The 72,089-nt window shown below is 38.9% G+C and overlaps 1 protein-coding gene across 1 annotated transcript; it reads right to left on the bottom strand.

Annotated features, from left to right (window-relative positions):
- Positions 1–17,775: 17,775 nt before the first annotated feature.
- Positions 17,776–51,863, bottom strand: IL12RB1 (interleukin 12 receptor subunit beta 1). Its single transcript, XM_023496814.2, is given in 17 exon segments — positions 17,776–18,381; positions 18,383–18,685; positions 21,463–21,544; positions 21,630–21,729; positions 22,965–23,099; positions 23,846–23,998; positions 25,209–25,346; positions 31,188–31,370; positions 32,395–32,617; positions 33,301–33,383; positions 33,641–33,760; positions 35,144–35,177; positions 37,066–37,205; positions 38,103–38,272; positions 40,829–40,943; positions 42,263–42,325; positions 51,636–51,863. Coding segments are annotated over 17 exon segments (2,220 nt in total). The 5' UTR covers positions 51,682–51,863; the 3' UTR covers positions 17,776–18,249.
- Between the last annotated feature and the right edge of the window lie 20,226 nt (positions 51,864–72,089).

The following is a 72,089-nucleotide window of genomic DNA, read 5'->3' as shown; positions in this document are numbered from 1 at the left end:
CGAACCTTCACAAAGGAGGTTACTGAATATGGTAGGGGGAGAGCTGAGCCTTGTACCACATTCAGATGTTGTGATGGGAAGAAAAGGTCTCTTCATTCTCCCATCTCCCTATACTGCCTCCTATAGTTGCATATACATAAAATAGGGTTCATGTTCAATCTTAATAGCAAAATGATGGCTGCCAATCAGAGAATGAGTAGATCATAGAGCCCAGACATTTGAACATAATGAATCAACTTGACAAATGTTTATTTTAAATACTGATTCCATACTAAGTACTGCACAGGGGATTTTAAGATAAAATAAATGAAAGATGTCAAGGATTTTATATTATATCAGGAAGGACATATCCATAGGGCAGCTAGGTGGATGCCATATTGCATAAAGCTCAGGGCCTGTGATCTGAATTCAAATTCAGCTTCGGACACTTACCAACTCTGTGAACTTTAGCAAGTCACTTTACCCTGTCGGCTTCACTTTCCTCATGAACAGTCAGACATGACCGAAAAAAAAATGACCAGACACATTTATATATAATATGAAATAGTTGCAGAGTAAATAAATACAAAGTAATTTTAGTGGTGAGTGAGACATACAGCTGGAGGGATGAGGGAAAAGTTTCAATAAGAAGTGGCACTTACCTGGAGAGAGTTAAGGATTTCAAGAAAAGATAAATGTCAGTACTAGGAAAGTCCTTAGAACAGACAGTGTTAGAGTGGGGAAGGTCCTTAGAACACAGAATGTCCTTAAAATCAATCAGGGTCCTTAGAATCCAGGAGGTCAGGGCTGGGAGGGTTCTTAGAACCCAGAATGTCAGGGCTGGGAGGGCCCTTGGAACCCAGGAGGTCAGGGCTGGGAGGGCCCTTGGAACCCAGGAGGTCAGGGCTGGGAGGGCCCTTAGAACTTGGGATGTCAGGGCTGGGAGGGCCCTTGGAACCCAGGAGGTCAGGGCTGGTAGGGCCCCTGGAACCCAGGAGGTCAGGGCTGGGAGGGCCCTTGGAACCCAGGAGGTCAGGGCTGGGAGGACTCTTAGAACCTGGGATGTCAGGGCTGGGAACCACTTTAATACATGGAATATGAAAGCAGGAGGGCCCTTTCTTAATTATAACAGTTGCACATCTGCCCCCTCCCGCTTTGTGAAATTATCCATGTTTCTGTATAAGACTGCCTGCCATCTAGGGGAGGGGGTGGAGGGAGGGAAGGGAAAAGTCGGAACAGAAGTGAGTGCAAGGGATAATGTTGTAAAAAATTACCCAGGCATATGTTCTGTCAATAAAAAGTTATAATAATAATAAAAATAAATTATCCATGTTTCCCTTCTCAGATTCTTCCTTCTTATTTGACTTGAGGCCCAGGAAGGGCCATCTTCCTTAAGCCTCCCAATATGTGGGAGGATGCTTAATTAAAGTAACAGCCTAGGCTAGATCTTCATTATCCCAGACCCTTGAAGGCTGGGGTCCTTGTCTCACCCATTTCAGCCAAGCTCCCCTCTACCTAATGGTCTGTCTGAGAGTTCCTAAAACCTGGGATGCTGAGGGTGAGGACAAGGGCTGGGGGCTTTGGGGAAAGCCAGCTGTCAAGTCCAAAAGCCTATTAAAGAGTCAGTGAAGAAGAAGAGGCAGACTCTGGGTCCCTGTTCAGTCCTCCTCTTGCCAGTGACCCAGCTTCACCTTCTCTGTCCTCAGCCTTACCCTGTACTAACTAGAGGGATTAGCAGGACCTAGCTTTGTCCTCTGGGCTTGAGAAATCACATCTCTTCAGCAATGGTTTGGCAAGAGTGCGATGTCTGCCTCCCATTTACCTCAGCCAGGGTAACATACTGTACAGTTCCGAAAGTCATGTTTTCTAGGCCCAGATCCAACCACTCAGAATACTACTTGGTTGGATGCAGATGCTAGATCTTCATCACCTACCATGGGGGAGGCGGTGGGGAGATCTAGGAGAAACTGCCACCTAAGAGTTATATGACCTTGGGAAAAAATAATTTCCCTCTCAGAGCCTATCACCTCCTCTATAAAGTGGGAAAAATAACCTCAGCTGCTTCCTTCGCAGGATTTTTGTGAGTGTTATAGGAAATGATGGAAAGAAGAGTCCTTTGTGAATAATTAAAAAAAAAAAAGCATTGGGTGATTAGGTGGTACAGTGAATACAGCTGAGCCTGGAATGAGGAAGATCTGAATTCAAATTCAGCCTCAGACACTTATTACTTGTATTTTTCCTAAAAAAAAAAAGTCACTTTATTTGCCTCAGTTTCCTCATCTGTAAAATGAGCTGGAGAAAGAAATAACAAATTCCTCCATTATCTTTGCCAAGAAAATCCCCAATGGGGAAATAGCAAGTCAACAACAACAAATTTTGTAAACTACTTTTTAAATATCCCTGTTATTGTCATAGTGAAGTAGTGAGGATTTCCCTGAGAGCGAGGCAGGGGGTGCTAGACAAACCAGGACACCTCTATCATCTTAACTGCCATCTTCCTTCAAATCCTGATGGAAACAGCTCAGAACCCTGAGCCCAAGAACCGCAGGAATAGCATTGACCAATAGTATGTCTCCAGACCTGCTTCCAGCCCAGCTCCTGTAGCCATCACAGGGGAGGAAATCATTGTAGAAGAGACTCACCACTAGATACAACTACTGACCAAGCTCTACCACCAGCAGATAAGCACAGGAGATCCAGGAGCTCTCCACCTGGCTCTTCCTGCTTCCAGCCCAACCCTCACCTGGAGAGGCAGTTCCTATGGAGAAGGGGCCAGCTATCCCCAGTTGACTCTTACAGAATAGACAAGCCAGCCTGGCTGAAGTAATGAGGCCCCCTGAAGGACAGACAGGAGGCAGGCAGTGCCAGGCAGGTCAAACTACCCCCCCTTGGACCCTCTGCCATCCTGCAGGAAGCAGCCCCCATGGAGACACAGCCTGACCCTGCTCCTGCCAGGGCTACCCAAGACCCAGAAAGAGAGCTCTTATCAACAGTCATTGGCCTTTTCAAGTAGTTCAACATCACAAACTGATGTTATTTTATCAGAGGAAAAGTGGTGTCCCTATCTGCTTTGCTGCTGTAGTCTAAGGACTAAGGGGCCTTTCCCTCAGACCTGCTGCTGAAAGCTCCCATGAATGTGAGCTCCTTGTGATGAATGTGGGAATATGTTTAGAAGAATTGCACGTGTTTAACCTCTCAGATTGCTTGGGGAGGAGAAAAAAAGAGGGAGGGAGAAAAATTTGGAACACAGGGTTTTGCAGAGATGAATGTTGAAAATTATCTTTGCATGTGTTTGAAAAATAAAATACTGTTTAAAAAAAAATTAGAATGTGAGTTCCTTGAGGAAAAAGACCAGCTAATATTCTGATTTTTATTCTGGGTGCTTTGCACATAGCAAGCTCTTAATAAGTAGACAGGCAAATAAATAAATCATTCCTTCCTTCATTCATTTATAACAGAAACTCTATCTGCAATTTAAAAAGGGGTTCGTCTCTCTAAGATCCCAAGCAAGGATGTAGGTGCCTCATTTCTAGCTCTGCTTTTGACTTGCTTATACTATGACTTCCCCAAATCTCGGTTGTACTGTTAAGAAGCCCTCGCTTGGGATCAGCCCAGTAACTCTTTAAATCCCCACTCTGTTACAGCCTGAAGGATCTTGGACAATTCCCCACTAAGAATTTTACTCTTACAACTCCTGAGGGTGTTGGACCAAAAATTCTCTAAGGATTTTTTTCAGTTCTAATGGCTATGTTGTATAACCTCCAATTTCTGACAAGTTATGTTGTGAAGTCCCTGCAAGCTCTGATGGTTTATTGTTCTAAGTTCTTTCCCAGGTCTAAAGTCAATTTATTGTAAGAGGTCATCCTGTGTTCTAAGGGCCCTTCAAGTTTTAGCATTCTCTGTTCTGAAGCCTTCCCACTTCTGACATTCTCTGTTTTAAGGGCCCTCCAAGCTCTGACATCCTGTGTTCTAAAGGCTCTCCCAGTTCTCACATTCCCTGTTCTCCCAGCTCAGATATTCTGTTGTGTAAGGACTCTCTTTTACTCCTGATATTCTGTGATCCACGGGCCCCTCCCAGCTATGACATCTCTTTTCTAAAATTCCTCCTAGCTTTGACCTTCTGTGTTTTAAGGGCCCTTTTATTCTTCGTCCTAAGACTGAGGTGTTTAATCTGGGATCCACAGACTCACAAGGGGTTTGTAAGTAGATTTCACGGGACCTGTGAACCTAAGTGGAAAAAAAGTTATATCTTTATTCCAGCATACTATAAATTAGTTTCTTTTATAACTCTGTCTTTTACACATTAAAAAACGTTCTTCTGGGAAAAGCTCCACAGGCTTCATCAGAATGACTGCCAAATGGGTCCAGGACACAGAGAAGGCCTAGAATCTCTGCTCTGGGGACCCTCCTAACTGTCATCCTACTTTCTAAATGTGACACCCCATCTCTCTAGCTCTGCCATTTCATGATTTAAGTTCTAAAGTCCCTCTCAGATTTGATTCTCTGTCCTAAGGGCTCTCTCAGCCCTTATATTCTATGCTAGAAAGTCTTTTTTGTTTCTAACATTTTAACAAGTCTGTTAAGAATTCCCCCCAAGGAATACAGAAAAACCTGGAAAGACTTATAGGAACTGATGCTGAGTGAAATGAGCAGAACCAGGAGAATATTGTACACAATAACAGCAATATTGTGCAAATGATCAACTTTGATAAGACTTTGCTCTTCTGAGCAATACAACGATCTACGACAATTCCGAAAGACTCATGATGGAAAATGCTATCCACAACCAGAGAAAGAACTGCAGAGTCTGAATGCAGATAGAAGCAGACTATTTTCACCTTTTTTCTTTCTCAGGGTTCTTCCCTTTTGTTCTGATTTTTCTTTTATAACATGACTAATGTGGAAATGTTTAATATAATTATACGTGTATAATCTATATCAGATTGAATGCCATCTTGTGAACGAGAAAGGGGAGGGAGAGAGAAAAAAATAGAAATCAAATCTTATAAAAGTAATGTCAAAAATTAACAAATACATTTTTTTAAAAAAGGAAAAATAAATAAAAGGTCCCTCCAAGTCTCTGGAATATCAGACTTCAAAGAGACCCCTGAGATCATCAAGGTTAGCCTTCTTATTTTCTAGTTGTGGAAACTGAGACCTAGAAAAGGAGGATCTCCCCCAAAGTCACAGAGAGTGTTGCAGGGACTGTGATAAAGAGTGAGGGAAGGGGAGAGGTTATGAGGGAGAAAAAGAGCCTGTCTCCCGACATGCCTTGGAGACCTTAAGAACTGGGGAGCCCAAGAACTCAACTTTACCAAAGGTTCAAATATCACCCAGAAGCACAGTAATGATGGGGAGGGGGTAAAACCGCAGCTTTGTAAAGCCACACCTGGAGCTCAGGTGGTCCCTGCAATTGCTGGCCAACCTTTTCCAAATTATTTTTCAGATTTGGCTGCATGCTCTCTCCCCAGCCCAACCGATGCTACATCAGTAGAGGGAAAGAAAGAGTTTGCAGTTTTTCAGTCAACATTTGAACCCTGGCTCAGCCCAGGTCACCAAGCCATTTGTCCAGATCACTTTACACTTCCCAGACTTGGTCCAGGAAGAGAACCGGTTCTGGCTCCCCACCTGAGCTGTGTTTGAGTGCCCTCTGCTGGCAGAACATCCTCAGAACCAGAAAAGTGACCAGGTGAGGAAAGGCTAAGGCTGGGCTGGCTAAGTCCAGAGGCTTCCCACGTTCTAGATGCACTCCTGAGAAAACACGATGGGTGGGTGATTTCTGGCAAATCCCTGGGACTTTGGAGCCTGAAAGGGCCTGCATTTTATACATGAGAAGGTAAGATTCAGAGGGGAGAAGGGATTTCTACATGATGCTCCTTTGTACCTTAAGGTTCAACCAAAACATCCTTCTTCTGGTTTCCTATCTAAGAGTCCCTCTCTCACCTCTAGGCCTGGAATGCTCTCACTCCTTTCTGGGCTCCTGGAATCTGGGGTTGACTTCAAAACTCAGCTTCTTTATGAAGCCTTTCTTTCAAAAAACATTGTTTTATTCAACCAGCAGGATGAATACAGAGAGTCCTGGAGAGACTTACATGAACGGATACTGAGGGAAATGAGCAGGACCAAGAGATCATGGTACACAGCAACAAGATTATGTGATAATCAATTCTGATAGACAAGGTGATTCAGGCCAGTTCCAATGGTCTTGTGATGGAGAGAGCCATCTGCACCCAGAGAGAGGCCTGTGGGAACTGAGTGTGGACCACAACAGCATTTTCCACTTTTGTTGTTGTTTGTTTGACTTTGTCTTCTTTCTTATTTTTCTTCCTTTTTTATCTGATTTTTTGTTGTGCAGCATGATAATTGTGCAAAATATATATAGAAAATTGCACATGTAATAAGAATTCCCATCTATAATCTATGCCTATGTTTTGAAAATAAAAAGCTTTAAAAATAGAAAAAAAATTATTTTTTCTAGTTATACATGTACTTTATACATATACATATATATTTATATATACATTTCATTGTGAATCATATTGGGAGAGAAAAATCAGAACAAAAGGAAAAAACCATGAAAGAAAAAGAAAACAGAAGAAAAAGAAAAAAAGTTAACACAGCATATGCTGAATGTATTACATTCAATATCCATACTTCTCTCTCTGGATGTAGACGGCGTTTTCTAATCAAAGTTTATTGGGATTGCCTTGGATCATTGAACTACTGAGAAGAACTAAGTCTTTCATAGTTGATCATCATAAATCTTACTGTTACTCTGTACACTGTGTTCTTGGTTCTGCTCGTTTCACTCATCATTAGTTCATGTAAATCTCTCCAGGCCTTTCTAAAACCATCTTGTTCATCATTTTGTATAGAACAATAATATTCCATTACCTTCATATTCCACAACTTGTTCAGCCATTCCCTAATTGAAGGGCATCTACTCAATTTCCAATTCTTTGCTACCACAAAAAGAGCTGCTACAAACATTTTTGCACAAGTGGGTCCTTTTCCCTCCTTTATGATTTTCTTGGAAAACAGACCCAGTAATGGCACTGCTGGGTCAAGGGGTATGTAAAGTTTTATAGTCCTTTGGGCATAGTTCCAGGTTGCTCTCCAAGTCTCAAATTTAAAATGTACAAGTTGTGAAGCAGATGTTTAGGATATATATGTGACAAAATCAGCTTATACCTGGTACTGAGGAGCTTGGAATTTTTCTTTTTCTTGTAGAGTTCTCATTGTAGAGTTTCCAGGTTCTGTTCCTTTCATAATCTTTAAAGAATCACGCTCCTTGAATATAAGTCCTTCCTTGGATAATTGTCTCTTTGTATTTGTCTGCCCATAGTATGTCTCTGTTTCTTTTCTGCCCCCCCCTTTTTTTTTTAAGTTTATGCTTATTTTATTGTCATGGAAGCATACATCAGGTCCCTTTCCATATCTGGGTTGCTTAACCATATCACAAGGATCTGGCTCACCAGCTAAAAAGAAAAAAAAAAACTTGTTAAGGAACATGAAAGTATTCTTTTAAAGAAACAGAAATGTGATTTATCAGAAACATTATAGAAGTAATTTTTTTTAAAGAAAAATTTTCATGCATACAAAATTTGGAGCTCAATCGGTCCTATCACCATTCATGTATTAAAAATCTATAATTTCCAAGACATTGATTGTACGCTGGTGGTAGGGTTTCTTATAGGGCTTTGGGATTTTTTAAAATTTAATTTAATTTTTTATTTATCTTTAACAGATATTGCTTTATGAATCATGTTGGGAGAGAAAAATCAAAGCAAAAGGGAAAAACCATGGGAGAGATTTAAAAAAAAAAACAGAAAAGAAGTGAATATAGCATGTGTTGATTTACATTCAATCTCCATGGTTCTTTTCCTGATTGCAGATGGTATTTACTGTCCAAAGTCTATCAGGATTGCTTTGAATCACTGAACCACTAAGAACCAAGTCTTTCATAGTTGTTTATCGCACATGCTTGCTGTTATTGGGTATCATGTACTTTTGGTTCTGTTTGTTTCATTCAGTTTCAGTTCCTATAAGTTTTTCCAGGTCTTTCTAAAATCAGCTTATTTATCACTTTTTATAGAACAATAATATTCTGTTATCTTCATGTACCACAACTTGTTCAGCCATTTCCCAATAGATGGGCATCTATTGATTTTCCAATTCTTTGTTATCACAAAAATAGTTTCTGCTTCCCTTTAACTGCAGTTTCTCCTACTGATTGGAAACTCATTTGTAACTTACAGTCTTAGAGGAACATTGACAACTAGGGGATTTGCCCCCTTCAGTAGTTACCCTTCAAAGTTACATGGCCAGTGAGGGAGAGGGGAGAGACATTTCTTTCACCCTTTTATAGGAAGCGCCTCTATAAGCAGGTCCTGGCTTGCAAAGACTCAGAACTCTTCAAATGCTTCTCCAGAAGGATGGGATATGTTCCTCTGGAAAAACCAGTGCTACCTATTATGATCATTGGAGGGGGGAGAAAGACAGAAATTTCCTCCTCTTCCCCTGAAGGGGTCTCACTACCACAGATTCAACTCTATTACCTTGAGCTCCTCTGGGTTTTGCTATATAAAGAACCCCAGGGGCCCTTCATTCCCTTTTTGATTCAACCAGAGAGATGCTCCTACATTATAAAGGAACCTATGTAAAGATTTTACTTGTTCCACTTTAACACCTCACCAAGTGTTACTATATCAACTGAATTGATAGAGGAGGGGTGTGGGATGGAAAAAAAAATTGTTTCCCCTTCTTAAATGAGAAATAAAGTAAATTTTCTGACCTTAACTAGGGGTGCGCTGTTTGAGTGTTTAATAATGAGGGAAATGTGCACACAACGCACTTAAGTGTGAACTGCATTATTAACATTCTCTCCATTACTTTCTTAAGTTTAGACAATCAACAAAACAACGGATCAAATTCTGAATTGTGGTCTTTGTCGGTTTGCAATGTGTGACTGCCTACAGTGAAAAAGAGCTAATAGAAAGGTTACTTCCTCCACCCATTTCCCCCCCCCAATTTTTTTAAAATTTAATTCAAATAAGTATCAGACTGAGAGAATTCATTTGGTTAGTGATCTACTAGTCATGAAGGCTTGGTGCACATTGTAATGTGGGAGTGCTAGAGGCTGAATCCTCCACTCTTGTTCCATCTGATGGGATCAGAATAGCAATTCCTAGTTCAAAACACAAGGCCAAAGGCACGTATGATGAATTCTCAAGGGTTTTCTCCTTGTTAAAAAGGTATTCTTTCTTTAAGAGAAGAGGTTACAAACAAAATGAAGAGGTAAAGTAGGCACCAAGAATGGCAATATGTAATAGAGTCAGGAAAGTAATAGATAAAGAGAGCATACTCAAAATGGGCTTCTTCCTGATAAGGAAGGGAGTAAGCTCTTTTCAAAGTCTACATTACATCAGTTAGAAGAGGAGTCCATAAAGCAGCTAGGTGGTACAATGGATAGAGCACTAGCCCTGAAGTTAGGAGGACCTGAGTTCAAATCTGACCTCAGACACTTAACACTTCCTGGCTGTAACCGGGGGTTAAGTCACTTAACCCCAATTGCCTCAACTTAAAAAAGAAGAAGAAGAAGGAGTCCATTCAAAAAAAAATCCAGACTGAAATACCTAAACTAGATGATAGGAGTTTGTAATTCCCAAGCTAAACAGCTAAAATATCTTTTCAGAGTTGGTTTCTAGCAATTTACAAAGCAGTTCAGCAAAGAAACTTCAATTTTTAGCCATCTCCATCACACTCCAATATTCTCCTCTTCTGAACCCAGGTCTATTAGGCCATTTCCTGTCACTAACTCCAAGCATCACTCCCTCAGACTCCCCTGGCCATCACTCTCAAACATTCCTTTGTCTTCCCTTATTAGAATATAAAATAGCTTCTTGAAAGTAAAGAATATCTTGAAGTTTCTTCTATTTGTATTCCCAGTGTTTACCACAGCATCTAATGAATATTAAGTGCTTGATAATTTTTTTTCATTCATTCATTTATTTATTCATCACAGCTGAAGACCAGCAGATAGTAGCAGAGGAGCTACCTGGAGTAGCAGCTTACCCCCAAATATTCCTTTGTCTTCCCTTATTAGAATATAAAATAGCTCCTTGAAACTAGAGGCTATCTTGAAGTTTCTTCTATTTGTATTTCCAGTGTCTACCACAGCACCTAATGCATATTAAGTGCTTGATCATTTTTTTCCATTCATTCATTTATTTATTCATCACAGCTGAAGACCAGCAGATGGTAGCAGAGGAGCTACCTGGAGCAGCAGCTTACCATTTCTCTTCCAGCAGAGAATATTTCTGCAAAAATGCCCAGCAGAGAACGAAATGATGAGAATAACTTATCTGCAACAAACTGTCTCCAGTACATTTATTTCCTATCTACACGTATGTGTGTATGTGCTTGCTGAACATGTGTGTTACCTGAGTATGAGCTCTCCCATTAATCTTGTTGGCTCTTTGTTCTCAGAGAGGATCATGAAATCAAGGAGATGATGCAATGACTGGCAAGTGAATCGGATTTAAGTGAGGGAGAACTGTGCAAGGTCCCTCGTCTCACTTTCTCCTCCAGGGAATCAAGGAAGTTGGTAGGGAGAGGGAGTGGTTTGAACAGTGAGATGAGCATGGGGTGAAGTGGCTAACAGGATCATGGAGTTTCATATTGATAAGAAACTTGAGGGAGGGACATTTTAATAAATCCAACCAAATAACCCAAAGGACTCAGTGAAGTCTATCCAGCATTTTTCTTACTCCAAGGTGGAGAAATCTGCCACTTGCCAAGGAAGCCCTTGGTCTGAAGGAGATATCTCCCAGCCCTCACACTGTTTGTGAGGAGTCTCCCAGCTCTGACTCTGTGAACTCTGTTCCCAGTACCTCGGATTCTTCCAAATCAAAGAGCTCTAAACACGAGGGGCAGAACACAACATGCCTTCTCTCGGCATCTTCCCCACCCTAAGTGGGTGTAGGAGATGGATGGTTTCCTTCTGACCCATTTCAAAAATAGAAAAACCACAATTTCAGGCAAATTGATGAGTCACACTCCCCCTGCTAGCTCCCCAGGAAAGGCTGTGTTGAGGGGGAATCCCCAGCCATTTCTCTGAAATGGGGTCAGATCAGCTGGGCCCCATGGGGTCATTCTGAAGAAATTTTTGCTGAACTTGCGGAAGATCTGTATTGGTTTGGTATAGATCTTGCCTAGAATGCTGTTCTTTTGAAAGGGGGTAGATGTTAGGATTTGATAAATTGAAGTTTTTACCCTGGGAGTGAACATGACTTCTGTTTTAAAGCATTTGGAAAGGACCTCCGAACCAGAGCTATAACTAGCATGGGACAAATAGGGCTCCCAGGGTACTGGATATTTGATGGGCCATTTCTTCCCCGTAGGAATCTGGAGACCCCCACTACTGTGACTATTAGTACTTCTTGTACTTTGTGTAACAATCATCCCTGTTCTCCAGGTCCTATCTGTTTGGCACTCTTTCCCTGGGATCCACTTTCTCCTCTCGAATCGCTATTTGAGATTCTTTGTAAGCTACCCTCAGACAATGAAGTGATGCAGTGGGATGGAGCCGTGGGCCTTGGATAGGACCATGTCCCTGGAGCAGCCCAGTGTGAGAGTGGGCCCAGTGAGACGCAAGCTGATCCTGTAGAATGATCTTGTAGAGACAGGGGTATCCTGTACAGATGCCCACAGTTACCTTACGTGTCCTGGAGTGTAAGGCTCCAACCAGGCTATTTTGACAACCTCAACCACCAGCTGACTTACTGATGTTCACAACGGACACAGCACACTTGCTTTGAATCCTTTCCCGTAGAAGGTCCCACCTTCCCACCTTCCCCCTTGTAACTGGTAAGTTCATGAGGCATTTTGCCCACTTGTTAAGCATTACAGTACAGCTTTTCTCCTTGACCCAGATGATTTGAGTCAGTGAATTCATTCCAGTTTACTCCACACTTCGTGATTTATTGTACCCTGGAACTGAACACAGTGTTCCAGATGTGGCTGACCAGGGAAGTGCATGAGAGGTTCTGGTTGTTAAAAAATCTTTTTCAGTCATGTGCAACCACCCATCTGGGGGTTTTCTTGGCAAAGATACTGGAATGGTTGGCCATTTCCTTCTTTAGCTCCTTTTGCAGATGAGGAAACTGAAGTGACTTCTGAGCTTCAGAGACACTCAGGCAGAAAATGTCTGAGGCTGGATTTTGAATTCAGGAAGATGAGTGTTTCTGACCCCAAAGACCAGAACTCTATCCATTGCACCACATAACTGCCCTTAAGAGAACAGTCGCCTTATTTCTGGAAGCTAAACATCTCAAATCAGCTCAAGGTTACATGATCTCTTTTAGCCAATACATCACAATGCTGACCGATTGAGCTTGCTGTCTGTAAAAAACCCGTGATCTTCTGGGGGGGAAACTGTTATCCAAACACTATTCTTACTTTTGAAGTTGATTTTTTGAACCTAATTATGACTTCTCTTCAATTTTGTCTAATCAATCATCCCTAACCTGCAAGATTTGTTTGGTTCCTATCATCCAGTATGTTCCTGATGAGTGCCAGCTTTGTCTCATCTGCAAATTCGATAAAGGGCTTATTTATGTATCCCAGCCCCATGGCATAGCCATGATAGACACTATTATCCTCATTTTATCCTGGAGAGTTCCGATGACCTCTTCATTGTTACACAGCTTTAAACCAACAGAATTGGTGGGATCAGAGAACTTGGATCATTGGGACTTAAAGAGAGCTTAAAACATTGGATTTCAAAACTAGGAAGGCCCTTAGAACCCAGGAGATCAGAGCTGGGAGGGCCCTTAGAACCAGGATGTCAGACCTGGGAGGACCTCTAGAACTCAGAATATCAAGGTTGGAAGGGCCTTCAGAATACAAAATGTTGGAGATGAAAGGTATCTTAGAACATAGACCTGCACTCCAATCTCACCTCTGATAATTACCACTTGTGTCAATATGGACACATCATCTAACCTTCCTCAGGCCTCAGTTTCCTAGAATCTGAAGCACCTTTCCCCTCTGCCTATGGTATTGAAGGAAAAAAAAAAGTGATATTGTACTCTGCAGTGTGGGTACAAATCTAACAAAAACAATTTTATTCATTGTTTTACTACAAATCCAAGCATTTTTCTAGAAGTGTCCTTCCTTCTCCTGCTCTCAGGCGCACCTCTTAGACCCAGGGGTTCTTAACACTTTTTGTGTCCTGGATGTCTCCGCCAGTCAATATGCCTATGGGACCCCTTCTCAGAAATCAGATTACAATGGAAACCAATTATAATGAAATAAAATTATCACAATGTTCAAAGTTCCAAGTTTATGAACTCCAGGTCTAATGCAAGACAATAGGAAATAATACAAATCAGGGTTAAAATAAAAATTAGCACTTTACTCAACAGTCCAAACAATGGTCACCTAATCTTAGAGGCTCATTTTCCTAGCACCCTTCCATCTCTTTAAGACCTTTTTTCCAGGAGGACATTACTTCCTGACCTCGCTGCCATCACGTTGCTTTCTCACTCCCATCCCTTTCTCCTTTCCCATTCCCCCTTTCTCCTCCCTCTCCTCAGGCTGCTTCCTTCTCCTCCCGGACACCCTCCACCGTCACAGGTGACCAGTGGGACCTCCTCCTTCTGATCAATACTTTAATCCCCTCAGGGAGGAGGTTTTTACTCTCTGGTTGATCAGTCAGAATCTACTTTCCCTTGTCTAGTGATTTCTTTAGTTACTTCGAGGAAAACACCAGTCCTTCCTGGGTTGATCAGAAAAAGGGCAGCAGGATACTGTTTCAGAACGAAGGGGAAAAAAAATCTTTGTTTTTCAGGGTTTCTCTTGTAGATTAATCCAATGACTTCAGACTAGGATATATTTTTAAAGCTTTCTTAATCCTTTTAAATCAGGATGGGTGGAACAGACTGGGGATTTGCTGCTGCCATCCGGGTAATGACATTAGAAGTGAAAGAATCCGTAAAATCGAAATCATTATAATTATAGGGGCCCTGCAGAAGAGGATATCAGAGGAAAAGGGGATCATAAGGTAGACCATGTCAAGACTGGGAGGGCCTCCAAACAAAGGACTGGAAGAGCCCTTTGCTGTTGTTGTCAGCACTTTCAGCCTATCATACTCCTTGTGATCCCACTTGGGTTTTCCTGGCAAAGTTACTGGAGTCATTTGCCATCTCCTTCCCCAGCTCATTTTACAAGTGGGGAAGCTGAGGCAAACAGGGACAAATGACTTGTCTAGGATCACACAACCAGCTAGTGTCCGAAGCTAAATTTGAACTTGGGTCTTTTAACTTCAGACTTAGCCCTCTAAATAACCCGCAGTGGGCCCCAAAGAGCCCTGAGAACATAGAAAATGGAATGTTGGAGCTAGAAAAGATCTGGGAATACGGAACTGAGAATGTTTGAGCAATCCCAGGCCAGGGCTTTCCCCTAGCTTCCTCCTAAACTATAGGAAAGAAACATTTCCTGTTTAATTTGCCAAAATGTGCTCTCTGCCCTCCACTCCCAAGAGAGATCCCTTTGAGGGATATAAAGGGAATAAATAATTCAAGTCTCTTTTCAAGTGTGTCAGTCCTGGGAGCGCATAAAGGAACTTAAAGAAGGTAAAACTAGAGCCAAGAATGTCCTTGTGGTCTACTCTAGGTTTTCCTCTGCTTATAAATGCCCAGGAGAGAGGATGCTTTTTTGGCTTAACTGCCTCCTGGCTGTCCTCCCAAATGCACATCTGGTTTGCAAAATCAACACCAGGCAGTGGGTCAAACCCAAGTGCCCAACAATTCAACATCTGTGTGGGACTAGTAGAGCAAAAGGAGACATAAAATAAGAGAAACATAGGATGGAAGGAACTTATCCATCTTCCTTTCTGTTTATTTGACTTTGCCCTCCCAAAGCACAAGGCTTTTTAAGAAAAACCATCCTTGCTGGTTACCCTTCCAATTATAAGCATACACAGAGTCTGGGTCAGCTACAGAGTGCCAGGCCTGGAGTCAGGAGTCATCATTTTATAATATGGAAATATGTTTTGCATGACTGCACATATGTAATCTATAGGAATATGTTTGCCTTCTCAAGGGGGGGGGGAGAAAGGAAGAAGTGAGAGAATGTTAAAAATTGTTTTTAGATGTAATTAAAAAAATAAAATAACTAATATTTATATAGGATTTACTGTGTACCAGGCACTGTGCTAAGTACTTTATAATTATTATCTCATTTGATCCTCCCCCAAAACCCACTTTATAGATGAGGAAACTGAGGAAAATAGAGATTAAAAGATTTACTCATAGCTAGTAAGTGTCTGAAGTCACATTTGAATTCAGGTCTTCCTGACTCCAGGTCCAACATTGTAGTCGGCTTCCCTGATAATTACAACTGAGTAGGAATTGGAAAAGGAGGAGACCTCAATAGCCCTCCCCTGCCAAGTACCAAAGAGAGCACTTATTCCCTTGGCAAGAGTGATGATTTAAGAGGTACTGAGCTAGATCCAAGTTGAAATACAAAAGGGACACTTAATTCCTTTCAGAGGAGGTAGGTGATGCAACGAATGGAATGTGCAGCTTAGAGTCGGGAAAATCTGAGCTCAAATACTGCCTCAGATACTTACTAGCTTTGTGGACTTGGGCAAGTCACTTTAACCCTTTTTGCCTCAGTTTCTTCATCTGTAAAATGAGCTGAAGGAAATGGCAACCACTCTCCCTGTCTTTATCAAAAAATCTCCAACTAGTTCCCAAAGAACTGGATTTGGCTGAAATAACTAAAAAATAACAATTCTTTTCATCACTTCCTGGTGGCAAGTAGAGCTTAACTGCTAACGGTACTAGGTAGAGGTATGTCAAGTTACATTCCTCCCATAGTCTCCATGTATTCATGAGCATTATCACTGTTTTTTCTGTTTACTCTTTTCTGATGCTAGGTAATGATAATGTGAAAATAATAATAATAATAATTAACATTTATATAGCATTTACTATGTGCCAGACACTGTGCTGAATGCTGTATAATTATGATCTCACTTGATCCCGGCTGAGTGAGCATTCTAGAAGAGAAAACCCAGTCAACTGAGAGCTCTACTAGAAGTCCCACCAGCAATCAGAGTTGACTGCAGGACTGCCAGAGCAATTGTGGCCAACAATAAATGGAAGTGAAAAGACAATTCCTTGAGAATAGCAGCAGCTCCAGGGATAGTGATGTCTTTTGTGGGATAGGGATTGAATGCTAACTATGAATTCTAACCAAACCCCAGCACATCCAAGACCTACAAGCAAGGGGAAACTCCATGAGGACTTCATAAAGGGAAAAAAAGAATATCCATTGCAAGGAGCCATAAGGCAACCATAGATCTCTGATATTCTTTATATATATATATTTTTTTTTATCTCTCTCTTTCTATATATATATATATATGCCAGCTTAATTTAGACTTTTAAGTTTGAACCTACTCTCTCCCCAATTGTGTCCCTAATTTGAGGAACACTGTTTTTATAACTACTGTTCTTGTTACATCTTCTCAGTAAACACCTTTTCTAAAAGTTGATAGACTTCTGGTGGTTTATTGATATTAGGGACATACTGAGTTGGGGTTCACCTCTGACAGTACTAAACTGTACCCCAAACCCTCAGGATCACTCTGATGAGAGAGTCCTGAGGAAAAGCAGCCAACCACCTTCCAAGGACTGTCTATGTAAATGGGATTTGGGGAAATAATCCCTAGAGGGTACTATATTTTATTACCTTAATTCAATAACTTTTGAGGATAGTCCAATCTGGTTATTTACAACAGCTTTGCCATTCTGCAGTCCCTAGCCCTCATTTCCATCCCTATACATTTAAAATTCCAGTACTATACAGTGAAAGTGTTCTAATCTAAAAGGCTAGTGTCCTTTTGTGTCTTGAAAATCAGGAGACAGGTAAGACTCTTAATAGGAAATAAGGGCAAACAAGTCAATTTTGATAAATTTATAAAATATTGCTAAGATAATGACTTTACATTTTAAATCTTTGTTGATTGAACTAAAATCGAAACTTGGACCAAAAGTATGAAAAAGCAGGGATCCAAGTGGGTCCCTGGAGGTACCTGTGTATAATATATATATGTATATATATGATATAAATTATATAAATATATATTATATTATAATAATTACACCCGTGTATAATAATCACCAGTCTTTTCTCTTTAAATGCTCTCAGAGGAAGGAAGTATATCAATATAGATTGATATATAATTTTATACCTACCTTCAGCTTAACAACTCCCTACCTCCACCACCCTTTACACAAAAAGGAACCCACTTCTCTGCATTTAAAGGAAAAATATAGTTTGTCTCTGAGTCTATTCAGTGGTACTGGTCATAATTAAGCATGCTCTTGGGTAGTTAGATGGTGGATACAGTGCTGGACCTGGAAGAGAGAAAAACTCATCTTCTTGGGTTCAAATTTGGCCTCAGACACTTACTAGTTGTTTGGCTCTGGGCAAGTCACTTAACCCCATTTATCTCAGTTTCCTCATCTGTAAAATGAGCTGAAGAAGGAAATGAAAAATCACTCAGTATCTCTGCCAAGAAAATCCCAGATGGGGTCACAAAGAGTTGTGGACATGACTGAAAAGACTGAACAACAATAGTCATGTTCCTATTGATAAAATAAGTTAGACTGAAGTTTATTTTGTTATACCATCTCTCATCTTTTATTTTGGTTTATACATACTTCCTTTCTTCCTTCCTTCTTTCCTTCCTTCCTTTCTTTCTTTTTTAAAGAGTACCTTTTAATCTGTATTCAGAAACAATCAGTTCTTTCTTGAGGGATGGATGGCATTTTTCATCATAAGTCCTCCAGAATAGTCATAGTATTTGGTTTATACATTTATCATTCATTTTTTAATCCCATCATTTTTTTTACCCTAAGGAAGAATAATTTGAGCAATCATGGAATTTATGGAATTATATATAATGGAACATAGCTATTATAGAAAAATCTTGGAATTTTAGATACATTAACTGATTCCACAAATTTCATATTTTCTCTTTTATGCACCTTTTTAACTCAAATATTCTGTGGCCTAAGGGCCCGCCCAATCTTGACATTTTGGGTTCTAAGGACCCTCCTGGCTCTGACACCATCATCTAAGTTCCCTCCAGATCTGATATTCTCTGTTTTAGGCTCCCTCCCAGCCCTGACACTCTATGTATTATGGTCCTTTCTAAGTCTGACATCCTAAGAAGATATTGCCATTTTCTCACGTTCATTCCTCATGTAGCTTAAGATTCAAGTTTCCTGAAGCCTCAGATGGTCTTAGAACTGAAAGAAGAGAAAGTGTTAATGTCCTTGCAAGGACCTCTGCCTCTGGAGAGATGAAAGATGGTGCCATTTTTTTTTCTATCATCATCATCTTGACCACATAGCTGCCTAGGATCTTGTGGGCCATCCTCCCCAACTATTTCCACATGATTCTGTCTTCTGTAGCCAGAAGGGAGCTCCAAGTCCAGAAGGGGATCATTTTCTCCACCCATTTGTCGTTCTTTGATGTCTGGGATCCCCTTGGGGTCCTCAAAGTTCAGTAGTTTGACCTCAGAGCCCACTTCAGGTTCCACTTTGGGAGAGCTGACCTCAATAATCAATAATTGCTCCCTTAGGCCAACATCTTCCATTGTGTTAGAAGATCCTGTCCATGGCCTGACCTATGAAAAGAACAGGGAAAATAATAGGGAAGGTCATAAACTCAACCTTTGGTCCCTTCACCCAAGACACAAGTAAGCCAGTCATGAAAGACCAGCTCCAATCTTTTCACTTTTCTCCATCTGTCTTCAGAAACATTCTCTTTCAGAGAACTTTCTTGGATACAGGTGAGAGTTCGTATTAGGCTTGGTTAGCTCTAGAGTTCTCCAGGACAAAGCTTCTTAAACTTTTTCCACTCTCAATTCTTTTTCACCTGAGAAATTTTCACATGACTCCAGATATATAGATATATAAAATAGGCATAAAAATCAAATATTTACTGATAATAAACTATAATTTCATGATTCCCCCAATTCAATTATGAAACACTATATGGGGTTGTAAACCACAATTTAAGAAGCTTTATTCTAGATAATCTGGGAAACTCACTGATTGTCATTCTCCAGAATCAACCAAAGGAAAGGAATTCAGATAACTGTCATATGGATATGGAAAGATAGAAGAATTAACTATTGTTTGATCTTAGCCAAGTATCTTTCTATTTATCCCAATTTGCAAAATGGGGATTAAAAAATCTTTTTAAGATGTTTAATATTTTTATTTTCCCAGTTACATGTTTTTGTAATATTTGTTTTTGAAACTTTGAGTTCCAGATTTTCTCTCTTTCTCCCCAACCTCACCCCATTAAGAAAATACATGTGAAATTAAGCAAAATATTTCCATAAAAGTCATTGCAAAGGAAAACATAGATCCCACCCACATAAAAAAAAAACCAAATAAAGTTGTTTCTTTCTTTCTTTCTTTTTTTTAAAGAGTATCCTTCAATCTATATTCAGAAACAATCAGTTCTTTCTTGAGGGATGGATGGCATTTTTCATCATAAGTCCTCCAGAATACTCATAGATCATTACAGAGTTGAGAATTGTAAATTCATTCACAATTGATTGGGATAATAATTCTTACAGAGCCACTATTGGAGTCTAATCACATATCTGACCATGTTACCACCAACTCAGTAAACTCCAGTGGCTTCATATTACCTCTAGGATCAATAATTAATGTATAATCTCCTTTGTTTGGTTTTTTAAAGTCCTTCTGAACCTCAAGTCATCTGTGTGTACACATGCTTCTGCACTTGTTTGCATATAAAGACTGTCCTAAAATTCTTAGAACATTTTAAAGTTTTAATAACTTAAAACTATAACCCATATTTTTCAGGGCACATGTGCCTACATACAAGTAAAAGGGCAGAATCAGAACTTGTAATTTTTTAAAAATTGATTTTATTCCAAAAAAATTTTTTTACATAAATTTTACATAAAAATTTCAGTAAAATGGGATAAAGTAAAATGATTTTTAAGCAATAAAATCAATCTTATCAACAATAGTATGAGACTGACAAGAAACTTGGAAGTAAGCTATTCTGGAATTAGGACTTGTGATTTTATCAGTGAGGGAAACTCCCTTTCCTAATTCTTTAAGTTCTTAAGCTTTTTTCACTCAAGAAACTTTCACATGACCCCATCTCAAATTTGAGCCACAGTGTTTTTTGGCAGCATTTGTGCATGGCGGTACAAAGTGCATGATGCAATATGAGTTAGTGCTGCCAGAAACACTTCAGCTTCATTATGCAAATGCATAATTTTGAATTAATTTTTGGTCTTTGCATTCAGAAACATTTTATTGGTGCCAAATTTTTTGTGACCCCTGACATTCAGTTATGAGACCTCATGTGGGGTCAAGACCTACAATTTAAGAAGCTTTGTCTTAGATGACCCAGAATGTTAAGAGAGTGACTAATCATCACATAATCAGGCTTGAAATTCCCTCAATCTTCTGGGGGCTTTCTAGTCCCAGAACTGTGTTGTTTCTCAGACAGGGAGAATGATGAGAAAAAAGGTGAGAGAGGTAGGTGGGAGTCAGAATGAAATTTTTTAAAAAGTTTTTTTGGGGGATAAGGGAAGCATTCAGGATTAAATGACTTGCCCAGAATGTGTACGATTAAATTTGAATTCATGTCCTCCTGACTCCCAGACCAGTGTTCTACTTTACCTCCTGGTTCTCCCTTGAAGGTCAAATGATAAAAGGATTTTAATACCAGCCTGAGGAGCTGGAATCTGACCTTAGAAGGTCTAGAGAGTCCTAATATATATTTTTTTTTTTATCAGAGGAATGACATGGTTAGATCTGCACTTTAGGAAAATCACTTTCGCAATTTAATGGAAGCTGGACTGGGATGGAGAGGGAGAGACAAAAGCCAGCAGCCTTTGGTAACAAAGGAGAGGCCCCGGGCTGGAGCCATCACGGTGTCAGAGAGAAGAGGACATCTAGGAGAGCTGTTGCAGATGAAGGCTTGAACAGACTGGACCATTGATTGCATATGGGAGGGGAGGAAGAAGGCAGAGGTAAGGAGAGCTTCAAGGTTAGGAACCTGGGTCAGAAATAGGGAGTCTGCCATCCCTGGCAAACTCATAAAGAGTTCAGTCATCTGTGCCATAAGACAGCAAAGAATAATGGTAGAGCACTGTTGTTGTAATGGGGCAGCTAAGTGGTGTAGTAGAGAGTGCTAGAGTCCTTCCTCTTCCTGAGTTCAAATCTGAACTTAGAGACTTAACTAGCTGTGTGACTCTAGGCAAGTTGTTTAGTCTTGTTTGCCTCAGTTTCCTCATCTGTAAAATAAGCTGGAGAAGAAATGACAAACCACTCTGCTAAAAAAAACTCCAAGTAGGATCATGAAGGGTCAGAAATGATCCAAAAAACGATTGTAAAAGGAACTTACCAGCTTCATGTCCTCTGCAAGGAACTTAGTTGCACTGCTTATAGAGGGATTGGGTAGAGGTGGACACAGGAAGATTTTCACCCTGTGGGACCATGACAAGATTTCATTAATACTCACATTCTCTAGGAAATACAATGGTCAACAGAGCAAAAAGAATCTTGAGTTACCTCTTTAGGACAAAATATACAGGAACGGCCACGAGGACTATGGCTGCAAAAATTAGCACGCACAGCAGGAGAAAGGGAAATTTGTGAGCCGGTTTTCGATCTAGGGAGAAACAGATTTCTGGTTTGGGAAATGATATCAAGGGAAATCCAAAGTAAATTAGGGTAAATGAGACTTGACTTGAACCTTAGAAGAGGAAATATTAGAGAATGGGATTCTGTTTCTGATCTGGCATTATCACAGGGTGTGGATTTCATTTTTCATCTCTAAATTGAGGCATTTGGACTATATAAAGTTTAAGGTCCTTTCCTCTACCAACATTCCGTGTTCTAAGGTCTCCTCCAGATCTGTTATTCTGCATTCTAAGGTCCCTCTCAGCTCTGGCATCCTATACACACAGAGCTCTGGACTTGGGGTAAGGGAGACCAGACTTCAAAGCTTTCTCCAGACATTTACTAATTATGACCTTGGCAATTCAGTTAACATCTCTCAAGCTTCCAAATGAAGTAATATTTTTGTTTGTTTTGTTTATTTTTTTGTTTTGTTTTTTTGCTGAGGCATTTGAGGTTAAGTGACTTGCCCAAGGTCACACACTAGGACGTGTTAAGTGTCTTGAGACCAGATTTAAACAGAGGTTCTCCTGATTTCAGGACTGGTGCTCTATCCACAAAATGAAATAATATTATGACATATTTTCCAAATCTTAAAATACTATATAAATACTAGTTAATCTTAACTATTTTCTAAGGTCTTGCTTTGCTCTGGTGTTCTATTTTGATAGAATAGACCGTCCTCCATACTTAGAATGAATTCTTTCCCATTATACTCTTCCTTGTCTCCTACTCCCCAGTCTGTTGAAAATCATTTTCTTCTTTTAAAACCGTTTAGAGGAATCCTTCAATTCAATTCAAATCTTTGTCTCTAAGACTTTGCTTTGGGAATAGATGAAAAGGGGGAGGGGGATGCCATTGTGGAAAGCTCACTTAGAAGGCAGATGACCAGGTTTCTGGTTTCATCTTTGCTACTTGGGAACTTTTTGACTTTGGGAAAAGTTCCTTCCCCCAGCCCTCGTTTCCCCTGCTACAAAATGAGGATACCCTCCCCCTGCCCAACCTCAAAAGGAAAATGGTTAATTCACTTTAAAATATCCTGTAAATAGGAGCCAGGGAAATTAGGAGCCAGTGTATTAGGAAAATGGTGAGTCATTCATGAGTATGTGTGTATATATTTGTATATTATTACAAGCACAAATGGGATAGAAAAGATGCCAAGAAGATTTTCTAGGGCCTTTTTATTTTCTAACAGAGGGATGCCTAATATGGAAAGACCAGACTAACCTAATTTAAATCTCAGGGGCTCACTCCATGCCCCAAAGGTGGTTGTTGTGATTCCTCGAATCTTAATGGTGTAGAAAGTATCCTCACTCAGGTTGCCTATCGTGTACTCTAAGGCAGAAGCATTCACATCATAACCTGTTCAGACATAAAACAAAAATAAGTCCCCTGGTGTCTAATTTCAAGTCCCCCACCCCCACCCAGTCTTTCAGCAACTTGTCATAGTGTTCTTCACAGGTTAGTCTTTTGCTGGAAGGCTTATCAGTATGGCAGGAGAGACTGGAGGAAGCTAGGTAAGAAGCCAAGAGCAGGATAAAACTAAGATAGAAAAGCAAGGACCAGACCCCACCCCATGGTACAGCAAACCAAACAGAACTGGGAGGCAGGAGAGGGTCACATATCCAGGAAACAAGGAGTATGGAAACAGCGAAAGTCAAAGTGAATCAGCAGATAAGAGACCAGGTAGAGCCGGCAAAGCGTAACAGATGCAAAGGTAACATGAGACAACAGAAAGAGAGGTGTTTCGTAAATTATAAAGTAATCTGTGTAAATGGTTATCTATAAATGCAGAGAGCATCAGAGCTGGGAGGGCCCTTAGAACATGGAATCTTAGAGATAGATGGAAGAGCCCTGAGAACATAGAATGTCAGGGCTGGAAGGGCCCTTAGCACACAGAGTATCAGAGCTGGGAGGGAGCTTAGGACACAGAATATCAGAAATTGGAGGGGCCTTAGAATATGGAGTTTAATGAGACAATAACATGGAGAATGTGACCCTCAGAATAGAATTTCTAGGGGATAGTAAAGACATGACAGGACAGGTCCCTGAGATACAGACCACAGAATGTACTGACAGGCAGGTGTAAAATGTAATTTCCAACTTACCGATGGTTTTGTTGTTGGTTTCATCCCAGCAATAGATAACATATTTCTTCAACACTCCTGGGCACTTGCTGAGGGGGGAAGGATTCCATTCCAGGGTTACTTCATGGGCTATTATTCTTTTCACTTTGAAGTGACTGGGCCCAGCTTTCAAAACTGAAAATATTAGCAGAGGTGAGAGGGCAGCTTCTGAAACCCAGTTTTCAAGAGGAGAAAAGTATTCATTTTATTAGTAAAATAGGAAAGGAGCCCAAGGGAGGTCGTGAGATGGGAGGACGAGAATGGCCACAAGGAGACCAACCAAATGGAAAGATCATAGAGTTGGAGCTGGGAGGGACCTTAAAGGCCATCTAATCCAATCCCACTCATTTTACAAGTGAAAAACTGAGACTTGTGTTACCCAGAGATAAAGTCTGAGAAGGGGCAGGTTTGCATTTCATTCATTCGTTCACTCAGCACACATTCAAGAAGTAGCTACCAAGGGTTACAGGAATGGATGAGTCATCCTATACCTCAGCAAGCTTACAATCTGATACTATAGAATAAGTCATAAAGAAACATGCTGAACTATAGCAAGAGGTGGGGGGGAAGGACACAGGAGAGAGACAAATGTAAGATTGTGAAGGTGCTGAGTAGAGAAAAACCTTTCAAGAAAGGAACTCTAGGGAAGGCTTCCTGGAGGAGGTTGCCTTTGATTTGGATCAAAAAGGATGAGGTAAGGGAGAACACAGGTCTGCTTGACAAATCCATGGATACATAGACAAGTCCCTTCTCCTTTCTTAGCTTCAGTGTCCCCTAAAACTGGGAGGTGGGACTAGGTCACAATTTCTTATCTACAGTGCACAGACTCCCCTGAATAATTTCATTCAGTTTTGCTGGGTAGTTGGTTTTTTTTTTTTTTATAATCCAAGCTCCTTTGCATTCTGGAGTATCATATTCCAAGCACTCTGATCCTTTAATGTAGAAATTGATAAAGCCTGTATAATCCTAAGTGTGACTCCTCAATATTTGAATTGTTTCTTTCTGAGCACAGACTCACAAAGGATCCATGGATAGATTCCAGGTGGTCCATGAAATTGGATGAGGGAAAATTTAGATTATTTTCACCATCCTCTAAGAATCAGGATTTCATTGAATTATTTTTTTAAATGATTATGAGAAGGGATCTTCTCCAGACTGTCAGAGGGACTGATGTTATAAAGTTAAATGTACCTTGGCTAGTAAATCTCTAAGCAACCCTCTAAGTATGACTTTATAAACTGAAGTTCTGCTGCTTTGGTACCTGGTTCCAGAAATCTCCAAATCTTCTAGATCCATCTGGATCCCAAGACTTAATTTCTCCTTTGGAAGATAGGTATACACTTACCATCCCCACTGAAATGGTGCACAGAGAAGACAGTGACCCAGGAATAAGGATTGTGAGGCTTGTCTGAAGCATAAATATTAATCCGGTAACATTTTCCAAGATCCATGATTCCAAAAGCTTTATTCCAGCTATATGTCACTGTTGGAGAAAAAAACAATATCAGAACCAGGAGATATTTGTCAATCATTCAGAAAACACACCTGTGAGCAGGGGCCTGGGCTGACCTCTTCATTGGTGCTGACCAAAGAAAATAAGATATAATCCCAGGAGGCAGGATCAAGATGGTGGAATAAAAGCAGTAAAAAATAAAAGCATCTGAGCTTTCCCACAAACCCCTCCAGATACCTTTAAATAATGACACTAAACAAATCTTAGAAGAGCAGAACCCATAAAAAAGATGGAGTGAAACAATTTTTCAGCCCAAGAATTAATAGAAGGTTGACAGGAAAAGTCTATTGCACCAGGCGTAAGAGTGGATCACAACACAGTACAGGGTCAACTAGCATAGATCCTAGCAAACCTGAAACAAGCCCTGAGAATCACTGAATCAGCAGTGGCAATGGCTACTTCCAGAGCTCTCAGTCCACAAACTGTAAAGGGGTCGAAAAACTGGACAAAAGAAGTACAGGGGTCTATTTGTTGGGGTGAACAAGACCCCAACAAAAGATCAGGTCCTTGATAGATAAATGGACCATAGAAAGGGACACTGACAGAAGAAGACAGAAAGTGCAGAAATTGGTCTTCAAAGGGCTATCAAACCCTTTGATCCAGCAGTGTCGCTGCTGGGCCTGTATCCCAAAGATCATAAAAGAGGGGAAAAGATCCACTTTTGCAAAAAGCACATGTAGCAGCCCTTTTTGTAGTGGCAAGGAACTGGAAACTAGATGTCCATCAGTTGGAGAATGGCTGAATAAGTTGTGACATATGAATGTGATGGAATATTATTGTTCTATAAGAAATGACCAGCAGGATGATTTCAGAGAGGCCTGGAGAGATTTACATGAACTGATGCTAAGTAAAGTGAACAGAACTAGGAGAACATTGTACACAGCAACAAGAAGATTATGTAATGATCAACTGTGATGGACATGGCTCTCTTCAACAATGAGGTGATTCAAGGCAATTCCAATAGACTTGGGATGTAAAATGCCATCTGCATTGAGAAAGAGATCTATGAAGACAGAATGTAGATCATATCATAGCATTTTCCCCTTTTTGTTGTTATTTGCTTGCTTTTTTCCCTTTGTCATTTTTTTTTCTTTTTGATATGATGTTTCTTGTGCAGCATGATAAATGTGGAAATATGTTTAGAAGAATTGCACATGTTTATACTATACTGGATTACTTGCTGTCTAGGGGAGGAGGGTGGGAGGAAAGGAGGGAGAAAAATTTGGGACACAAGGTTTTGCAAAAAAAAAAAATGTTGAAAACTAGCTTTGTGTGTATTTGAAAATAAAAAGCTATTATTAAAATAAAAAAAATTTAAGTGAGCCTCTGTTGAATTTAAGTAGGTTTTTATTGCAGTTGAATTCCCACAATTGCTGCATCTAATCCAATCCAAATCAATTCCCAAGATTATTTCTCTTCTATAAAAGTACCTACTAATCCTCTACTTCTTTGCTAACACCTTTTTGGAATTTAGCCCACCAGGCAATGGCATGATAATATCTTTGTCTCTTGATTTAGAGATGGTCTAAACTTACAAATTCTTTTGAGAACATTGCAACATTGGCCCAGGATCTCAATATTTTTTGGGTTCAGTCCTTGCACCCCATTATATTTTCTAGCATGGAGGCAGGATCCTATTGCTTTGCTCAAACTCAAATCCTGAATGCAGTCCAAAGATGAGGAGGAACACTAGCACACCAGAGTTTGTGACAGTGATGGAACAGGAACCCATCACAGTTCCAGGGCAGAAAAGAGACCAAAGAATAAGCCCGGAGAGTTGCAGACACTTCTCCTTAAACCATAACACCTTGGAAGAAATGAAAAGTTACAGGTCCCTACAAGTATCTCTGAAAACAGCTGCAGAAACCCCCCTGAAATTTGAGACAGTGCAAATTCCATTCTGGAGGCAAACTCCTAGTGTAACAAAAAATTAAAAGTAAAGTAAGGCTAAGAAAATGAGCAAACAACAACAACAACAAAAATTCTGACCATACCCAGAGAAAGAACTGATTGTATCTGAATACAGACTGAAGCATACTTTTTAAAAACTTTTTTTTTAAAAGATTTTTTTCAGGGGAGAGGATATTTATGTTTTCTTTTGCAACATGACTTATGGAAGTGTTTTTCATAACTTTACATGTGCCTTCTCAATAAAGAGATGTAGGGAGAAAGGGAGAAAATCTGGAACTCATAGTTTTAAAAAACAAATGTAAAAAATTTTTTACATGTAACTAGGAAAAATAAAAATATTAAAACATGAAAAAAAGAAACTATTGAGGAAAACTATCCTGATACTCTAGAACCAGAAAACAAAATCAAAAGAATCCACTGATCACCTACTGAAAGAGATCCCAAAATAAAAATTCCCAGGAATATTATAGCCAAATTCCAGAGCTCTTAAATCAAGGAGAAAATATTGCAAACAGCCAGAAAGGAACAATTTAAATATCATGGAGCCATAGTCAAGATAAGATTTAGCAGCTTCTACATTAAATGATGAGGTGGCTTGGGATATATTTATATATATTCTGAAGAGTAGAGAAATTAGGATTATAATAAAAAATCATCTACCCAATAAAAATTATTATAATCCTTCAGGATGAGAAATGGATATTTAATGAAATGGAGAATTTTCAAGCATTGTTTTTCAAAAGACCAGAGTTGAACAGAAAATTGACTTTCAAATACAAGACTTAAGAGAAGCATAAAAAGGTAAACAGGAAAGGGAAATCATAAGAGAATGAATAGGATTATACTGTTTACATTCTTTATAGAAAGATTATACTTATAACTCAAGAATTTTTTCATTGTTAGAGTAGTTAGGAAATTATATATATATATATATATATACCACTACTGAGTATGTAAAAAAAATTTTTTTAAGAGGAAAAGGACCTATATGTACAAAGTTATTTATACCTGCTCTTTTCTGAGGGGCAAAGAATTGGAAATTGAAAAGATGCCTATTAGTTGGGGAATGGCTAAATAAATTATGGTATATGATTATGATGAAAACTATGGTGCTATAAGAAATGATGAACTGGTCTCAAAAAAGCCTGGAAAGACTTCCATGAACTGATGCAAAGTGAAATGTACAAACTAACACCAATATTATAAGATGATCAGCTATGAATATCTTAGGTATTCTCAACAATAAAATGATCCAAGACAACTCTGAAGGACTTATGAAAAATGTTATCCATCCCCAGGGAAAGAACTGATAGTATCTGAAAGAGACTGAAGAATACTTTTTTTTACTTTATTTTTTTTAGGGTTGTTTTTTTGTTTTTTGTTTTTGTTTTTGGTCTGTTTTCTTTCACAACATGACTATTATGGAAATGTTTTGCAAGACTACACAAGTATAACTTATATCAAATTGCTTACCTTCTCAATGGGATAGAGGTGGAAAAGGAGGAAGGGAGAGAATTTGGAGCTCAGTTTTGAGAACAAATGTTTAAAACTGTTTTAAATGTAACTGGAGAAAATAAAATTCTAAATAAATTTATTTTTTTTAAGGGTATGGTTTCTGCTCTCAAGATGTCTTTCAGGGGAAATAAGACATGGGCACAAAGAACTAAAATATGGAGCAAAATGAGACACCAGCCATAGAAGGGGGCTACAGCACAAGTATTCAAAGAAGAGAGACAAGCTCATCTCCACTGCCACCTCCTGAGTCCCTTTTGCATCCTCTGCCCTACAATGAAATTAACTTGCATGTACTTTGTATACGTTGTGTATTATGTGAATGCTGTTTCCCCTGAGAGAATATAAGCTCCATAAGGGGAAAAAATTATTTTGGGTTTGAAAGTTTTTTCACCCCTAAATTCCCAATGCCTCGCTGAGAATCTAATCCATTATATTTAACTAATGTTATTTAATTGATTGATTGGTATAACTGGGAAAGGCTTACAAGAAGACACAGAACTTGAGTAGGACATTGATAGGTAGATGGAGTTCAGAAAGATCACTCAACAAGTATTATAAAGCAATTTCAAGGTCCCAGGCACTGTCCTAGGTGATGAAGGATTTGGGATAGTGAGCAGAGTAACCAGCAAAAACTTTTGCAGACCAACCTCCTTCTGATGACAATAAGTTTACATGTCCTTAGAGTTACTAGAAAATCAAATAAGATTCCAATACCCTGGTTGATTTCATAACTATTTTACAAATTTCTGCTGGAAACAGAAACAAGCTTGTCATTAATCTGAACTCTGGCCCAGCACAGGGCATTATCGTTAGCCCAGAAATTTGGTGCATCCTTCATTTTTTTTCAAAACAGATAATTTTGCAACATTAGTCCTTGCAAAACTTTGTGTTCCATCCCCCCCCACTTCTGCCCCCCCTCCCCTAGGTGGCAACATATGCATACATATTTATATAATTATCTTGCTGTACAAGAAAAATGAAATCAAACCAGAAAAGAAAATGAAGAAAATAACATGCAAGCAAACAACAACAAGAAACGAGAATATTATGTTGTGAACCACACTCAGTTCCCACAGTTCTCTCTCATCTACAGATGGCTCTTTTCATCATAAGACCATTGGAACTGGTCTGAATTATCTCATTGTTGAAGAGAGCCACGTCCATCAGAATCGATCATCGCATAACATTGCTGTTGCCGTGTACAATGATCTCCTGGTTCTGCTCACTTCACTTGCATCAGTACATGTAAACTCTCCAGGCTTCTCTGAAATCATCCTGCTGGTCATTTCTTACAGAACAATAAAATTCCATAACATTCATATCCCATAATTTATTCAGCCATTCTCCAATTGATGGGCATCCACTCAGTTTCCAGCTTCTTGCCACTACAAATAGAGCTGCCACAAACATTTTGCACATGTGGGTCCCTTTCCCTCCTTTATGATTTCTTTGGGATACAGGCCCAGTAGAGACACTGTTGGGTCAAAGGGTATGGTGCATCCTTCATCTTAAGAGAAGCAATCTGGTCCCAGTGGAGAGAGACTCCAACTCAGTCACTGATTTGCTGTGAGAAATGTGAGTACTCAATACTTACTGTGAGACTCAGTAACATTAGCTGTAAAATGAGACCAACAATCCCTTCCTTCCTTTTGTCCCCCACCCCCACCCCCCAGGGTTCTAGTGAGCAGAAGAGAAAATGCTTGTCAACTGCCTGGGGCTATTCACGCAGGAGGGAGGATTATTGTTCCCAGTGCCAATTAGAGTCTCACACCCACTCTTTAAGGTCTCAAGTAGCATCAAGCAGGTGTTGGATGGGCCCTCTCTCTAGGGTGAGAATCAATGTTTACAGAACACTTTTAAGAGCTGGGAAAGCTAGGTGCAGAGTTATTACCTAGGTGCTAGGGATGGTGTGATCACAGGTGATTGGCCCTGACACCCTCAGGAGCTACATTTTTCACTGTTTAAGAAGAGAAATTGAACAGATTAGCATCTTGCATGAGATTCAACAATGCTTCCTCTGGCCCTAAGCGTTCTCATCTATAAAAGGAAGGTGGGGGTGGACTTGGATATATTTAAGGCCCTTCCTGCCCAGCTCTCTGAATCTGATTGTCAGACTGAGCTTTCCTAGACCCGACATCCTGTGCTCTAAGGGTTCTAGTATTTTTTCTTTCAGAATATCTCTCTTATGTGATCCCCTTCTACCCTGCAACTCTGCAGTCACCTTAACACAGTGGCTGAGCCCTCACTGCCTTACACCGGGATCATTGTAATAACCTGCTGGTTACTCTCTCTCCCCATTCCAATCCATCTTCCATTCAGCTATCAAACAAACATTCTCTGAATATCTAAAAAGACAAACCCCAAGCACCGGCCTTTGGGACATACCTTTTCTATTATTTTTGGATTCCTGAAAGCTCTCCAGAGCACACTTGGCATCTGTCCAGTTGGCAAGGTGGGGGTACCATTCAATGCAGTAACGCCTGACCTTTCTTTCTAAGGAGAACCATTGCATTGTCATGTTCTCTTCTGAAGTGCTGATGTTCAGAAACTCTGCATCCTGAATAAAACCTGGGGAAATATTAATAGATAATCATACTCTACTCATTATAGCATCCTTGGTCATTCACAAGCTGTTTTATATCAGTCTGCAAGGTGCTTTACAGTTTATGTGTCATTCCTCCATCCTTTCTCATCGTTTCCTCACAGCAGCCTTGGGAGGGAGGGGGAAAGGAAAGGTAGGATAGTCAGGGATTATTGGATGTTATCCCTATTTGATGCATGGGGAAATTGAATCTCAAAGAAATTAAGGATTTGATTAGGGTCATGTAGTTCTGAAGCAGTTGTGAGATTTATACCCAGAGTTCCTTCTACTAAACCACAGCTCAGATGCCAGTTGATCATCAAGAGAGACACTGAAGGGATGATGGAGGGAAACAATTACCTTCTTCACATTGACTCATTTGGTTTGTTAGTTATACAGACTTTCAGTCAAATGATCTTGTAGGAACGTTAGTGCCCAAAGGCACTTTAAACATTGTAGAAATGGAATAGGTCTTTAAAGCATCCTAAACACATAACCTCATCTCCCTCTGTATCCTCCCACATAACCTCTGTGTCTGAGCACTGGCTGTCTAGAAGGCCTTTTTATCTCACCTGCAACTCTTGACATCTCTGGCTCAATTCAAGGTCTCCATCTGCAAGAGACACTTGGGACTTCCCCTCTGATGTTATCTTCCTTCTACTCTATATGTAGGTTTTATATATCTATTTTATTTATATGTATTGTGATTGATCTGTGTTCCTTCCACATCTGATGGTCTATGTTCTAAAATTTTATTCTTCCCTGTGTTGTCTGTGCAAAATTTCCTTCTAAATCTGACATGCAGTATTCCATATCTTACAATCAGCTTTATCATCCTGTGTCCTAAGGACCCTCTCAGTTCTGACCTCCTGGGTTCTAAGGGCTCTCCCAGCTCTGACATCCTGTGTTCTAAGAGTCCCCCAGCTCTAACATTCCTTTTACTAGTTTTTCTGCTCACATGTTCTATTCCAGGTGGTCACTTCCAGGCACCTTCACCCTACCCCGACATACCTGAGTCAAGTTCAGCAGGGATATGGAATGTCCTGTTTAATTGTGGCCCAATGGTTCCCTGGGTTTGGATGATGGCATCATATTCTGCCCCAGAAACTTGGATCACTTTCTCCAGCTTCATCTTCTTCTTAGCCTTTGGTCTGCAGGAGCAGGAAACCATCCGAAGAACAAGGCTGAAATTCACTTTTTCTGAGCAGTTGAGGGGTTGCTTCACTTGCTTGGGCTGCTCGGGGGTGAAAGGGACAAGTTCAGAGGTGGGAACACTAGAGCATCTCACACACAGTCTATCCTCAGTGACTTCATTTAGAAACGCCATAGAAACCAGGAAGAGCAGGGGGCAGTTGATAGTGCAGTGGATAGAGCACTGACCTAGAGGCAGGAAGCCCTCAATTCAAATTTGACCTCACACACTTAACAGTTACTGTGTGATCCTGGGTAAGTCACTTAACCCTAATTTCTTCTCAAAAAACCAAAACCAAAACCAAACAAAAACAAACAAAAAACAGAGAAAGAAAAGGAAGAGCATAGCTAAGAATCCCAAGAGAAAGTCATCGCTTCCTTCCTTTTATGGGAATCTAAACACAGCTCAGAATATTGCTGTGATCGTTAAATCCTGGATTTGTTCGATTTAACCATGATGATCCCTCACATTCCTAGAGGACAAGGGATGAAGATTTCAAAGCGCTTTTCTGTCCAAATTCTTACAGCATCCCTGGGAAAAGAACCAAGCAGAGAGTATCACCTCCCTTTAATTTGTATCTAAAACATCCCAATAGGAGAAGGGACTTGTCCAAGCTTATAAGTGATCAATTTGAAGGAGGACCAAACCCCGGAGCTGCTATCTCCCAGACCAGCGTTTTTCCCATTGAATACAAGTGCAGCCTCCATCAACATTTACAAAAGTACCTCCCAGTCAAGGATGAGGTCCCTCTTTCCACTATTATTGAGTTTTCCCACTGTGTAATTCATCTCTGGAATTTTGAGAATTTCTGTAAAGAGGAATAAATTTTGCACATCAGATCATTTATCAGCGTAAAGTCATAGAATGTTAGAAATAGAGGGCCCGTGGAGAATGTTAGCATTGGAAGGGAATTTAGAACATGAGAATATCAAAGCCTGGGAAAACGTTTAGAACATGGAATGGAGGAACTGGAATGGAGGTTGGGACAGAGAATGGCAGCTGAAAAGGACTTAGAACTATGACTGTTGGATGGATCAATGGAAGGAACGGGCCCCAACTTCTCACCAGCAGGAATGCAAATGGACTGGCTCCAGTCACTCCACTGACCAGTCGGGGAATCTTTTTTGTGGCGGCGGAGCTGAATTTCATAGGCAACAGGTCCTTCTAGCTGGAGAGCGCAGGTTTCTGAAGAAGGTTCAGAAGCCATAAAGATTAGTTAACTGGCTAGTGAGCAGGTTCCATAGGGACCTATCCAGTACCTTCCAGTCACTTCCCCAAGCTGGCCCTGCCCCAGTCAAGCCCATTGTCTCAATGGCTCTCTTCTTCAGTTCTCCCTCAGACCACTCTTTTTTTTAAAAAATTTATTATTATTATCATTTTTAATACACATTGTTTTATGAATCATGTTGGGAGAAAAAAATCAGAGTAAAAGGGAAAAACTATGGGAGAGAAAAGAAACAGAAAAAAGAAGTGAGCACAGCATGTGTTGATTTACATTGAGTCTCCTTAGTTCTTTTTCTTGATGCAGACGGCATTTTCTGTCCAAAGTCTTTTGGGATTGCTTTGGATCACTGACCACTGAAAAGTACCTAGTCTAATCATTCTTACTAAGTTTAACAGGCTTAAAGAGCATAGCATTGGGCTTGGAAGCAGAGAACTTAAGTTTAACTGAGAGAGAACTGGCTTGGCTGCTAGCTCCCTGTGTGACCTGGGAAATTACTTTATCTCTCTGAGCTTCAGTATTCTTATCTGTACAAAGAACAAGATAGATAAGATGGAATGGAAGATCTCTTAGTGTTCTAAATTTATGATCCTACAAAAGAGGATGTCAGGGCTGGGAGGGCCCTTAGAACACAGGATGTCAGAACTGGAAGGACCCTTAGAACACAGGATGTTAGAGCTGGGAAAGCCCTTTGAACACAGGATGTCAGAGCTGGGAGGGCCTTAGAACATGGGATGTCAGAGGTAGGAGGACTCTTAAAACAGAGCTTCTTAAATTTTTTTCTATTCTTAACCTCTTTTTATTGAAAAATTTTTATTCGACCCTGGATATATAAGCTATATAAAATGAGTAGATAAATCAAATGTTTACTAATAATAAATTATAATTTTATGACCTTTATATTTAGTTACAAGACCCTATATGGACTCTTAAATCACAGTATAAAAAGCTGGGCCTTAGAATATAGGATTTCAGCACTAGGAAGATACTTAGCACACAGGATTTCAGAATCAGGAGGGCCCTTAGCACATAGATCTTGAGAGGACCTTAAAATAGAGAATATTTGTAGGTAGCAGGGACTTCAAAGATATAGTCCATCCTTCCCTTTCTACAGATGGTAAAATTGAGACCCAGGGAGGTTGAGATTACTTGGCTTGAGTCACACAGTAAATTAGTGGGAGAACTGGAACTAGAAATCCTTTCCCCTCAGTGAAAAGCCACTCCCAACACACTGTTCTCCTGTATTGCCTCTTGTTGGACAAATGAGTGTTGATGGAGCAATTGCTAGGGAGAAGGGCTATATTTCCCCACTAGGGCCATGGAAGCCGCAGCTCCCATGTTCTCACCAACATCAGCGTTCGTCTGGCCGCCACAATCTCCCTGGAATGAGATAATGTATGTCATTAGCATTTTGCCAGAAAAAGTCACATAGACACAAAAAGAGCAGGAAAAGAGGAGTTTAGAGTTACAATAGAAACAATTTTTGACCTGGAGAGTAACATTCGTTTAGAACTGACCTATCAAGAGGTGATTTTTGTCATCACAAGCAACTCCCAGCACAGGTGTTCCCTTCACACATATCATAACCTAACAGTGGTTTGCAAAAGAAGGCCTAGAGCAGTGGTCCTCAAACTTTTGTTCTCAATATCTTTATCCTATTAAAAATGATTGAGGATCTGTCCAAAGAGTTTTTGTTTATGTGATTTACAGTTCTAGATATTGATCACATTAAAAATAAAAACCAATTATGAATTTGTAGACTCTCTGAAAGGATTTAAGAGATTCCCAGGATGCTCTGGACCAGACTTTGAGAACCACTGGCCTAGAGTCACCTGAGATAAAGATAAATGCCTGAAATCACCTGAATTCAAATCCAGCCTCAGACACTTACTAGGTGTATGATCCTGGGCAAGGTACTCAACCCTATTTGCTCAGTTTCCTCATCTATAAAATGAACCAGAGAAGGAAATGGCAAACCTTTCCTGTATCTTTGCCAAGAAGACCCCCAATGGGGTCCTGAAGAATTGGGCACGACTAAAATAGCTGAATAACAGCAACGTAGCTAGTACAAAGCCGACAAATGTCGGAGACTGAATTTGGGCCCAGGGCTTCTGCTCTAAACCCAGTCATTTATAGTTCATATACATATGCACATATATAAATATATAATATAACCTAGTCAATTATAACATAATACAACATGTTGATTTATTACAATGCACTGATTGTGTAACTACAACCAATAGGGAATAGCCTCCTGCACTGGAGTCAGAGGAGCTCAGTGTGTATCTTTCCTCCACGATGAACCACTTCTGTTGACCTTGCTGTCCCTCTCTTGGTCTCAGTTAGTCCCTATGTAAAATTGAGGTGAGAAAGTTGAAATAAATCCATGACTCCCAGTCTGTGAGCTGAAGCCCTCTAGGGGATTTATGGAGTTATTGCAAGGGCTGCTCAGGTTCATACGCCCATCAGCTAAGGCAGCTCAGGCTGCCCACGAATTTGTTACACAGTTTGACACTGCATAAAAAATGAGCAAATATAGTTCCTGGGTCTTCGGGTCAAAAATGTAGACAAATGCTTTCTACATCTGGGTAATCATAATTTCAAATACTGGAAGGAACCATTGTGATTAATAAAATAGAAATTCATTGGGATGTTACTGAATTGAGTTTGGGGGTTTTTTGTTTTTTTTTTTAAACACAAATAGTTCAGGGAGTGTCTCCTCAAGGAAGCCTGGCCTGATTCCTCCAGTTGTTGGAGCTAACGCTTTCCAGCCCCAGCAAAATTGCTTTTTATTATTTCTATACATATTTTGTTTTTACTTCTCTGTGGACAGTTTCCCCTATGCTACTGAGGGCAAGGACTATTTCATTTTTGTTTATTTGCCTCAAGAGTGTCAGAGCTGGGGATGCTCTTAGAACCCAGGAGGTCAGGACTGGGAGGGCCCTTAGAATCCAGGATATCAGAGCAGGAAGGGCCCTTAGAACTCAGAATTTTAGAACTGGGAGGGACCTCAAAAGCCATTTAGTACAACCCTTCTTTTTGCCAATAGGGAAAGTGAGACCTAGAGTAAGGCTGGTATAAGCCAAGGTTTCCCAGTGAGGCTGTGGCTGGCTAGTCTCCTCACTCCCATGTCAGTCCCTTTCTTTTCCATTCTACCAGAAGGTACAAGATGGCTCCCCAAGGGCCTGATTAACCTTTGCGATTTACAGTTCTCTCCCTAGAAACTGATACTGGAGATCTTGCTCCTGAAGTGGGCCTGTTTTACCTGTTCCCACGTTCCATTCCACGTCCTGTATCGATATTCAGCTATGGCATTCTCTTGCTTTTCAGGCGTCTTCCATTCTATCATGAGACGACCATGGAGTTTGGAAATAACCATGTCTCCACTGGGAGGGTCATATTTGACTGAAATCAAAATCAAATGGAATAGAGTCTGACTTAATGGACCTAAAATTGCTTATACAATTAAAAGAAATGAAGAGAAGGGACAGTGATGAGAGAACATTTCCCCAAAACACAATGGAGCAATCTGCCCTTATCTCTGCCCACCACTTGTTCTCAAGCCACATTTCCCATGTTGCATCTACCCAGCTTAGCCGACTCCTTATTGTTCCCTTATCCAACCCAAGCTCTTAGGTGACCGACCCTGGAAACTCTCATTGACTACCTCTTCAAGAGACATTACATGGGATGTTTCCTATGGGAGACATCTCTCAGCTCCCTTCAAGGTCTCCTTGTATCTGGAACCTATCCTCCATGTTTTTATGACTTCTGCTTTCCAGATCATGCCCTTGACTCTAGCTACAACTCTGGACCTTGGATCTCCAAATGTTCCTTACCCTCAACCTCTTTCTCATGGAAGGGAAACTATTGTATAATTCAGTAGATATTGGACAAAGGAATTGTGGAATCATAGGATACATGTCCTGCAACAGGAGGGAAGTTGAATTTAGTCCGAGAGCTTCAGTTCAAAGTCAAGCTCTGCTATTTATTAGTCCTGACCACTTTGGATAAGTCCTTGCTTCTGGTTATTTTTTTTTCCAAGAGGAGGAGTTTTGTTTAGTTGAGCTCTGAAACCCCTTCTCTTCTAAATGCTACTTAAAGTCCTTGATTCTCAGACTCAAAGGGACCTCAGAGATAATCTCGTTTGATCTGTGCCTGAAGAAAGCATCTTCTGACTAGCACCTGGAAAAAATGCCTATCCAGCTTCCTCTTGAAAATCTCCAGGGATGGAAAGGGACTCATCAAGGCAGACACAAATGCACAACTTGCAAAGAAAATGGAAAGCCCACAGATACTTACAGGCCCTGGCGAGCACCACAGTGATTTTCGGGGACATTGTTATCCTATTTCCAACTCGAGACTCCACCCAGAATGTGACATTCTGTAGGATGGACACCTTAGCTTGGTCAGTAAACCTGACTCGGTTGGTAGTTCCTGCTTCAAAATAGCAACAATCCCCATTTCTAAGACTCAAGAGGAGAGAGAAGTTTTTGGTCACACAGCTGTAATCCCAATATGGTACCTTGAGACTTGAAGGACTCTGGAACTGCCAAAGCATTACCCATGCTCAATTATTCCAGTGACATGGAATGGACTGCCTGGGAAGACTATTTAAGACTACCTGAGTATACAATCCATATGATGGATCTGACATAAGATCAGCACATGGATGCAATCAATCCACTAATAATATAGGGCTTATTTGAAGCCCTCACTGAGGGTGTCCCAATACAGAGAGACTGAAGCTGACTCTGGGCTCCCAGAGCTTAGAGCTGATTGTCAAATTTTTATAGTGAGCATTCAGACCTCCAAAAGTATCCAACACTACAAATCATGGCTTGATTTATTGTTTTTTTCATTTAATTATATTTATTATAATATGTTATGATATATTTATTATATACTATATCATATATTATCATTTTACAGTTTTTGATTTTATTGTTTTGCAGAAAGTAATGGAGGAAATGTTAATAATCAAGATTAAACCTAATAGTGTGTCCTGATTTTTATTTTATTTTATTTTTTGGAGAGTAAGTTGTTAAACATTCATTAAACATTGCAAATACTGCAAATACATTCTATATAAATCCTATAACAACCAACATTCCTCAGACAAGATCTACCTGCCTGATGAAGTGTATGAAGTGCTGAAGATCTTAGTTTGAATCATAACTGTCTCTTGGTAACCATATGACCTTGATCAAACTATTGCTGGTGCTCAGTTTCCTCACAGAGGAGTTAGGCTAGATGATCTCTGATTCCCTTCAAGATATAGATCTTTTCATAATCTTTTTTCAGTCCCCATAACTTTTGACATTTAGGATTCAATACCCTTTGTTTATACCTCATTCAATATAAAAGGAAATAAATTTAGAGATGATCATGATAAAGCACCTAAAAATAAAATAAGGAGATTAATTTTCCACAAAGAAATGTGAGAATGGAATAAAACTCTCTAAGAGCAGTTGAAAAATTTCACAATTTCATCAATCAGATGTTAATTTCAAAAAATTAAATTAAATTGTCTCCATAGCTTCTTGAAAAGCTTTTCACACCCCAGGAGGTCTGTGTTTGGCAGGATGGGAATCCCCTACCTGAGATTTATGATACTATGAACTATGATCTATATTCTAAGGGCCCTCCCAGTTCTGCTGTTGTTCCCATTCAGCTCTGACATCCTCTGTTCTAGGTTCTGAAGTTCTTTTCAGCTCTAATTTTTCCACCTTTATATTTTATGTTCTATGTTTTGTGTTCTTCTAACTCTGAAATTCTAGGTTCTATATTATAAGGTCTCAGCTCTACATTCTAAGCTAGGTCTTTAATGGCAGAAATTGTTGTTGTTGTTCAGTCTTTTCCAGTTGTGTCTGATTCTTTGTGACCTCATTTGGGGTCTTCTTGGAAAATATATGAGAGTACTTTGCCATTTCCTTCTCTAGCTCATTTTACAGATGGGAAAACTGAGACAAATAAGTTAAAGTGACTTACCCAGAGTCACAGAGTTAGTTAAGTGTCTTGGATCATAAAATAAGTAGTATGTAGATTTTCAGCAACCCAGAAAACCATAGAACAGAAATGTCAAAGCTGGAATGGCCCTTAGAACCCAGGATGTCAGATTTGGGAAGGCCCTTAGTCATTATCTCGCTCAGTGTTTTCAACCTGGGCCCTATGAACTCACAAGGAGTCTGTGGAGAGATTTCAGGGGTTTAACTTATATAGAAAAAAAAATCACATTTTCACTAAGTTCTAATGCAATTGAGCATGTCCTTCAATTATATGTAGCCAACAAATATTAGTCCAAGAAGGGGTCCATAGGTTTTGCCAAGGACAAAAAAGATAAAGCATCTAATCCAAGCTACAGATTTTAATGACAGGGAAACACGGAAATGTTTTTTGAGATGGGTTTTGTGATGAAGGGACTGAAGGGATGCTGACGAGACGACTAGAACAGTTAAAATCCAATCCCTTACAGCTGCCTTTATGGTTTCTTAATCTGGGGTCCATCAACTTAAAAAATATTTTGATAACTGTATTTGGATAAAATTGGTTTTCTTTGTGATATGATGCATTTGAGGACATCATTGCCCATTGAGGTAAGCATCTAATGGCTTGAGCTTAGGAATTCTGAGCTTCAGTAGGACATGCTATGTCCTGAACTAATACGACAAACCCTCAAGAATGAAGGAATGGGAGAAGAACAAGGGTCTGCCTAACTAAGAAGAGACTAATTGGCCCAGATCAAAAAGGAAGCAGTCCAAAGATTATGCTCTATGGGAGGTGGGGCTGTTCAGGTAACCCCCACACTTCCAGAATGAACAGAGAGATGCAACATTACAAAACCAGTTTAAAAACAATGTTCTGAGGAATACTTCACAGACCAGAGGATTCATGAAAGTTTCAGAAGCCCTACTTTGTTCAGCCAGGATCACCATGATTTGCAAAGGTTGATTCCTCAATGGTTTTCCCATTCTCTTTGCCATTTTGCAAATCTAGGTTGAGATGAATCTCTTGAGTGTTTTACTTACCAACATCGAAGGAAGTGGGTAACATTGGTGGGGTCACCATTGTATTGCCAAGAACACTCAAAGTCTTTGGGGAAGATCCTGTAACAAAGCAGTTTCCTTGGACCTTCCACTGAGCCTGAAAAAGACCATAAGAAGCCTATGTCCATTGACTATTGGTTAGAGAAGACCTTAAAACAAAGAATCTAGAAGGTCAGTCGGATCAATTAGCTGGGTCACTCTGCCATTTCCAAGCTCCCTAGAACACACTCTTTTTCCATCTTGGAAGGAAAGAAACAAACAATTAAGTTTTGCTTATTTGCTAAGCACTTTATAAATATTATTATGTTTGATGATTTGTTAATAATAGTTGGGGAGGTAGGTACTATTCTTATTCCCATTTTACTGTTGAAGAAATTGAGGCAGACTAAGATTACAGGGTCACACAGCCAGTAAGTGTCTGATTCAGATCTTCTTCACTCCTGACTCAGCACATTTCTCCCTTGCACCACCTCGCCGCCCCTTAGAATTCTTCGATTCCTTCCTTCAGGGCTCTGTTCACCATTGCCTCTTTCTCAAAGCCTTTCCTGGTTCGCTGGTTGCCTCTTTTCTGCCCAGAAAGCTTGGGTTTAAACTACTGAGTGCAAGCTTCTGAACCATTTACAGAAGTTGGGAATAGCCTAAGAATTTATATACTGAGCACCCTCTGTTGACCAGAGGGGATACTGCAGTCATTTGGGAGGCTACAGAGAGTTGAGGGGATTTGGTGGGCAGTTCGAGGAGTGTACCATCTGAGGAGCAACTCAGGTACTATATTTTATTGGATATTTAATACATTTAATTTAATTTATTACATTGGATTTTTTTATTTTACTTTATTTAAATTTAATTTAATACATTGGATACTTAATACAGTGTCCAGCTGTCATCTGTATGCTTAAGGAAAGCAGAACATGAGTTGATCGGGACTGCTACCATACCTGCAGAGAGAGCCCCCCGCACAGGGATGTGCTGGGACTAGTTCTAATTGTCTCTCATAAATCGATTGTTAAATTTTCAGGGTGACATCTACCCCCTTAGAAATTGGCAGATGTTATAACTCAGGGCCTCTTTTATTGTTTTGTGGATTGTCTAAACTTAAGAAAACAATGGAGAAACATTAATAATGCAGAAGTGTGCCCAGTGTAGACCACCCCACCTCCTCCACCCCACAGAACTGATTGTTAAACATTTACCAGTAAGTGCACTTTTACCTAAGTATCACATGCAGGGCAACCAGGTATCATCCTAATACCTGAGCAACGGAAATATCATGAGGAGGACAGGAGATAATATCCATAAAGTGCTTTGTAAACATGAAGGTTTACATGAAAGTGCTTTTGTGTAAACATGAAAACCTCAGCAGAAGTGTGTGGTTTCCTTATAACATTGTGGACTTAGTTCCATCCCCTCCCATACCTGAGTCTCTTTCCCAGAAGGACAGTTCTTGGAAACAGCACTCCCCATTTCTGCATGCATCACCTGTATTGGAAGAGGCAAAAATTAAGAGTCATTTAGTGGTAGGGAAGGAATCCAGGGTCACTGCATGGAAGGTTTGGGGCTCCCTTCTAGGGAAGGGGAAGGGGGAGAGAGATCGGGATCATTATGATGAAATGCATTATATTCTACAAAAGGATTCTCTGCTGAGCTCCCAGGTGATTCATAGATTATCCCTTGTTTCTAATGCCCCAAGCTCTGCTCCCCAAATGTTGGGATCCCTATGTTGCCACCACAGATACTAAAGTCCCCAAACCCAACCTCTTTTCTTTAATGAATATCTGATGTTTATATGGACTCTTTGACACTTCATGAGCACTTTATGTACATTATCTCATTTGAATATCACCACACTCCAGGGAGGTAGATTCTTTGTATTATTCTTGCCATTTTTCACTTGAGAAAACTGAGGCTAGAAGCGCTGAAGTGGGCAAAGTAGCATAGAGGACCGGGGCATTGGGCTTGGAGTTAGTAAAATGTGGATTCAAATTAAATTCAAATACTGGCTATTCTAATCTTACTTGGATATTTACTGGTTGTGTAATGCTGGATAAGTGATGAAATCTGTTTCTATTTCCTTATCTGTAAAATGAGGGAGGGGATTAGTCTAAATAGCTTTTAAGTCCTTCAGCTCTAAATTCATGAGTCTTTGATGTGCTAATGGTCCTACAGTTAGTAATTGGGGTTCAAACTCTGGTCCTTCTATGATGAGTACTTTTTTTTTTTTTTTTTGGCAAGATAATTGGGGTTAAGTGTTGTGCCCAGAGTCATACATCTACTAAGTGTCTGAGGCTGCATTTGAACTCAGGTCTTCCTGATCCAAGGCCAGTGCTCTGTGCACTATGACACCATCAGTTACCCACCAGGTTCAATATTTTTCCAAACCCCTTTAAGAGAGGATACCTGAATACTTATTTTGTATTTAATTTATACTTTAATTTATTTAACATATATTGGTCATCCTGCCATCTAGGGGAAGGGGTGGGGGGAAGGAGAGGAAGAGCTGGAGCAAAAGGTTTGGCAATTATCGGTGCTGTAAAATTGCCCATGCATGTAAAAAAAGAAAAAATAAAATAAAAAATTTTAATTTTAAAAAAGAGAGAGAATACCTGAGAGGGAGGTAACAGGGAGAAAATTCTTGAACAGCAAAGCTCAATAGGACCATTGATCCAGAGCTGAAAGGGAACCTCAGACAACATTGAGTCCAACCTCTTAATTTTACAGAAAAGGAAACTGAGATCTGGGAAGCTTAAAGATTCTTGCAGACATTAAGTTTTATAGTCAAACCTATACTGTAAAAGATTATTTTGGTAGTGATGTGAAAGAAGGATTAGAAAAGAGAAAGACTGGATACAGGAAAGCCAAATGGGACTTTTTGCACTAGGAATCAGGAGAACGGACTTTCCATATATTAGCTATGTGACTGGCTATAAAGCCACTTTTCCTCTCTGGGCTTTGTTTTGTTTTTTTCTATAAGATGGTATTATGATAATCCATATACTACCTACCTTACAGGGCCATAACAAGATGACTTCCCTTGAGTTCCTATATATAAAGTGCATTTGAAATGCCAGCTCAATTATCATTAGTCCAGAGAGCACACTTTGAGAGCTAGTCAGGCATTGATTGAATCCTTCCAAAGACATTCTTTTTCCAAAAAATAGTAAAATTGAGAGAAGGGATGTTCTTTGTGCCGACTCCATCGGTCTCTTTTCCTGACTTCGTCTTTCTTTGCTTTCTGTCCCTATTTCTTTTTTTGTTCAATCCACCATCACTAGTCAGCTGTCTGTTGCACATCTAAAAAGAAGGACTCATTCCCTCTTCTTCCATCTCTACCGATCCTGACATACACGTGCACACACATTCACACACATACACACATCTCTTCTTCATACTTCCCTAATTTTTGATAAACCAGCTAATTTCAGAAAAGTCAGGAAAGATGTGTATGAACGGATCCTGAGTGAAGTGAGCAGAACCAGGAGAGCATTGTACACCGAAACAGCAAGATTATGTGACGATCAATTATGATAAGAGTTAGCTCTTCTCTTCGGTGTAGTGATCTAAGATAATTCCGATAGACTTAGGATAGAAAATGCCATCTGTCATCCAGACAGAGAACTATAGAGACTGGATATGGATCAAAGCTTCCTATTTTCACCTTTTTTGTTTTTTTTTCCTTCTCATGGTTTTCTCCTTTTGTTCTGATTTTACTTTCCCAATATGACTAATAAAGAAATGTTTAAAATTATTGTACATGTATATCAGATTACTGGCTGTCATAAGGAAGGGGCAGGTAAGAAAGGACAGAGAAAAAATTTGGAATGCAAAATCTTACAAAAATGAGTGTTGGAAACTATCTTTACATGTAATTGGAAAAATACTATTAAATATTACTAAATGGAGGAAAAAAGAAGAAACATACTTCCCTATTTTTATTCACCCAAGTCTCATCCTTTTCTTTACCCCATCCATCCAACCAACTTCCCAGTTTCTTTGTTTCTATACCTACAACACTGTTCCCATCCATACTTTTTCTCTGCTTATTCACTCACCCACCCCCCCCTAGTTTAGGAGCCACCATTACCTTTCATATGGACTATTCCTAAATGCTTCCTAATTCTTCTTTCTCTATCCAGCCTCTCCCTTTTTCCACCCATCCCTGACAGTGCTGCCAAAATCATCTTCCTAAAACTCAGGCTTGACCAAAGCCATACTCACTTCTTGTGTGATATTAGCCAAGGGTCTCACTTTCCTCATCTATAAAACAAGACCATTGCACTAGATGGCTTCTGAAGTCCTTTCCAGCTATAGATGTACTATCATTGGGCTACTCAAGAATAATCTGTAGCTCCCTATTGTTGTTATGACAACTACAAATGCCTCAACCTCCAGTCTAGCACCTTCATTCTTATCTCGAGATCTTCACCATCATTCACACTAGGTCTTGCCCAAGAATTTACTTGATGGGCCATTTCTCCTCTTGGAACTTTGCAAACTATTTGTCTGTATCCAATGCCTGCCTTGTATTTGCTCTCAATTCTGTCCTGAAGAATATTTATCTTCCTTTGAGGCACAGTTCAGGAGTGACCTCTTGCCTGAAACTTTTCCTCTTCCTTTTGATTGTTGGTGATCTCTCTCTCCTCCAATAACCTTGCATTTACTTCTCTTCTTCCTCATTGCACACCCCAAGTTGAGTTCAAGCTCTTGAAATAGTTTTTGCCTTTCCATCCCCAGCACCTGGCAAGGCATGTATGCACATGATGCTTGATAAAGATCAGGCAAATTATTATTATTGCCATAACTAAGCTATTCTGAATTTCAGCAAAGATCTTTATTCCCAAGGAAAATGGCACCATTTCAGAAATAATCAATGATATACCTCCAGGGGCTTTAACATGGTCATTGAAAGGGGTAAAATCCTTAGCATGGCATTCAAGATTCTCCATTATTCCATCTCCAACCTAATCTACCTTGCCAGCTTTATGAGCTATTTCATTTAGTGGAAAAAAAAATTATTGAACTTGAAGTAAGGATGATTTGGGATTAAATCCATCTCTGACACTTACTAGCTTTGTGACTTCAGCCTCAGTTTTCCGAGCACAGGGTTGTTAAGGTATATTAAGTGAGATGATTTTTATTTGGGTAATGTTTTGCAAGGTTGAAGAGACTATAAACTTAGTAGCTCTTATTGTTACATTATGACCTTAAGTAGTATGAATGAGAGATTTCAGAGGGGAGAGAGTGACATAATTTCTCTTTTTAAGTTTTTAAGAATTGAAATGTGGAAGAGGGATGAGACTTGTTCTGCTCAGCCCTAGAGGGTGAACTAGAAACAAGTGGGAAGTGCAAAGAGGTAGATTTTGGTTCATTACTGGAATGAAAAAACAATGAGGGTTGCTCAAGAATGGAATAAGATGACTATCAAGAACTATGAGGTCTTCCAGTAGAGGGTGGGAATATTTATTTTATTTTATTTTTATTGGTGGGGGTGGGGGAATATTGACGAGATTATTTGGAGGGACAGGCAACGCAGGTTAAATGACTTGCCCAGGGTCACACAGCTAGTGTTTGAGGCTGATTTGAACTTAAGTCCTTCTAATTCTAAAAGCCAATGCTCCATGTACTATGGCACCACCTCACTATCCCTGAAGGAATATTAAGTTATCTAGGGATTAGATTGGACGTTGTCCAAGTTCAGCTCTCTTCCAACTTTAAGATTTGAGGATACCAGATGAGTCCTCATGGCAAAAAAGAAGCTGGTTGTTCCCTGTAAATACAGGGATCAGGATGGCTAGTTGTGGAATTGTGGGTAAACAGTTTAGTATCTCTGAACTTCAGCTTGATCAACTGTGAAACAGAGTTAATAACAGCATCCCTACTACCTCCCAGAATGGAGCTGGAGAAAATCATGAGGCTGTGTCAACTGGGTCCACTACAAGTATATGTCACATTCAACTTCAGCAGCACCCTCACTGCAGCAAAGCAATTCTTTGATATCTCCCTAACTGATCTGCTACTTCACTTAACCTAACAGTTCTTCAAAACTTTTTAACCCTCTTCAAGCCTCCAAAGGTACTTCCTCCTAATGTGGGACCTTGTCTTGTTCTTTACCAAAAAATAGAAGTCATTTGCTGAAAACTTCCTCCTCTCCTCTCCTCCTCATCTCACCTCCCTCAGTTGCTTTACGCTACTAGCTCTTCCTCCACCTTTTTCTCCCATGAAAAGATAGACCTTCATTTTGCCAAAGGCAAAGCCCTCCACATGCACAAGTGACCCCACCCCATTGCATCCTTACTTCTCCAGCAGATTGCCTCTTCAGTCATTCCCAACTTATCACTAATCTTCAATCTTTCTTTATTTACTGGCTCCTGCCCTACTGTCTACGTGTCTCTCCTGAGCTCACAAAACCCTCATTTGCTCCTTCCATCCTTGTTAGTATTCAACAACCAGACACAGTCTACTTCCTCTCCTCTCATTCTCTTCTAAACTCTCTGAAGTCTGACTTCCTACCTCATGATTTACTGTGGTCATATTGTGCTTTCCAAAGTTACCAACGATTTCTTAATTGCCAAATCAAATAGCCTTTTCTCGGTCCTCATGCCTCTTAAAATTCACCTCAATGAGTTGTCCTTTTCTCCTAGATACTCATCTTTCTCCAGCCTTTCTTGGTTCTCCTCTTGTCTAATCCCTCCTTCAAAGTCTCCTTCACTGAATCTTCATCCATGTCACACCCACCAACCCATGGATGGAATATTTTTCCATCTTTTCTGAATGTTCTTCCTACCACAAGTCTTCCCTCCATGAAGCTCCCAATGTCATTTCCTTAAAGTACAGAAATCGTATCATCACTCTCACCACCATTCTCACTGTGGAAACGCCAGTGTGTTACGGGAGCCACCTGCTAGTGGTTGCTGGGGATCTACTTCTGATCAGCAGAATGTGAGATCAGCAGAATGTGAGAGGATGATAAGGATACAAGGAGGCTGAGAGACAGTTGCATTCTCTGACTCTTTTCTCTTCCCTCCGATTTATTTCATTCCCAATTCACAAGCAACATCTGCGTCAGTAAAGGCTGATTTTCAATTCCTTCAAGTGTGTTATGATTCACAGCTATGGAGTCTTTCAGAGAATCTTCTAGCCCCTTAGTGGTACAGTCCCCTTTAATCCTTTACAAGCTTTCTGAATTTCGCACTTAGGTGTGGTCCTTAATACTAGAGGATCCCTATGATCTCCAGCATCAAATATGGACTTTTCAGTTTGGTTTATAAAGACCTTTATATTGTGGCCCTTTTGTGATTGGTTGTCTCATTTTGCCACATAAAGAAGATGAGATTTGGGAAGATCACCAATGTGGACGGATGGATCAAAGAAGGATTTTTTGGGAAGACCTGTAGGCAGTAGGAAAGGAGCCTGTGAATAAGGAAAGATTGAAGATTAGTGATAGAGTGAGCATGGCTGAAAGGGCAATCTGCTGGGGAAGATGAGATGGAATGAGATCCCTTGTGTATGCAAAGGGGTTTGTTTTTGGCAAGGAGAAGGGCTATTTTTTTAATGGGAAAAATGGGTGAAGGGGGAGATAGTAGCAGAAAGTATTTGAGGGAGGTGAGATAAGGAGCAGAAGAGAAGAAGAAGCTCTCAGAGTTTGGTGTTCTTCATTCAGCACTCCAGCTGCTGACTCCAGAAGTAAGCACTGGCTGATTCTGTGATTAGAATGTCATCCCTCCTCACCTCTGCTTCCTGCCTTAACCCATTTCCTTCAAGACTCAGATCAAATATCACTTTCTGTGAGAAGCTTTTCCTGTTCCCTCTTGTTGCTGATGTTTTCTCTCTCAGACTTTTGTTATTTAGTCCTTTAGATCATGGTCAACTCTTTGTGTCCCCATTTGGTGTTTTTTTTTTTTTTTTTGGCAGAAATATTAGCGTGGTGTGCTATTTCCTTCTCCATCTCATTTTATCAATGAAGAAACTGAGGTAAACAGAATAAAATGACTTTTCCAGGGTGACACAGCTAGTAAGTATCTGAGTCCAGATTCAACTAATGAAGATGAGTATTCCTGACTTCAGGCTCAGCACTCTATCTACTTTACTATCCAGTTGTCCTCTCTCTGAAATTACCTCCTGTTTATATACTGTCCTCTACCTTGAAACTTATAACCATTTATCTTGTACATACATATCTTTTTGTATGCTGCCTGCTCCATTAGAAGGTGAGCTCCTTATAGACAGAGACTGCCCTTTGTCTTTCCTTGTATTCCAGTGCTTCCTGGTACATAATAGGAGCTTAATAAATGCTTATTGACTGACTTGACAAGATAGCTGTAAGAAAAGTGTTTTGTGAATCTTCAGATCCAATGAATGCACATTAAGCACCTACTGTGTGTAGAATACTGTACTAGGTCCTACAAGACAGATTTCTGAAGGAAATAACATCTGGGCTATCTGCCTTTCTATAAGGCACAGGTGAGGAGGGAGTGCCTTCTAAATATGTGAGACTAGCTGTGCAAAGGTGTGGAGGTGGGAGATATAATTTGTGTATGGGAAACAGCCACGTGGACCAGTTTGACTCAAGCCTCAAGTGTGGAAAGGGAAATAGAGGCCACATTGCAAAGGACTTACCATGCCATACTGGAAATAGAAAGTGCCTTTCCCAGCCCAGGATGATTGGTTCCCAAGCTCCAGTTCCATGATTCCTGATCTCTCCCCTAAGGGATTTCCTCAGTTCCTCCATTTGTCCATAAGGTCAGGCATCCTGAACCTTGTATTTCTCTGGGTATTTGCAGCACACCCTGGGAGCCCACACATTCACATCCTGTTTCCTCTTTACGACCGACTTTCCTTGACCTCCTATAAGAGCCCCCTCCCCCAACACCACCACAAAGCACCAGGACCCTAAGACATGGGTGGAGGCTGAGCAAAGTGTGACCGGAAACCTCGATCGTGAGCCAGTCTCTTCTTGGTCCTTCCTTCTCTGGTCTCCCTAAGAAGCCTGGGTCACTGAGGAATTAATATGTGCCCCAGATGTCTCTGGTGCAGACCCCAACCCCAGGAAGAGCCACCCCAAATGATGCTCTGCTTCCTTGTTTCCTTTGCAGAGGCGACATGCAATGCTGCAGAGTATTATACTCAATTGACATCCAATTCCCACATTTTACAGATGAGTAAACTGAGGACCATAGAGATTGAAATGATTTATTTAGGGTCACACAGCTAGTGTGTCTAGGACAGGATCCAGTACCGCATCTACTATAATACTCCACACATACCTCAAAAAGCCAATCTGTCAGGAATGGGATGCACAATCTGGGGTACCAGGAGAGGAAATGACTTGCCAGGCTCTCACAGCAAGTAAACGTCTAGATTTGAACTCAAAGCTTCTAACTCCAAATCAAATGCTATGGTCACTGGAGAGCATCTCCTCCATTCTAGAATCCACTTGCCCAGAAGCTTCAAATGTGCCCTTCAGAAAAACCTTTTTTCCTGGATAGAGCAGAACTGAAAAATCCTTAGTCCCCTTTCCTCTCATTTTTCCAGACTACACAAAAGCCCTACCCTTAGACTAGAATTGACGGGGTCACTGCTTTCATTATACTTGCTATATACTATATCAGATTGCTTGCTGTCTTGAGAAGAGAGGGAGGAAGAAAAATTTGGAACACAAAAATTTTACAAAAATGAATGTTGAAAAGTATCTTTACATGTATTTGAAAAAATAAAATGATACTGAAAAAAAAGTTGCTACAATCCTGAGAAATTCCAGTCTCAGCAAGAGCTCATCCAGAAATCTGAGCTTTGCCATTGATGAACTACATAACCATGGACAGTCCCCACTCCAGGACTCAGTTTCTCCATCTATAAAATGAAAAAGTTGGACTCTACGGTCTCTAAAATCCCTTTCCACTCTCAAAATACTTCTCTAGATATAGATTTAAATGAGCAAAGCCATTTCCTAAGTTTAGAGTCTTGGTCCTAATATTCAAAGTCCTCTATAGGCTACCTCCCAGATTATCTTTCCATCCATATCTCCTTGTTCTCTATATTAAGAGGTATTATAGGGTGCATCAGAGTAGGAGTTGGGAAGGCACAATAAATACCCAGATTCCTCAAATTTAGTAGCTGTATGGCGAGTTTCCTCAACAGAGAGAATTAGACTGTTTTATGGCCCAAAGTTCTTCCCATCTCAGTCAATGAATCTATTGTTGTATGCTTGATATAAGCTGGAGAAGTCACTCCTGCTCTCAAACATAGGAGCAATTTTCCCTTCTAGCCCTTTGCTCATGCAGTTCCCTATGCCTGGAATGACTTCTTTCCATTTTCACTTTTGTTTGTTGACACTTTGGTTGCCTTTTTTCCAAGTCTATCTCCTTTGTGATGTTTTCTGGAATATGAAGAAAGAAAGAAAGAAAGAAAGAAAGAAAGAAAGAAAGAAAGAAAGAAAGAAAGAAAGAAAGAAAGAAAGAAAGAAAGAAAGAAAGAAAAAGAGAGAGAAAGGTAGAGAGAGAGAAAGAAAGAAAAAGAGAGAGAAAGGTAGAGAGAGAGAAAGAAAGAAAAAGAGAGAGAAAGGTAGAGAGAAAGAGAGAAATAACAAAAGAAAGTAGAGAAAGAAAGAAAAGATGGAAGAAAGAAAAATAATTTTTTTTTCAAAAAGAGAGAGAAAAGAAAGAAAAACGAAATCCTTGTGACAATAGTAACCCTCCCAAGCTTTTGGGAAAAGCAGTATCCTATCTTTTGTCTTTTCAGAAGCAGGGAAAATTATACACTATAAGAATTACTCTTTTCTTTCCACTGAACTTACCTATTTGAGTCAAGATTGCAAGAAGCAGAAGCAGCAGCCAAGGCATCTTATCCCTGTGGGGCCTCAAGCAGAGTGGCTTCTGTTTAGCAGCCAGCCCAAGAAGGGCCCCCAGGCTCCCCAGAAGCAGCCTTGAAGGTCAGCTGCACTGCAGAGATGACTGGGAACTGGAGGGGCTCAACCCAGATGCATGTTGTAACTGTGTGAGAGCAAACAAGTGAGAAAAGTGACGTCAAATATCCCTCCCTCTTTCAGTCAAAGTAAAACTGAAAGAAACCATGACAAAATAGTAGGCCCCATTGACCCCCACCCCCACCCCATCCAGGACAGAGCCACAGGCCCTGGTAAGGTGAGTGATTGGAGAACTGGGGGCCAGGGTAACTCCAGCAGGCCTATTGACCACTGAGTCACCAGCCTGGTGAAGTCACTAAGGGGGTGCCCATCAAGACAAACACTGATTAAGCACCTACTATGTGTTATTGTGATAAGGCACTTTACAAATATTATCTCATTTGATCTCTTTCTTTTTTTCTTTCATCCTTTCCTTTTTCTTTTCTTTTCTTTCTTCCATCCTTCCTCCCTTTTTTAAAAATAATAATAGCTTTTTATTTTTCAAAATACATGCAAAGTTAGTTTTCAGCATTCACCCTTGCAAAAACCTTTTTCTTTCCTCTTTTCTCTTTCTTTTATTCTTGCTTCTTTTCTTTTCTTTATTTCTCCCATCCTTCCTTCATTTTTCTCTCTTTCCTCTCCTTTTTTCTTCCATCCTTCCTTTCTTTTTTTCATACATCCTTCCTTCCTTTCTTTTTTCTTTTTTTCAGAATAGCTTTTTATTTTTCAAAATACATGCAGATAGTTTTCACTATCTTTCATTCACCCTTGCAAAACCTTTTTCTTCTTTCCTTCCTTTCTTCCTTCCTTTCTTCCTTCCTTCCTTTCTTCTTTCTTTTTTTCTTTCTCTCTTTCTTTCTTTCTTTTTCTCTTTCTCTTTCTTTTTTCTTTCTTTCTTTTTTCTTTCTCTCCTTCTTTCTTTCTTTCTTTCTTTTGTTCTTTCTTTCTTTCTTCCATTCAACTTTCTTTCTTCCATCCTTCCTTCCTTTTTATTTTTCCTGTCCTTTTTTTCTCTTTCATCCTTCTTTTCTTTTTTCCATCCATCCTTCTCTCTCACTCATCCATTCCTTTCTCTCTGTCTCTGCCTCTCTCCTATAGAGATGGGGGAAGGTGGGAGGGATTAAAAAAAAAGATTTAATAACTGAAAAAAATGAGTTATAAATACAAAATAATGATTGAAGGTGACTGCTGTGAAAATATAACACCCAAGCTTGTCTCTGAGATAGAGATGTGATAAAGTACCTCCCAGGCTCCTTGCTGCTACTTTGCTGGAGGAGCACAGATATATATTTATAGTTTTTTGATGAGTTGGCCAGTTTTGCAAAACTGTTTTTTTATTATTACTAAAACTTTTTATTTTCAAAACATATACATGGGTAATTTTTCAACACTGATTTTTACATAGCCTTGTATTCCAAATTTTCCCCTCCTTCCCCTTCTCCCCTCCCCTAGATGGCAAGTAATCCAATATATGTTAAACATGTTAAAATATATATTAAATCTAATATGTGTAAACATATTTATACAATTCTCTTGCTGCACAAGAAAGATCAGATCAAAAAGGAAAGAAAACAATAAGAATGTTGAGTGAAATGAGCAGGACCAGAAGATCATTATTTACTTCAACAACAATACTATATGTTGATTCATTCTGATGGATGTGGCCCACTTCAACAATGAGATGAATCAAATCAGTTCCAATAGAGCAGTAATGAACTGAAGCTACACCCAGCGAAAAAACTCTGGGAGATGACTAGGAACCACTACATAGAATTCCCAATCTCTCTATTTTTGTCCTCCTGCATTTTTTATTTCCTTCATAGGCTAATTGTACACTATTTCAGAGTCCGATTCTTTTTATACAGCAAAATAACTGTTTGGACATGTATACATATATTGTATTTAACTTATACTTTAACATATTTAACATGTATTGGTCAACCTGCCATCTGGGGGAGGGGGTGGGGGGAAGGAGGGGAAAAATTGGAACAAAAGGATTTGCAACTGGCAATGCCAAAAAATTACTTATGCATATATTTGAAAATAAAAAGCTATAATAAAAAAATTTAAAAATTATCTTTACATGTATTTGGAAAATAAAATAATCTTAAAAACAAAAAACGAAAAGAAAACAATAAGAAAGCAAAATGAAAAAAAACAACAACAAAAAGAGTGAGAATATTGTGTTGTGATCCACACTCAGTTCCCACAGTCCTCTCTCTGGTTGCAGATCACTGTCTTCATCATCACGAGATATTGAAACTGACCAGAATCATCTCATTGTTGGAAAGAGCCATGTCTGTTAGACATGATCTTTGTATAAACTTCTTGATGGTGTGTACAAAGATCTGGTTCTGCTCATTTCACTTAGCATCAGTTCATGTAAGTCTCTCTAGGTCTCTCTGAAATCATCCTGCTGATCTAAACTGTTTTTTTTTCCCCTGCCGAGAGGCAGTGAAAAGTGGGTATGACACAGAGCCTGGAGTCAGAATAGTCCTGAATTCAAATCCTGCCTCAGATAGCTCCTAGCTGTGTGATCCTGAATAAGTCTCTTTACCTCGGTTTGTTTTAGTTTCTTCACCTGTAAAATGGGGATAATAGCACTTACCCCTCAGGGTTTTTGTGAAGATCAAATGAGATAATAATTGTGAAGTGCTTAGCACAGTACCTGGTACATAATAGGTACTGAATAAATATTTCTCCTCTCTCCTCTATTCTATTCTTCATTCTAAGTAATTGCTGGGGGGTGCAGGAGGGAGGATGGAAAAATTCCTGGGAAAAATAGATAACGTAAAAACAAAAAGTAGAAATAAAGATATATTGAAAAAAATAAAAGAGCTGACAGTAAAGATCTAGAAAAACAAATCATGAAATGTTTCTCCCTCATCATGGCAAAGAGGTGGTAAATCACAAAGATAGAACACTATATCCTATACTGTCAAACGTAGTTACTGCGTTTGATGTTTTTGCTTAATTTTTAAAAATTGGTGGTGTTGTCAAAATGGAGGATTCAATTACTGTAATAGACAAAAGGTATCAATAATATATGTATATGTATGTGTGGATGTATTTTTTAAAAATTTAAATGATATTTGATGTCATTATTATTAATAATTACAATTTATGATTGTCATAATAATTCTGAAAGACATAGCTATATGGCTGTGCTGAGAAAGAACACAGAATGCATGCCTACTTTCATGGGCAGTCTCCCAATTAACTCTATTAGAGCTACAAAGAATAATAACAGCTAAAATGTAGGTGGTGTCTATATTATCTCATTTGTTAATCATCACAAAATCCCTGGGATCTAGATGCTGTGGTTTTTCCCCATTTTAGAAAATGAAGAAACAAGCTCGGTTTCCTTGCCCCGGATCATTCAGCAAACAAAACAAATATGGCATTCCAGAACCTTTAAAAAAATCTAGACTTTAGTAAATGAAGATCTGCTCCAACGTAGCTTTATGATGCCAATAAAGACTCATGAGTAAGGAATAACATCAAAGACATTATCCAGGAAATGTATGGCCCAGAAAACTGATGGGCTGGTGATGGGGCAAAGCAAAGGGGGGCAGGGAGACAGCCTGGCACAGGGCCCAACATTGTGTTAAGAGATCCAGGAGAAGAAGGACTGCCAGAACACGGGGAGGATTGTCTAGCAAAGAATCCAAAGAGGAGAAAGAATGGAAAGATGTTGCTACTGTACTGTTGGAGGGTCTACTGACATTGGTGGGATCATAGCCTTAGAAAACAATGACATTGAGGTAACATGATGAGAGTTTATGTTTCAATCATGTCTTGAGGCTTACAAAATATTGTCCTCCCAGGAAGCCTGGAAGGTGGGGACCGTCCTAAGGATGAGAAGAATGAGGAGCAAAGAGTGCAAGGGATTTGTCCTGTGTCATTTCATTCATTCATTTACCTTCTTTGTGGTCAACCTGAGATTAAAAATAAAGTCTTCTGATTCTGATCATCAGAGTTCTTTATATTATGTTCTGAGACAACTCCTAGCTCTGACCTCCTGCATTCTAAGGGCCCTCCCAGCCCTGACCTCCTGGGTTCTAAGGGCCCTCCCGGCTCTGACATCCTGGGTTCTAAGGGCCCTCCCAGCCTTGACCTCCTGGGTTCTAAGGGCCCTCCCAGCCCTGACATCCTGGGTGCTAAGGGCCCTCCCAGCCCTGACATCCAATTTTCTCTGATGGTAAATGATAGAACATTGAGACTGGAGTCAGGAAAACTCTGAGTTCAAATCCAGACTCAGGTACTTGTAGTAACATTCTGGGCTGTCAGTGCACCTCACCTTGCTTCAGCTTCTTCAACTGTAAAATGAAACTTTCAGTAGTACCTACCTCTCAAAGTTATTGTGAAAATCAAATATTTGTAAATCAATCAATTAATCCATAAACATTAAGAGCCTACTACATGCACTGTGCTAAGCTCTGGGTATTCCAAAAAATAAAAAAAAAAGGAAAAGACAGCCCTTATCCTCAATGAGTTTATCATCTAGCAAAAGAGATCACAAACAAACAAATATAAACAAGGTAAACCATATACAGGATAAATTGGAAATAATTAACAGAGGGAAGGCACTAGAATGAAGATGAGCTGGGAAGTAAAAGAAGAGATTTTAGTTGGGACTTAAACAAAGCCAAGGAGGTCAGTTGGCAGAGTAAAGGAGGCAGAATGTTCAAGACATGAAGACAGCCAGAGAAAAAGCCCAGAATGATCCAAGACAATTCCAATAGACTTGAAATGGGAAATGGCATCTGTTTCCAGTGAGAGAACTATGGAGATTAAATGTGGACTGAAGCATCGTATTTCTTTGTTTCTTTGTTTTCTTTCTCATATTTTTCCTTTTGGCCTGATTTTTCTTGCACAACATGACAAATATGGAAATATATTTAAAAGAACTGCACATATTTAACCTATATCAGATTGCTTACTGTTATGGGGAGGAAGGAAGTAAGGGAAGGAGCAAGAAAAATTCAGAACACAAAGTCTTAACAAAAATGAATGTTAAAAACTATCTTTATGTGTATTTCGGGAAAAAATACCATTAAAAATGAAGGGAAAAAAAGAAAATGCACAAAGCTAAGAGATGGAATATACCTGGATGGAAGAGTAGTATGAGGTGTAAGAAAACTGAAAAGGAACAAAGGTGTGAAAGGTTTTGAATAGCAAATAGTCCTGGAGGCCACAGGAGTTTATTGAACAGGGGAATGATATAATCAGACCTGCACTTTAGAAAAATTACTTTAGTGGCACTTAGCACAGGACTGGCACATTGTAGGCATTTAATATATGTTTCTTGTTCTCCCCCTTCCAGGACTTTCTCAATTTTGATATTTTTCATCTTAAGATCCTTGCTAGTTCTAAGCTTCTAGGTTTTAAGACTCCTCCCTTCGGGGCAAGATAGAGGTCAAGTTCTTAACCACCCCCACAAACTTACTCTAGCCAAAACCTGAATTTGCATTGGAAGAATAATAATCAGGAAATCCAAATGAGAAATTACAGTGACAACAGCACCAAAAATCAATAAAAATCCCACCATTAGAACAGGTACCTGACAAACTAGCAACAGTGGAGGCAAATAAATGGGCAGCCTCCCAGTGAGACAAAGACTAGGGGAGCTTTTTGGCTCTATTCTGGCGTCAATAAGAGCAGAGACTTCCTACCCCCCCAAAAAAAGTCCCAAGGAGGTCAGAAAGTCCCCCAGTGGAGACCTTGGAGGCCCAGGGAGTAGCAGCCATCAGTGTGTATCAGTAAGTGCTCATAATGGGAAAACCCAGTTACCCAGATACTCCAAGGTCAACAGCACCAGGTCCTGAAATGTCACAAAGGGTTCTAGAGAGGGTGAGATAAATCTCAATGGTCTCTAGCCGGTCCCTTGCCCCCATCCAAAAGTCTGCAAATGAGTATGAGTGGTTCAAGGTAAGACCAAACAAGGCAAAGCCTCTTCACCCAAAAGTGCAGCCAGGAGCAGAATCTGATGAATAAATGAAGCCCCAATATAAGAACTGAATCTGAAGAAATGGATGAACCAAGAAGACGTTGACCAATATGAAAAAAATGATTCCTCAACAGATTTTCCCCCCAAAGCTTAATTCCATAACTACTAAAAAGACTCAGGGGAAAAATGGATTTTCTAAAAGAACCACATAAATATCTAGAATAAATGAAGCAACTAAAACAGAATGAAGTAAGCAGAGACAAGAAAACAATATACATAATGACTACAATAATGAAATGGAAAGAAAAACAATCACAAATTAATCAAAAGCATATGTTGTAATTACAGAGAAAATTACAGAGAAAACTGGCTTCAAAGAAGAGTTATAAGAAGATATCCCCCAACCTACTTATTTGAGGTCCACAAGTGTTGAACTCTGCATATATTTTCAGATTTTTGTCTACATATTGAGCAGTTAGATTTTTTTCACTTCTTCTGTTTTTTTCTTTAACAAAATATTTATTAGGTAGCTGGTTCTCTAAGAAAGAGGAGAAGAGGGGTATTAGGGAAGATTTTTGAGATGTAGCAACAAAATATATCAATAAAAATTCATTTTGAAGAAAAGAATGAATGAAGCAAGAGAATTAAAAATGAAGGAAGGAAGGAAGGAAAGAAATTCCTGGAAGAAAGAATTGGAAGGAGAACCTTACCCAAGAAATGGACTCCCTGAAAACTACAATAGACCAAATAGACATCAATGACTTCATGATATAGCAAAAAATATAAGAACAAAATAAAAAATTGAAAGGAAAAAACCCAAGAAAATGCAAGAGGCTTAGTATAAGAAACAACTGACCTGAAAAATAGGTCAAGGAAATATAATTTTTTAATTAGGGGGCTCCCTGAAAATCATGGTAAGAAACAAATCTGAAAACTGCATTTCAGAAAAATCATAAATGCCAACTAACTCCTAGAACCAGAGAGCAAAATGAAAATGGAAATAATCTACAAATTATCTTTTTTCTTTTTGCTGAGGCAATTGGGGTTAAGTGACTTGCCCAGGGTCACACAGTTAGGCAGTGTTTAGTGTCTAACTTCACATTTGAATTCAGGTTCTCCAGACTGCACCACCTAGCTGCCCCTTACCAATTACCTTCTAAGGAAATGCAGAAGGAAAACTGCCAAGAATGTCATAATCAAAATCTAGAACTCTCAGACCAAACAAAATCATCCAGAAAAAAAAAATTTCAGGTACCAAAGAACTACAGTAAGGATCATACAAGACCTAGAAGCTTGTACACCAAACCAGGAGTTGATAAATTACAGCTCAAAGGCCAAATGGTTAACCATCTGTTTTTGTATATTCAAAGAGTGGTTTTTGCACTTTAAAATATGTTTTGAAAAGTGTTAAATCACCCACTTAAAAACATTTAAACCCTTTAAATAAGGACTTACATAATAATTATTAATAATTTATATAACATAAGCATATAACTTAAATAATTTAAACACTTTAAATACTTTAAATGGTTTTAAACACTTTATATAAATATTTATTTAAATAAGTATTTAAACATCTTAAAGTATAAAAATATTCTTAGCTCATAAACCATACAAAAATAGGTGAGGCTGGATTTGATCTTTAGGAAATAATTTGCAATTTCTTTGTAAACAAAAGAAAGCCTACGAATCTAATATTCCCAAAGAATAAGACATAGATTTATATTCCCAGGATAATTTACCCTGCAAAGCTAAATAGAAAGGGAGTTCAGGAAATGGATCTTTGATAAAACTAGAGCACTTCCAAGCATTTCTGATGAAAAGATCTAAGTTCAATGAGAAAATTGAAATACTAAAGATACTGAAGGCACACTGATTTGAGTAAATTGGAAGAAGTTATATGAAGATGCTCTAATGCTAGCATTCTAATAAGGAGAGAAGAAACAAGGGTTCTCAAAGTGTTGTGAGGAGTTAAACAGAAAGGGAGGGCCTAGGGATGATCTGGTTTTGTTTTGAGGCATTTAAGAAAAGATAGAGAAGGGTGGACAGAGAATATGGTATGGTTGTTTTCTTTCCTCTTTGAAAAGGACCAAAATGGAAGGGATATATTATTATAGAAATGAGAAAGTAGAATTTGGCTATTTCTCATCATTGAAGTGAGGGTAAAAAAGGGGATCCAAAGATAGTAATAAGGAGAGAGTGAGTATCCAATGAAACTCATTATTGAGATGAAACAGATACAAATCCATACATAAATAGTTTGGTGTAGAAATGCATCAGATTCAATAAGGAAATAATCAGGGATTGGGGAAAAAAGATGAAGAATCCCTCTTAAACTAGACTTCAAGTGGAGAGGCAATAAGTTAGGAAATGTCTAAACAAATTATTCAGGCAGCTAGGTGATACAATGGACAGAATGATAAACTTGGAGTCGAGAAGACCCATCTTCATGGGATCAAATCTGGCTTCAGACACTTACTGGCTGTCACTTAGCCCTGTTTTCCTCAGTTTCCCCATCTGTAAAATGAGCTGGAGAAAGAAATGACAAACCATTCTGGTATCTTTGCCAAGAAAACCCCAAAGAGTCAGACACAAGTGAACTACAGGGAAGAAACATACTATGAACTTGTGCAAAGTGAAGGGAACAGAAATGAGAGAACAATTTGCATCAAGCAACATGGTGAAAAAATACATCTTTCAAAGACTTCCAGACTCTAACCAATGTAATGACCAACCAGAAGACCTATGATGATGTTTGTTATCCATCCCCCTTTGCACAGAGAGGTTGATGAACATAAGACACAGAGACACACCTTTTGATAGATATGGTATGGATGTGTTTTGCTTGACTACAATGTTTATTTCAAGATAATTTTTTCTTTCTCTTGATTTTTTAAATTGGAAGGGCAAGGATTGGGGCAGATAGAAATGGTAATAATGAGCTGAAAAAATGAAGGTCATTTAAATATTTTTAAATTCAGAAGAGACTAGAATGTAGCATAGATAGGCAAGATAGTTACAAAAATATTGTATAGAATTTATTCTAAACTTCTTTCACCATATGATAATATGGAAATAAGTCAATATGATTATACATGTATAACTCCTATCAGATTGTTTGCTATCTGAGGGAGAGGAGAAGGTATGAAGAAAGAAAGATTTGGAACTCAAAATCTTAAAAAATGAATGTTGAATGACATTTATGGAAATGTTTTGTATACTTTCACATGTGCCTTCTCTATGAGATGTGGGGTGGGAAAGGAGGAGGGGAGATTAGATGCTCTAATCTGGAATTCAATATTTTAAAAACAAGTGTTAAAAAAAATTGTTTCACATATAAGTAGAACAACTATATATATATGTTGAAAACTATTTTTACATGAAAAAATAAAATATTATTAAGTAAAAAAACAACAAAATTTAAAGGAATTTATTATAAAATTATTTTAAAAAGCAAATGGTAAGAATTTGAGCTTCATGATTTCATATACAATCCTCTATTGTACTTTGCTATATAAGTGGAATTGTTTTTGGTGTTTCAGTTCATAAAAATAACAATAATAATATCTAGCACTTATATCTCGTTTTAAGGTTTGCATAATGCTTAAATGTTATCTCATTTGATCTCACAAAGACACTGGGAGGAAGATGCCATTATGATCCCATTTTCTTAACCAAGAAGAAAAAACTGGCAGACAGAGGTTAAATGGCTTGCCTAGAATCACCCAGCTAATAATAGTAACTAATAGGTAGCATGTATGTAGCTCTTCCTATGTATCGGGCACTGTGCCAAGCACTTTAAAATTATCAACTTTGGTTCTCATAATGACCCTAGGAGCCATGTGTTATTTTACTCCCCATTCTACAGGTGAAGAAACTGAGACAGTGACTTGTCCAGTCTAACAAAGCTAGTAAGTGTTTGAGACTAATTTGAATTCAGGTCCCCCTGATTGTAGGTCTAATACTCTATCTACTATGTCACATAATTACTGGGAGACAAAAAAATGGGATAGAATTTTTTTTAAAATAATAGTTTTTTTTAATTTTCAAAATACATGCAAGGATGATTTTCATCATTCATGCTTGCAAAACCTTATGTTTTGAATTTTTCTCCTTCCCTTCCCTTACCCCTTCCCCTAAACATAAAGTAATCCAATGTATGTTATGTACAATTCTTCTATACATGTCTCTATATTTATCATGCTGCAAAAGAAAAATCAGATCAAAAAAGAAAAAAATGAGAAAGAAAACAAAAAGCAAGCAAACAACAACAAAAAGGTGAAAATATGATGTTGTGATCCACTTCCAGTCCCCAAAGTGCTCTCTCTGGACGTAGATGGCTCTCTTCATCTCAAGACCATTGGTACTGGTCTAAATCATCTCATTGTTTAAAAAAAAAAAAGAGCCATATCCATCAGAATTGATCATCATATAATATTGTTGTTGCTGTGCACAATATTCTCCTGATTCTGCTCATTTCACTCAGCATCAGTTCCTGTAAGTCTCTCCAGACTTTTCTGAAATCATCCTGCTGATTGTTTCTTATAGAACAATAATATCCCATCACATTCATACACCACAACTTATTCAGCCATTCCCCAACTGATGGATATCCACTCAATGTCCAGTTCCTTACCATTACAAAAAGGGTTGCTGCAAGTATTTTTGTACATGTGTGTTCTTTTCCCTTTTTTAGGATCTCTTTGGGATACAGACCCAAAGGAGACACTGCTGGATTAAGGGGTACAGTTTGATAGCCCTCTGGACATTGCTCTCCAGAATGGTTGGATCAGTTCACAGTTCCACCAACAATGAATCAGTATTCCAGTTTTCCCACATCCCCTCCAACATTCATCATTATCTTTTCCTGTCATCTTAGTCAATCTGAAAGATGTGTAGTGGTATCTCAGAGTTGTCCTAATATGAATTTCTCTGATCAACAGTGATTTAGAGCACCCTTTTCATATGATTTTTTATTTTGATTTCTTTGTCTAAAAATTGTCTGTTAATATCCTTTGACTGTTTTTCAATTGAAGAATGGCTTGTATTAAAATGATGGTATTTTTATAATTAAAATTTTAAATTCCTTCCAGCTCTCATCTTGTGTTCTGAGAGTCCTCCTGGTTTTAACATCCTCTGTTCTAAGGACTTTCCCTCTCAGCTCTGACTTTCTGTGTTCTAAAATACTTCTTAGTTCTGACATTTGTATCCTACCACTGGTCACCAGAAGAGGGCTGTCTGCTCAACTCACTGAGCACCAAGGTGACTGAGACTGCATCTTGGCTGATGCTCATCCTTTAGCATCAGTAATTTGGTGCAAACCAGATATTCCCAACCTTTTTTCTAGTACAAGAACCCTTTTTTCTCCTCCGTGCCCCAATAAAGTACTTGCTTTGAACCCTGAAATAGATGCAAAGCTGAATAAGAAGATACCCTTATCTTCAAGAACTTGGACTTTATCAGTCATAAGAAAAATTAGGATCCCTTTATCCCCCAAGAGTCCCACTATAGTCTTGTGTCCCCAGAAACCAACAGGATCTTCTCTTCTCCATAGTGTATCCGAAGGCTGATGGACCTTGTCTTAAACCCTGTTGCGGCACTCTAGGAACTATCTACATTGAATCCCTGGATGAATCCTATAGTATGTGTGTTGTGTTCCAGTTTGATTGTGAGTTTATGGAGTGCAAGGATTGTCTTGTCTTTCTATTTATGTTTCAGGTACTTAGCACACAATGAGCTTACTCTGAGACATATATTCTTCAGTCCAGTGACCCTGGCCTCCTGGCTGTTCCATGAAAAGATATTCATCCCTTGGCTCTGTACCTTTTCTCTGGCTGCCCCTCATCCTAGAACATTCTCCCTCCATTTCAAGTACAAAACACCCTGGCTTCCTTTTAGATCCTAGCTAAAATCCCATCTCCTACAGGAAGCCTTTCCCAATCCCTCTTAACCCCAGTGCCTTTCCTCTGTTAATTATTTCTTTTTTTATCCCATATATACCTTGTTTTTACATATTTGTTTGCTCATTATCTCTTCTATTAGATTATAAGTTCTTTGAGGGCAGGAACTGTCTTTTGCTTCTTTTTGTATTCCTAGTGAAGGAAAATAGTAGGTGCTTAATAATTGTTTATTGATGCACTAAAAGTAGAGCTTAATGAATGCTTTTTTCCATTTCATTCCATTTTGAATACACAGACCTGATAACAAATGGCATTTATGTAGTGCTTAAAAGGGTATATAGTTTTACTTACATTAACTCATTTGATTTCCAGTTTCAAGGACATAATACAATTGCTATTTTTTGCATATGAAATTGCAAATTTATTGTGTACAATTTGCTGTTCCTTTTAAATATATAGTAAATTTGTCATGTAAATTTCTTTTTATATCTTTTTTATTATTATATCTTTTTATTTACAAAACATAGGCATAGGTAATTTTTTCAACACTGATCCTTGCAAAACCTTCTGTTCCAAATTTTCTCCTCCTTCTCCCCACTCCCTCTCCTAGATGGCAGGTAGTCCCATATATGTAAAAAATGTTAAAGTATATATTAAATCCAATATATGTATACATATTTATACAGTTATCTTGCTGCACTAGAAAAATCGGATCTAGAAAGAAAAAAAACTTGAGAACGAAAACAAAAATGCAAACAAACAATAACAGAAAGAGTGAAAATGTTATGTTGTGGTCCACACTGTTTCCACGGTTCTCTCTCTAGGTATAGATGGCTCTCTTCATCACTGAACCAGTGGAACTGATTTGAATCATCTCATTGTTGAAGAGAGCCACATCCATCAGAATTGATCATCATATAGTCTTCTTGTTGCTGTGTATGATGGTCACCTGGTCTTGCTCATTTTACTTAGCTTCAGTTCATGTAAATCTCTCCAAGCCTCTCTGTATTTGTCCTGCTGGTCATTTCTTACAGAAAAATAATATTCTATGATATTCATATACTACAATTTATTCAGCCATTCTCCAATTGATGGGCATCCATTCAGTTTCCAGTTTCTTGCCACTATGAAAAAGGCTGCCACAAACATTTTTGCACATGTGGGTCCCTTTCCCTCCTTTAAGATCTCCTTGGGATATAAGATGAATAGTGACACTGCTGGATCAAAGAGTAGGCACAGTTTGATAACTTTTTGAGCAAGTTCCAAATCGCTCTCCGGAATGGTTGGATTCGTTCACAACTCCACCAACAATGTATCAGTGTCCCAGTTTTCCCACATCCCCTCCAACATTCGTCATTATCTTTTCCTGTCACCTTAGCCAATCTGAAAGGTGTGTAGTAGTAGCTTGTCTTAATCTGCATTTCTCTGATCAGTAGTGATTTGGAGCATCTTTTCATATGAGTAGAAATAGTTTCAATTTCTTCATCTGAAAATTGTCTGTTCATATCCTTTGACCATTTATCAATTAGAGAATGGCTTGATTTCTTATAAATTAGAGTCAATTCTCTATATATTTTGGAAATGAGGCCTTTATCAGAACCTTTGACTGTAAAAATGTTTCCCCAGTTTACTGCTTCCCTTCTAATTTTGTCTGCATTAGTTTTATTTGTATAAACACTTTTCAATTTGATATAATCGAAATTTTCTATTTTGTGATTAATAATGATCTCTAGTCCTTCTTTTGTCACAAATTCCTTCCTCCTCCACAGGTCTGAGAGGTAAACTCTCCTATATTCTTCTAATTTATTTATAATATCATCCCTTATGCCTAGATCATGAACCCATTTTGACCTTATCTTGGTATACACAATTGCTATTTTTCAAATGATAGAATGAATACAGATTCCCTTAACACACGAATAAATTCAGAGTCTGTGATTATGTGTTTTCTCAATTAACAAATTAACAGTAAGGCTATTTTCATGTGGAGGCAGAGGAACAAAAATATCAGTGATGATGATGATAAGAAGAAAAAAGAGAAGGAATAAGAGGAGGAAGGTAATTGTATTTATATAAAGCCTTGAGGTTTGCAAAGTGTTTTACACATGTCATCCCATTGGATACACCAATAATCTGGGAGAGAAATACTATTATCGTCGCCATTTTATAGCTGGTAAAAATGAGGCTAATTAGAAGTTGAGTGACTAAAGGGTCATACAGCTAATCAGCATCTAAGGCAGGATTAAAACTGAGGTCTTCCTGCTTCCAAGCCTAGAGCTGCATTAAATGAGAACTGAGTTTAAATTCACCTCAAAAGTTTGCTAGCTATGTGATCTCAGACAAGTCATGTAACCTCAGTTGCCTCATGTAAAGAATGAGAATCATGGAGACGGAATGTGAATCAAACATAGTAGTTTCACCTTTTTGTCGTTGTTGTTTGTTTGCTTTTTTTTCTTCTCTTTTTTTCTTTTAATTTGATTTCTTGCACAGGATGATGAATATAGAAATATGTTTCGAAGAACTGTACATATTTAACCTATATTGATTTTGCTGACTTGGGAAGGGGGGAAGGGGGAGGGTGAGAGACAAATATGGAACCCAAGGTTTTGTAAGAGTAAATGTTGAAAACTGTCTTTGCATGTATTTGGAAAAATAAAATACTATTTAAAAAAAGAATGAGAATCAACCAATCAACAAGCATTTATTAAGGACTTACTGTGAAGAAAACTCAGTGTGAGTTTTCCTAAAGTCAGGAAGACCTGAGTTCAAATATAGCTTCAGACATTTACTGTGTGATCCTGGACAAGTCATTCATCTGTCTCTTCATCAGTAGCATGCTGATAATAATATACCTACCTCCCAGAATTCAATGAGAATCAAATGAGATAATTATTTGTATGTATTTAGCATCATGCCTGACACATAGTAGTTGCTATATAAATGCTTATTCCCTTCTCTTCTCCGGTTAAGTCATTTAATCTCTGACTACTTCAGCTGTGAGAATCAAACGATATAACTATGGTGCATTTAGCACATAGTAGGCATTATATTAATATGAGTAGTTAGTAAAAACACTGATCTTGACATTGAGAACATAATGAAAGGTAAAAATATACTATTCATGCTACCAGTTCATAAGAAAAGGAGAGTATTTTGTCATCCTTTCAATGTGAACCAGTATTAAACAAAAGAGCAGAAGTGGGAAGGCAAAAAAGTTGTTTTCAGCATAATCAGAGTTTCATTCTATCACTTTGCAAAGAATGTAAGCTCCTTGAAGACAGAGATTTCATTTCACTCTAAGATATAAGTTGACAGGTTATTTTTACCTTATATCTAAGTCTGATTTTAATTGTGCAGCAAAATAACTGTATGGGTATGTATACATATATTACATTTAACATATACTTTAACATACTTAACATGTATGGTCTACCTGCCATCTGGGGGAGAGAGTGGGGGGGAAGAAGGGGAAAAATTGGAGCAAAAGGTTTTGCAATTATCAATGCTGAAAAATTATCCATGCATATATCTCATAAATAAAAAAACTATAACAATAAAAAAAAGATATGAGTTGAAATGAGCTGATTCAGGCCAAATCTAATAGACTTGTGATGGAGAGAACCATCTGCATCCAGAGAGAATACTGTGGAGACTGGATGTTGTTGGGATTTTGTTGTTGGTGGTGGTGTTGCTGTTGTTTACTTGCTTTTTTCCATTTTTTTCCTTTTTTAATCCTATTTTTCTTATGCAGCATGATGAGTATGGAACTATGTTTAGAAGAATTGCACATGTTTAACCTATATTGGATTACTTGCTGTCTAGGGAAGGACGTTGGGGAGAAGGAAGGGAGGAAAAATTTGGAACACAATGTTTTGCAAGAGTGAATGTTGAATATTTAACATATATTGGATTACCTTCCATCTAGGGGAGGGGGTGGGAGGAAGAAGGGCAAAAGTTGGAACAGAAGGTTTTGCAAGGGTCAATGTTGAAAAATTACCCATGCATATGTCTTGTAAATAAAAAGCTATAAGAAAAAAGAGTGAGTGTTGAAACTATCTTTGCATATATTTTGAAAATAAAAAGCTATTTTTTAAAAATAAAAATAAAATGTGTGTTGAGTTTGTTGTCCTTTATTTTTAAAGGGGACCAAAATGACATCACTGTGTCAGAATCGAATTACAGTGTGTCCGATGATGGCTGATCAGACCAATATGAGCTCAGAATGTTCCGCCACAGGTTGGACACAAAAAATCGGTATGAACATTTGGGGGTAGCTTCTCTTTATTATGTATTTCACACTTCCTTTGGGCTATTTCAATTCTGCTTGCTCATAGAGCACAGTACCTTCCCTGATGAGGACATCATGCTGGGCAGTTCTGTAGCAGTGTCTCCCATGTTTAACCTATATTGGATTACTTGCCTTCTAGAAAAGGGCGTCAGGGAGAAAGAAGGGAGAAAAAATTTGGAACACAATGTTTTGCAAGAGTTCTAAAGTTCTTAAGAGATACTAAAGTCCTTTCCAATTCTAGATCCATCAAATAAAAGAATTGGATTTAAGAGAGTCATATCTCTTACAGCTCTAAATCCTATGGAGAAAGATTTTTTTAAAAAACAAACCAGTCTTTAGTGCCCTTGAATTCCCCATGAGGTCAGCATTATTTTCCCCATTTTACTGATAGGGATTAGAGGATTTAACTAATACTAATTAATCACAGCACTGATAAATGCTGAAGAAAGGATTCAAACCCAGGTGTCCTCTGACTTCAAAAAAAAAAAAAAAATGTCCTTTTCCTACATTCCAGGCACTGAGAATAAAGACAGTCATCTCAATGTTTCAGGACATTCTGTAAGACTATAAATTACAAAACTTTCTGTCTCAGTTTCCTCTACTGTATACTGAAGATAATAACAGCAACTACCTTAGAATTAAAAGGCAGAATATTTGTAAAGCACTTGGTACAGGGTCTGGCACACAGTAGGTGCTATATATATGACAGCTGTTGTTATCTTCATTGTTATTATTAGAACAGATGCAGATCTATGTTGGTAGAAGGAATTTTTATATCATGAGATTTCTATAGTGATGAAATTTTATTTCTGCCTCCACCCACCAAAAAAAATCTTATTGGATTAAATACAGTGCTTCAGACTGTCAAAAGCAAAATCCTGGATTCTATCTTTGTGTCATCTGCAAATCTGATAAGCAAGTCAACTCTACCTCAATCCAAGAAATTGATAAGAATGCTAAAATGCACCAGACCAAACACAGACTGCTAGGATACTCCACTGACTCCGAACCATTCATGGGTCCTTTTTGATACTAGTCCCAAATTTACTTGGGTACAGAAAGAGAGTGTGGGTATAGAGCCACTACGGACTCAGGCTTCTTATTATTAGATATTCAGACTGCCTCTAGTTTTTGAAAGGCTTATTCTAGTCATTCCCCTTGTATTTATTCTCTTTGGGGAACCTCACACAAGCAGGAACTCATATGATATTGTTTGAATTATTTCATGATTAATCCTTCTCTTCATCTAATTACTTGAATTAAGATTTAGATTGCTTATGCATTAGTGGGAATCTCTTGGAGAAAATCTGGGGTGCCCTCTAGTTCAGAGATCTTAAAGAAACTTTTCTTTTTGGTCTGGACTTCCTATAGAATTATTCGTATTTTGCTTAAATCCTATTCATCCACAAGTCAAAATATCACTCCATGATGTCATTGGACTTTTTCAAAAATGAAGGACAAACAACAACTCCCAATTTATCCTGTGTTTATTTCATTTGTACATAGTTGTCTTCATGTTATTCCCCTCATTAATAGACTGAGCTCTCTGAGAGCAGGGACTATTGGTTGCTTTTCTTTGTGTGCACAGTATTTGGACCATGTTAAATGCTTAATAGATGCTTATTCACTGACTGATAGAAAGGTGTACCCTTCCTCACTTAAAGACAGATACAGCATTATATGTCTCCTGTTCTCCAGACCTCCTTATAAATGCCAAGTCCAAGATCATAGGCTAGTGTATGATCTGATGTGATTTAATCAATTATAATCAAATGTGGCTTTAAAAAGTCTAACCAGAAACAAAGTGGTTACCCAGAGAGAAGGGCCGAAATTTTGTAGGCACAATGGAAGCTCTGGAGAAGTTTTGTTCAGACATCCACTGTTGAATTATCTAAAGAGAATCATGGGAGAATTTTCACCCAGGATAGTTTGGTTTTTCATCTGGGGTTGAGGAGGTGACTTGCAATCAACTAGGTTCCTATTCCCTTTGGGGTAGGGAGCATGGCAGGTGAGCTGGAAGCTCATTTAGAACTAGAAATTTTCTCCATGAGAGACAGGTTTGGTTTTTCCTTTCCTTTGTTCTATTTAACTTTTTTAGTTTTTGTTTTATTCTTTTTCTTTAGTTTCTGGGATTAGGACAAGCACATTTTAACTGCTAAGTAAATAGCTCCCCTATCTTTTGCTTTTCTTTTTATGTTCAGCATTTAGCATGTGTGGCACATAGTTGGTGCTAACTTTTTTTTAAACCTCTGCTAAGTTTTGTGAAATGTCATTTGTGAACTTGCAAACTTTGTATTTGGGGATGATTGTGACCTCCAGGCCCACCCACTACAGTAGACCTTCTCCCTAAAATAGAATTCTCCCTGAGGATTTTTAAAAAATTGTTCCACATGGACTGTTTCAGATTCTGACAAAAGGCACTGGAGGATACACTTGAAAGGACACTGCTTGAACCACCCTGAGACCCAGGTTTGGTATCCCAGCTTATTTGCTAGAACAAAAAATATGAAACCAAGGGAAAAGGATAGGGAGGACGATCCATGGACCCTTCTCAGAATTGTCATTGCTGGCTCTAGTCAACCACATGGAAGTTTGGGGTTTGCTTCCAGTCATGTTGTCACCAAGCATCAAAAGAATTTTGCATGTTGGGATAACGTGGCACGTCCTGAGTGACACCTTGGTTTTCCGCCACCTTGTTACAGTGGCAGGGAAGAGGATGCTCTATAAGTTAAAAGAAGAGATAATTTCCACTTTGTATTCTTCCTTTGAATCTTCAGCTAGCTTCTGGTGAGAAATGGAGAAGAGCTAACTTTTCTCTAGCTCAACATCATGTAGATTGTCTGTTCACATGTGGCAACTAAATGAAATTATATCTGAACCCCTAATGGAATTTTTTATTTTTGTGTTTCTTTACTGATGAATGAGTATCTATCCAGAGATGGACATAGCCAGGCTTGGCAGTGACCTGTAAATCTGAAATCTTGAAACACCTTGAATTCCATTGTGTCACAACTGAATAATGGCAGGAGAGAAGTCCCCACTTAGTCCTCTCTGAGAAAATGGCCACTAGCAAGAGGGGTAATGTGTAAGAAGATCAGAAAAAAGGAAAAGAGTGAAATTGTGAAGAACTTGAAATAGAAGAATTTGTATTTGATTCTAGAAGAGGGAGCCACTGAAGTATTTTGAGAAGGGGAGGGCACAATTAAAACTGTGATTTAGGACAATTAATTGGACAATTATGTAGAGTCTTCTTACACATTACTCCTTTCCATATGTTTCTTGGTCCACTGATGGACCAAGAGAGGTTGGGGTACTACACAATTCTTTTTTTTAAATCCAAGAATGTGATTTGGATTAGACTCAGCCCTGGGGAGCCTGATCTCTAGTGAGAGAATTTAGATTTTCTTTTCTTATACTTTTCTTTTCTTTTTCTTATACTTTTCAACTCTTTAAATTCTCAAACCAGTACTCTCAGACAGATTTATCTATAGTTTTCTTGGGTAAACCTCATGTTTGGATTTCCCCCAAAAGCTGGAGAAATAAAGGAATACGTGGTATATGATATGAATTGTGTATAATGCAAGTAATTTATTTCTAGACACTGAAGAAATGCTAAACATGGAAGACGCCAGTCAACAGAATGACTTATACAGGACTCAGTAACAACTCAAATTACTGTCAAAATCTGCTGAGAGACTATTACATAAGCCAAATCAGAATATGGAATGGTTTGCAGAACTGCTAACTGCTAAAATCCTAAGGCATTTTCTATTTCACTTCTCTGTTGTATTCTGGATTTAGGCTCTGGGACCTTTCTTTTGCTGCTATCAGAAAATAAATATCACTATTCATCTATGTCCCACTATGGTCCTTAAAAAAAGAAAAAGAGATTCTTTATACAAAAAATATTTATAGCAGTTTTTTATGATGACTGGAAGTTGAGGGGATACCCATCAATTAGGTGGATGGCTACACAAGTTGTGTAATATGATAATGACAGGATGCTATTATACTGTATGAAATGCCGAACCAGATATGCTCAGAAAAACCTAAAAGACTTACATGAACATGAACATGAGAAGATCTAGAATATTATGCACAGGAACAGCAATATTGTGCAATGTCCATTGTGAATTATTCTCAGCAATACAATGATCCAAGACAATTCTGAAGAATTTATGATGAAAAATGCTATCCATCCCCAGGAA

The sequence above is a fragment of the Sarcophilus harrisii genome, chromosome 1, assembly GCF_902635505.1.
Source record: "Sarcophilus harrisii chromosome 1, mSarHar1.11, whole genome shotgun sequence".
NCBI classification, from domain to species: Eukaryota; Metazoa; Chordata; class Mammalia; order Dasyuromorphia; family Dasyuridae; genus Sarcophilus; species Sarcophilus harrisii.
Note: the sequence above shows the minus strand (reverse complement) of the source record. Positions and strands in the feature narration are given on the sequence as shown.